We start from the raw sequence: 71,842 nt of genomic DNA, 5'->3' as shown, positions 1-71,842 counted from the left end.
TCAACACCATACACAGTCTCCTTCAATGCTTTTGTCATCCTTTCCAAATTTTCTAGACTTTTTGGGCTATTTAGTAAAATCTCTGGTCCAAGGGCACGAATTATGTCCTCCAAATCATCTTCATCCCCGATACGTGCTCCACCATCATTATTGGCACCACCTTCATCGTTACCATCCCAACCACCAGCATCACCACCTTGTTCATTGCCAAACTCGAAATCCATTTGTGCATCAAGCTCTGCTGAATATTGGGACAGGGATTCTATGGTTTCGTCGTCGTATTCCTCCTCATCCTCATCGTTAACAATAATCATTTCACCATGATGAATCCACACTGTGTAGTCCTCAACAAATCCTCGCATAATCAAATGTGATCTCATGATAGTCACATCTGTCTATGCCATACGGTTGTTGCAATCTTTACAAGGGCAAATAATTGTATCCTTATTCTCTTTCAATATCGTTGCATGCTTCTTTGCGGCTTCAATAAATTTATCCACCTCTTCACGGAAACCTGCCTTGAACCTTAACGAACCATACATCCAAGAGTTCCTATACTCCATCTTTTACAACAACAACAAAATAAACATTAAATGACTACTTATTCAAATATATATAAACATGAATCAAATTAATAATTACTTGAGAATAATTGTATATACTTCAGATATATATGAATATAAATCTAATATAATTGCATGAAGCATACAAACACACCATGGTAGAGGAAAATTAATTAATGACCCATTTATCCATAAATAATTAAAATATATATTTATTGATTACAATAAACAATTTCAAAGACAACAACTAGCAACAATTATACTTTACCCAATATCTTTCATACAAACCCTAGTCCAATTTTATCAATCATAAATTTACAAAAATAAAATTAATAAAAAAATCAAACCCTAGATCTAGATCTACATGCACATGAAACATGCATAAAACTAACTAATTGTTCACTAAAATCAAGAAACATGGACCAAATAAGGGTATGATCTTATTCCCCTCCCTAATTTACTCTAGTACATTTAAAACTTGGGTCTAATTTGCTTCATAAGTAGCTCAAGCACCATAGAAGAGAGAGAAAAACAAAACTCTAATTACTCACTAACCAACCATTAAAACTTCAAAAAAAAGTGTGGAATAACATTTTCTTACCTTCTACAACCTCTCCACCAAAGGATTTGAGACCAAAACCTTCTCCCCTTAGTAGAGCAATTTTTGGGAGGTGCCCAAGGCCTCTCCACCTTTCTTTCACGGGTTGGAGTGAGTGATCCGAGGAGAAAGAAGATGCTGCAGCTGTTTTATATGTGGGTCATTTGTAGGGGCAGCTAGTGATTGAGCCGCCCCTACAAATCAGAGCTATATATACAGGGGCATTTGTAGGGGTGGCTCAATCACTAGCCGCCCCTACAAATAGCAACTCAAGGAGCGGTTGGTGATTGAGCCGCCCCTACAAATCAGATCCCATTTGTAGGTGCGGCTCGTATCACCAGCCGCCCCTGCTGTTTCATTTGTAGGGGCGGCTAGTGTCTGGGCACCCGAGCATGTCACTGTAGAGACGGCTCTATCACCAGCCGCCCCTACAAAAAATTCAAACCGTTGCTAAAAATTATTTTTTAACTAGTGGTTGTTGCTGCTTGCCTCCGTCGCCAACGAGCTGCGTCTAGTGCCACACTTGGCCTCGCTCAGGGGCTTCTTCAAGACGTACGTACAGATCGATCGTATTCGTATGTGACGACGACGATATCGATGGCGCCGACGACGATGACCGTGCCGCCGCCGGCGAGATCAGCGAGGCCGCTAGCAGTGGCAGGGCACGTGCGTTCGGCGAGCGTGCCGTGCCACACGCACCCGCTGCTGGTGGACGTGGATGACCAGCTCCTGGCGCTGCGGTCATGGACGTCCAAAGCCGAGGTCGTCATCTCCGACCACGAGCATAGCCCCACCCACCAGGACTGCCTCGATGAGATGGACGCCTTCTTCCATGCCACTGTGGCGGAGCTGTTCGCCAAGGCTAGGCAGACAAGCCTCAGCCTCGGCCCCCATGACATCGATGTGCTGGTCGTCAACGTCAGCACGTTCCACCCGACGTCGTCGCTCGCGTCCCGGATCGTGCGCATGCATGGCATGCGCGACGACGTCGCGGCCTACAACCTCTCTGGGATGGGATGCGCCGACGTGCTCATCGCTGTGGACCTCATCTAGAGCACCATGCACGCGCGGTCCCAGTCCCAGTCCCCGCGGCGCTCGACGCTGGCGCTCGTCGTCCCCGCGGAGTGCATCACGCCCAACTGCTACGTGGGCGTCGACAGGTCGATGATGCTGGACCACTGCCTCTTCCGCTACGGCGGCTCGCCGTGCATCCTCCCCGTCAGGGAGGTCGCCCGCTTCTCTAGTGCCTGCTATCACTGTCGTCCTTTAGCTTGCAGATGGACGGTGTGGAGCAGCCCAGCCTCTTGCTCCTGCTGCCGGTGCCGGTGTCCTGCTGCACCCGCGCCCGCGAGTGGTGCTGGTCGTGGCCGTGGCTGTTTCTGCACGAGAAAGGTATGCCGCCGCGAGCTCCTCTCTAGCAAGCGCGCAGGCCATCCTCGCCGGCGCGAGCTCCATCCCCTGCGGGCGCGCTGCCCAATAAGGTTCAGGCCATCGGCGAGCCCCATCAGGCAGTGCTGCAGCACCAGCTTCATGGCTAACATGTGCACCGGTTCGTCCGGGTGCCCCGGGTCGCGGAGCTCCTGGGCGATCGCGGCGGCTCGGCGGACAGCCACCTCTCGGGGCGGAACTCAAGGCAGCGCATGTCCGTAGCCACTGACGCGTGCACGCGTGCGCGGGCTAGCAGCCGTGGGCGGCCGGGCCGCGTCCCCTGAGGTGCTGCAGACGCCGTCCTTGGTGCCGTCCTTCACGTCGGCGGCGAGTGCAGGCATGGCTCCACCGACGCTGGCCTAACACAAGCCACGGCGGCCCTCTGCGTAGTCCGGTCCGGCAGCATCAGCAGCCAGGGTCGTAGCCCAGCCAGCGAGTGGGCGACGTAGCCCAACGTCGAGCATCCGGTTGCCCATGCCCTGGATGGGGAACCACACCACGTACCTGCATTCGGCGCGGTCGCCGTTGCGGCTAGACGTGAGCAGCGCCATGGCTCATGCCCTCGCACACCTCGAGCTCCTGGAGAAGCGCCATCGATATCATCGTCGTCACGTATGAATACGATCGATCTGTACGTATGTACGTATGTCTTGAAGAAGCCCCTGAGCGAGGCCAAGTGTGGCACTGGCCGCAGCTCGTCGGCGATGGCGGCGAGCAGCAACAGCAAGCAGCTGCAGCGGGGTGGGTCGTCGTCGTCATCGTCGGGCGGGTCGTCGTTCAGGGCCGGCATCGTCGACGGTGGCGAGCAGCAACAGCAAGCAGCAAACAGCTGCAGCGGGGCGGCAGAGCACAGGGGCGCCGGAGGAAGCCGTTGGAGTTGCGCCGGCGGCCGGCCATGGAAGAGGGGACGAAGCGCCGCCGGAGGAAGCCACCTGCACACCCGCATGGCCACGGCATCATGCCACATCAGCACGAGAAACCAACGTGGAGAGGTATGGACCTAAGTGATACGGCGTACAAAATTTATGGACCTAAAAATCCACTTTGAAAGTTGATGGACCTAACCGAAACCTCCTCACAAGTGGACCTCTGGTGCATTTAACTCTACAATTAATTAATGAAATACCTTTTCTATCTAGATGCTTTTGACCGGTAACCAGAATAAAAAAAAAGGCAGCATGGGCCCACGAGATTCTCACTTTCTCCTGCTTCACGCGGCCAGCTAGCACCGAACAACACCTACAGTAGCTACTTGAGAGCTATGACCACTTGAGCCTCCCATCTTTTCTGATTTCTTTTTATTTGGAGCCGGAGTTTCATTTGAAGGAAGAAAATTATCCTTATTCAATTCCTATGACTCCTTTTCCTCATTGCCATCTTCTTCTGGCTGTAAATCCATGTCGATTGGAGAGGGATTATTTTCATCCCATCCTTGTCAACCCAAAACTGGATTTCACAGACATAGTCTCCAATGACTACCTCAACGTACTCTAGAATTAAGTCCGGGTTAAGTACAGCCACCTTCATTCTATCTCGACTGTCCGTATTTTTTAGTGAATTTCATATCACCATACGAGTGACTCCAAGGATAGAGCCAATGTTATAGGAAACTCCCTAAGCTCCTTGGAGAGTCCACGAAACTGCACCAAAACCTTAGGAATTTCATACTTATACTCCTCCATGTTTTTTTTCTCTCCAGTCTTTAATTTTCGATTCCTTTAGGACTCCTTTGGGTTCTTTGGGTTCTGCCTTAGGCTTTTGTTTCTCTGAGTAGGGAATATAATAGAAGCCTAAACCATCCACTGTGTAGCCACTAAGAATTGCTGTACGTAGGTTTTGCTCCCTTCATTGAAGGACAAGCTTTAGTGACATGATTATCACTGTCACAAATGTCACAGCATAGTGTAGTGCTACAATCATTCATAACGTGCCCTTTTGTGAGGCAACGTAAACAAAAAAGGTTTCCTGCACCCACCAAATGTACTACCCTTGGGTGACGGGTAGGATTGACATCCCTACGTTGGTTGAATCTTTGATCTCAGTAGGTAATGATTTTGCCGATTCTGATGAAATGGGGGGTTCCTCGTGTGGAAAAAAAGGTAATGATTTCGCCATCCCACCGCCATAGCAAAGTATTGTCGCTCGCTCCGAGTGGCTTTGAGATTTTACAAACCAGGGGACTCCCCCTATATCCTTTAATTTATTGGTATTATTCCGAGGAAAGTAATGACGCCTTACAGCAGATAGTTCGTTATACATATTTAGTATAATTCCTTCATTTCAGTTTAACAATTTAAGCATATATATAGCTAATGTGATCACTAATCACTAAGTTGCAGGCGTTTGGCCTTCTGAACCGCTCGTTCCCCATACACGACCTTCTCGTATTTGTCAGTGCCACCAGTTTTCTCCTTGCAGAACTCCACGGGCTCTATGGCAGCATCGAAATTTGTCTGCATCATTGGTTTCAGCTTTCAGACAAAAATTACAGAGAGGTAAGAGAGGGGGGTAGTTATATTATATATACATGTTTTACCTCGTAGAACGGTAGAAAAACACAGCAGATACACGGCAACGAAGGGAATTGTTGATGACTCTATGGACCGTGGGCTTATAAATTCCATTCGAGTAGACCTAAATGAAACACAATGATCATCAGTAACTAAGCAACCTATACTAGCTATATATATGTTCAGAAAGCAATCGGCGAGCAGTGAATTAGGAGCTCAGAAAGTAAATTGGGCAAAACAAACCTCGAGCATCACTACGGGAAACTGGTAATTTACCGAGTGTCGAATACTTTGCCGAGTGCCAAATATCGGGCACTCGGCAAAGACTCAGTTTGCCGAGTGCAGCCGTTGGCAAAATAAAACACTCGGCAAAGGCTATTTTGCCGAGTGTCTAGTACTCGGCAAAATATAGGCACTCGGCAAATCTTAATATGCCGAGTGTCAGGCCCTCGACAAACTAGAGCACTCGGCAAATATTGTCAGAGGCATAACGGATAGCCCTACAATAGTACCAGGAACCACATATTCAAATTTTGCACATTTTGACTGATTTTTTCTATATTTCATTAGTTTATTCCATTTTGTTGATTTTTTCGGAAAATACGAGTTTGAACTGCAGGTGCATCGAATATTGGATTTGAATGATTCGAAAAATGACATTCATGTTTGTGAGTGTAAGTTTAGGCCAAATCCAGGAACTGACCTGAAATTTCTATCAACTTGCTCACGGGGCAATGCCACCAAATTGCGTGCGAGTTGTTTTTTAATTCCATAAAATGCAAACGAAATCGAAAAACATGAAACTTGTGGAGATGCCGTGTTATCATATGCGTAGGCTGTGGTAAAAATTTGAGAAAGTTTCGAGCACGTTGTCACGTACCATGCTTACAAACCAGGACATCTCCACATGTGATCATATGCGTAGGCTGCGGAGACGTCGATGAGGAGGACTAGGACCGGCCGCCCCCGCGGCCGTCCGAGGACGAGGCCTACGCCTTGCGCCCCGTTGCCCGAGGAGGACCAGGTGGCGGCCTCCGGGGACGAGGGTGACCAGGGGGCGGCCGCGGGGGACGAGGACGACCAGGCGGCGACAGCAGGGGGTTCCGCTTCGTCTGGCCACGAGGAGGCGGCGACAGCAGGGGGTTCCTCTTCCTCTGGTGGGTCGACCGTCTACTTGCGCGGGCCGTCGACCCTCCCGCGGAGGCCGATCCCAGTTCACCAGCGCCCGATGATTCGACCCGTGGGCGACGGGTACATAACCATTCATGTTTTCTCTACTTGTTCATATGACATGTTGACAATCAAAATGGAGACTAATAATTCTTCTTAATGACTCGTGCAGCAACTGGGAAGTTGTGTCCGGAGCCGGCCAGGTACGCCAGATCAATGGCATCCTGAGCCTTCTGATTCGAGAGCACTACCCTGGCATGGTCACCGTCGCAGGCACCAACGGCAACGTGACTATGCCGCCCTGGACGTGGGACCACTTTGCCCTCGCCACGGACAACGTCGCAGGCACCAAGGCGGCGCGGATTAAGCAGGAGCACTGGGTAAGTCTTCATCGCACTACATTGGTCAATTTATTGTATTCATTGGTCGTTCTTAAAATAATGAAATGATACATGATGCATGTATGCGGGACTTCTTCAGGTGCGCCCCGGGGTACGAGGGCCGGGCGGAGCGAGTGCAGGACAAGGTCTGTAGGAACCGACTCTCAGACCTGTACCACGAGACGCGGCTCCAGTGCATCATCAACTACAACGGGAATGTCCTTGGTGAGGTGGTGAGGAAGCAGGCGGCCAGGACCATGACGCTCACCAAGGAGCAGTACCTCCAGGTTAGTACGAAACATTAATACTGATTCCTTCCATAAAGAATAGGTAGGCTTCATTTTATCTTTTGACATGTTATATACTTGATGGTCTACAGATGTGTCCTGATTGGTGCGTCAAGGACCGAGCCTGTTGGGCAGCCATTGTCGACAGGTGGTGCTCGAATGAGTGGATGGAAAAGCACAACATCCATCGGGACTGCCGCCTGCAGATGGGTGGTGTGCCACACCACCAAGGCAACCGCCACCTCGACGCGTACGCCCAGACATGGGTAACGCTCTTTATATTTATTTCTTTATTCATTCGAACGCTCAATTCTCATTACTTGTAATCATCTTGGTGTTTTCCTCGCAGTCCCAGTCACATGGTGGCCAGGAGTGCAATGAGTTCATGACGTACGCCCTGGCACACAAGGGCAAGGCGACAGCCCCGGACCTCACCTACAACCCGGAGGACCCGCCCGAGATATACACCAACATGAGCATCCACAGCAAGCTCAGCGAGTACTCCTCGGTGGCTCGCACGCGCCATGGGGAGGACTTCGATCCAGCCTCCCAGCCCCTGGATGCGGACCTCGTGATGAGGCTTGGAGGAGGGAAGCAGCACGGCCGGTACTGGATGACGGACAGCCAAGTTGACACGGCCTCTACTCCCACCCTCTCCTAGATTCGAGCAAGGAGCACGAGCTCCTCCCTCCCTATACGACCTCGTCAACAGAGTGCATAGCAGTAGGTGGCAGAACTCCAGGTTAGTCCTGTTTTATTCGTCGTTCATTGCTTTTACATATTTCTTGCCTTTGCATTGTTGAAACATTGCGGGTGAAATATTGCAGGCCCAGGTGCAGAGGCTGGAGGCCAGGCACTCGGCCGAGCAGGCGGAGCAAGAGCGAAGGAGGGAGGCCGAGGAGAAGAGGCTGCAGGACCTTTACGCGTTCATGGCGAACCTTCAGGCCACGACGGGTATAGTCGTGCCACCTTCGCTCCTCGCTCCAGTGGTTCGTACTCCTAATCCTAGTCCGGTGAGTATGGTTGTTTATTGCTTTAGCTTGTGCGACCCTCCTGCAGAAACTCATGAATTCGCTTTTCCTTTGCGCAACCACCGTCCGCGGGTTCGAACCCGACTCCTCAAGGGCACCACTCGACGCATCCAAGTGAACCTGGCCCTTCTCCACAGTTTGGGTGGCCAGCTGGCCCTCCTCCATAGCCCAGGGGCCAGGTGGCCCTTCTTCACACTCCGGGTGGCAAGGGTGGCAGTAGGTACCTTGGATTGGTCTCTTTTCTTATGTTTCATGGACTTAGACTTGTGTTGGATCCTGTGATGGATATTGTGATGGTTGTGTTGGATGTGGATATTGTGATGGATGTGTATGTGATATACATTGTGATCTATATCGTGTATGTGATGGATATTGCTATGGACGAGGCATTTATGTGATATATATTATGATTCTGGGCATGTGATGGTTGTGAATATGTGATTTGTTTGTCTGTAAAGATGGGAAGCAAAAAAGCACTCGGCAAAACTGGGCAAAACTAGGCAAAACCGGCTCAGGTCCCAGATTTGCCGAGTGCTATGGTCATGGCACTCGGCAAAACTGGGCACTTTGCCGAGTGCCTCGTCTATAGCACTCGGCAAAACTGGGCATTTTGCCGAGTGCCGACGCTGTGGCACTCGGCAAAGAATTTTTTGAAAAAAAAATAAAAAAAATATTTTGCCGAGTGCCCGACACGTCACCACTCGGCAAAGGGGACGTCAGACGGGCGGTCTCCGTTAGGTCAACTTTTCTTTGCCGAGTGCTGACGTGGCACTCGGCAATGGCTTTGCCGAGTGCCCGATATATTGCACTCGGCAAAGAACCCTTTGCCGACAAAAGCTATGCCGGCGGGTCTTTGCCGAGTGTAACACTCGGCAAACTCTTTGCCGAGTGCAAACTTGGGTTTGCCGAGTGTTTAGGGCACTCGGCAAAGAACCCGTGTCCAGTAGTACATGTCACCAATGTTGCACAAAAAGGTTCCAGGAATAGGCCTGGCACGTATTTGCATTACCATAGATTCTATGCAGATCATTTTAATACCAACTTCACTCAGTAATAAAGGTACATGTAGAGCATACTACTACATAAAAGTAAGCAACAGAACAAAAAATTCAACATTTCAAAAGATGTACTGACCGTAACCAGTGTGAGCCCCCTGATGAATTTGTATTTGTATGCATGAAAGCAGCAAACAAATTACTGTGAGATGTATATATATCCACCTAGAAAGCACAAATTTCAGGACACTATAAAAGTAAGAGAAAATGGCCAACATGTTTTCCCGTACATTCCAGGTAGTACCAGTGCGTCTCTCTTCTGGAACTTCAGTTGAGACAAGATATAGCTAATCAACCTGATTAGACAATAAGGGTCTCCTGCTACGACTGTCCCTTCAAATGCATCAACTGGCCCTCCCAAGCTAGGCTATTGCTATACCCCGCATGCATGAGCTTTCAGACCTTCCTTGAAAGATCTGTAGTGGCAAAGAGTGTGTGATAAACACTAGTAGTAGGCCCCGTTTGGCCGGTTCCAAAAAGTACTGTTCACGACCGAAAGTTACTGTTCATGGCTGATTTCCTCTCAGTGTTACTGTTTATGGCTGATTTCCTCTTACAAATTACTCCAGATTTCTCCAAATATATCTGGTGATGAGAACAAGAGAACGATTTGAGTATAGTCGAAAAGCGAACCTTTAAGAAAGCTGATATAGTTTTCTAGAAGCGACTTAGAATTCGATAGGTATTCAGGCCTGCACGAAAGCTAATTGATTAGGTTGTTTGGTAGAAACAGGCAAATTCATATTTTCATTGCACGTGACCATAGTAGAGTCTAGCAACACACAAAAGTTACATGGTCAGAGGTTCTATTTTATATAGAGTTAACATCTTGAGCTCTCGGCCTCACTACTACGTAAGATATTTTAGGAGGAAGGCTCCCTAATTAAGAGAGGCAGCCTCTCCATAAAATGCATGCTCGCCTCTGTTAATCATTTACAAAGGCGGGCATCCGAAGGTACGGTGACCGTCTCTATTAATCAACTATTAACAAAGTTGTCCTAAATCAAACTTTGCTAACTTTGACCAAGTTTCTAGAATATATTAACATCTATAGGTTCAGATAAATACACGATCAAAATAAGTTTCATGGAGAGTTTAGTGGAACTACAGTATTGCATATATTAATGCATATTTCTACAAGCTTGTTTAAGCCAAATAAATTTAACTTTAGGACAAAGTTAAAGTGAACTATAATTTGAAACAGAGGGAGTATTTAGTTATCTTGAAGCTGAGCCACTTAATCTATTGTAATACCTTTTTCGTATCAAATTTGTTGTACGTGCACAATATACAAAATTAACCAGTTTGAATATTGATGCAAAAGCATATGGTTCCTCTAGATATGCATTTGTGGCAAATATCAAAGAGGAAAGTTGGAATTTACCAGGTATAACTGGAGCCAAGTAGTGCCATTGGTGTGATCCTGATTAGTTTATTAGATCATAACATGTATAGCTTGTCAATAAAAATGCATAGACATTATTTGATAACTCACGTTAATTGCTTCGTGCATATCATGTTTTCCCGAGGTAATATGCTGACCTAATCTTTGATATCCTCTACAAAAGATAAACCATTATAAAGTCCCCCATAATCAAATAAAAACGTGTAACTTATAAGGACATTAGGCATCTTTTAGCCGCCACACACCTATATCCACTCTCAGGTGTCATCTTAATCTTCATTTTTTCCTCATAAGGAATCTGAAAGATCTGATTTTGCCACATCCCTGACCTCCCTCATTAACAATTCGCAGATCCCATGGCCTTTCTATGTTAACAAAGTTGTAGACAAAATTCAGTCACCTTGCTTAGATTTTGACAGACTCCTAGTTAGCAAGCAGCAAAACTTGAGCACATAAATATTTAAGTCTTTTTTGTTCATTCATAACAAATAAATATAATTAACTGCATTTGTAGAATTAACAGTTTATTGAATGCAATATATGCTCCAAAAAAACATTAGTGCAGTACATTGGTTCACAAAAATTATTTTAGCATGTTCCTTTGCATTACCGTGGATATGTGTTATTATTATTTTTATCTCTAACAGCATGAGTACAAAAATATATCATGAGTAATTCAGTTGACATCACAGAGCTTCTATAATTGTTTCTATTCTCCATCCAAATATCTCCTATCATGGAGTTTTGCAAGTTGTTTCTATCCTCCATCCAGATATATATCAAAGTGTTGCAAATTAAATTAAACATGTGCATATATAAGACAATTTCCTTAAAATGTCTCAAGCAGGTTGTCTTGCTTCAATCACCGAAGTTCATTAGCACATACCACATAGAAGAACCCAACGTTCTTGCAAGCACCATCCAACATTTGGACAACTTGTAGTAAATCCTTATCATTGGTCATATTTGGATCATCAATTCTTGACAAGTGGGGCAATATCTAACAACGGGAAGAAATAACACTTTGTAAAATATATGTATTTTAGCATACAAGACGTGTGTCATATGTATCCAATCTCATTAAATAAAAAATCAGGTGCATCTCTCAAGAAGCAAAGAAAAAGTAAATATGTCCCTTGAGGCCCCTTTAAAGATAGAAGGAAAGTCTGATGGGAACTTAATCTCACAGGATTGTATCACTTAGTTCCCTAATTGAAGTCATTTTTTCCCACACTCAGTGGGCTTTACTACACTTACCCATTTACTCATGATCTCTCCTTCCCTTAGCAGGCGAAACAATAAATGACGATTTTGTGATGATGGGACTTGATTTGTTAGCACAGATTAGGTGGTTTGTTTTGGGGGGGGGGGGGGGGGGGGGGGGGGGGGAGGGGGGGGATTGGTTACAGGAATAAGGGAAACCTCACCTTCTCAATCATGCACATCAGTAATAACAAGCATGGAGAGTGCACACGCATATTTGTGAGTTGATAGGAGATTTATCAAGTGCTTATTTTTAGGAAGTTCAAGTATAAAACTGCTGGATGGCTATTTTTTTTCTTTTTGAAGAAAACGAATTTAGGAGTTGTTTTAAGGAGCTCTTGGAGCCATAATTTCTTAAGTGCATAGGGCTCATAAACTTTATGTGATTTTTTTAGCATACCGACAGTATTTAGTGCACAGTGAACACAAAATTTTACATGATCTTTTTTTGGCAAAGTAAAAAGGATTAGAAGAAGAAGCACCCAAATTTCGGCTCCCCGTACGTACCCATGTGCTGCACGTGTGAGGTGCTGTTCATAACAAGGCATGAACTAAACACACTCAAACTAATAAATAAGTATATACCCATACACAAGGTGGTTTATTAAAGATGACAGTAGCTACACCCAAGAGTAGAAAAATGCTGGCAAATGTCAGCGTCTACTCGGCAAGACGAAACCACCCGACCAAAGGTTCCCACGGTAAAATTTTAATCTTCCACGCTAATAGGTGGACCACCTCCCGTCCCCTTGCACGCAATCATCCCCTCCTCACACCCTTCCACTTCCACCCTGTCCCGCCCCAACTCAACGGTGCCCCTCCGCACGCCCGAGAAGCACCCGCCCGGCTCTGCCCCTCGTGTTCCTCCACTCCAACCCGCCCCAACACCGTGCTGCCCTCCCCACCCATCACCACCGCGTGCTTGCCCGTTTGAAAGCTGCCTCATGTCGCTCTGCCTGCGCGTCGACCGGGTCATCATTACAATGCGCACCCCCCCCCCCCTCACGCGCCTCCGCTTGCTCTCTACAGCAGCGGACGGCGCCACGCTGCCTGGTGTCCGCAGCCATCGATCGTGTCTGGGCGCTTCATGCCCTCCCGTATAACCTCTGTTGTAACACCCTGAAATTTTCATCCTTTTAAAATGGCCTAAATTGATTTAATTATACAATTGTGTGAGCATGTCAATGTAGGGAAATAATAACTTTTGTTAAATTAACATCCATCATAAGGTTAGGAACATGTTGATGCATACATGCTGCTGCATATTTATTTTTGTACTGAGTGATTTTAGTCTGAAACTCAATAAGAATTCAACTCCTTTTGAAAATGATTTGAAAAAATCAGTTTATGCAAAAAATAAAAAGGCAAAAACCTTTTCTACCTCTGCGACCAAGGACAGGAAACAATAGACCACATCATTGCAGTATGCCCGTTCACCCATGAGGTATGGTACTATGTCCTGCAAGCGCTTGGGCAGCAAGTTCCACCAATCTCCCAAACGACGCTCTCCTGGTGGCGCCGATTGCGGTCAGTGTGCAACGACGATCGGTGAAACGGTATGGACTCCCTCTTCGCCCTCGTCTCCTGGCAACTATGGAAGGAACGGAACGCAAGATGTTTCCGGGAATCGACATCGTCCGTCGGCGACCTACTGCACATCATCAAGAACGAAGCCGACCAATGGATTCAGGCCGGAGCATGCGGGCTACGTGCGCTGGCGCAGGGCTAGGTCGTTGTCAGGATAGACATGGATTACGGTTGTTGTTTTTTCCATAATGTAGCGTCCGCAAAAAACTAACGGCCAGGAGTACAACTCTTGTATTATAAACTCTTTCTTCTAATACAATGATATGCACACTCGTGCGTATTCGAGAAAAAAAAAAACCTTTTCTTCCTCCCTTCCTAGCTTCTGGCCTATTGGCCTGCTCCTCACCCAGCCGGTCCAGTCGCCGTTGAGGCCAGAGCAAAGTACCGGCCTGCTCTGCCACTCCTTGGCACAGCGCGCACCAGCGGCCCACTCCGGCCGGCCCAGAAGCACACAGCGGAGGTGCGCCGTTCCCTTCCTCCCTTCTTCGTGTAGCTGACGACGCGGCCCCATGCCTTCACCCGCTGACGCAGCGTCCCCGCCGGTCAGCGTCCCACTCTCTTCTCCTACCTCAAGTCGGATACGGCTCCGACTCTGCTTGGCACCCACCGACCCAAATCCCGGTTCCTCTAGGATTTCTGTGTGCACCTCACCTCTGCACCCTATAAAACCCGAGGTCCCGCGTGCACACCGCTTTTTTTCTTCCCAACCCTAAGCGACGCCGCAGCCCTAGTCGAGCTTGCAAATCGCTGCCGCAAACCCTCGCTGTTGCTGCCGCTCGTCCGCAGCTCCGCCGTCGCCCTTGACCCTCCGCCGAGTTTCGCGTTAACGTTACGAGGCCGAAGAGCCGTTTTCCTCTCTTTTTCTCTCTTTCATTCGCTCATACTCCTTCGCCGAACTTGCTGAACGCCGTCACCCGCCACGACGAGCCACCCGCCATTCCCGTCTCGCCTCCGACCGGTTTGAAGCCCTAGGTGATATCGAGGTTGTCCCCTCTTTCTCCCCGTAGCTGTAAACGCCGAATCCACGTTCGCCGGCGAGAAGCTTGCCGGCGTCCATGACAACCGCCACGCCGGAGTACTGTTCCGGCCGGCCATCCTCTCTCTATCCCTCTCCCGTCCATTCTCAGCCATTCATCACGAGATCAACGCCTCACAATAGAAGATACCACTTCGCGGGCCGTTTTGTTAAAGGGACCCCGCCTTTTGTTTAATTGAACCCGCAGTCCTGCTCAGATTTGAAAATTCCGATTTCTGATTTATTTTAATTCGTATATAGTTCACCTTATTTACAGAATTGCCATCAGTAGCTTATAAATTTCAAATCTTCACCAATTTAAATCCGATTTCGGTGATTTTTGCGTCTGTATGTTCGTAGCGACGTGTAGAATAGTTTTATAAACTTTTCAACATGATTTATTTCTGCTTGGTGTACTGTTCTAATTATTGCTCTTGTTTGCTATGCATGATTGGCTCCGAATGCTTGTGTGTTGATGTTTGATGATCGAGTATAGACGGTGAGCAGTATTTCGGTGAGCAAGATCAATACTTTGATGACCAGCAGGACTAGCAGGAGTACTTTGAGCAAGACAAGTATAGTATAGGATCATCCTTGATGTCCTATTCATTATTTATCACTTTAATCATATGCATAAGTTTACCTTGATAACCGTAGAAATTTTTCTAGCAATTGAAATCCTGATACCTTGACACCTATGAGATTATTGCATTGGGTAGTGATGCTAGTGCTCAATTATAAACCATGATCTTATAACTTGACTAATGGAATATGCAATAAATAATAAAAGATGCTTTTTAGCAACAAGGAACAAGGGGGCTAGAGCATAGTTTTTGTGATGCTCTAGATTCCTCTCCTTAAGAGCTTATCTATAAGCGATCATCCGGGACTTACGGTACAACCGTGAGAGCTACATGGCTCTGGCTTTAGTTCAATTTGAAGACATTTTCTAGCTTGTTAGTGGTTACCCAAAAGGGCGCAAGAGGGGCTTGACGAGCTGAGTATAGTGTGGCCTCTGTCCCTATGTGTATAGCCTGCGCGGAATGTGCCATTAGGAAGAGGGGCTCTATATTCCCTTGCCAATTGAAAACCTAGCAAACCTAACTTGTTAGATGAACTTTTGAAAGACTCCATAATGTACCCTGCCTACTCACCTTAGAAGTGTTATGGGAGTCATGACCCCGGGCATATGGGCAACACGACTCACGGGTAAAGTATACAACCTCTATAGAGTGTTACAAACTGGTATATCGGCCGTGCTCACGGACATGAGCGCCTTGGACCGTTATGGAATAGATGATCATTAATGATAATTATGTTTATGCTATTCATTATTCATGTTTACTTGATCATGTGTTTATTTGGGTTTACATCAAACTTGTTGCTACTTAATTGCTTAAAATTGTGACTCAATAAAAGCTAAATGCAGCTAAACCAGTGTCTATCATTTTGAGCCTCATGAACCCCGTGTTATTCTTGTTAAGTACGAGATGTACTTACGCTTGTTTATTTTTCATTATATGGATAAAAATCATGGATGGGTAATAGATGGCAATGGTTATGAGGATTTTACTGAGGCTTACTAGTCTTGCGATCAACCAGTCGACCGTCCCTGTGGCTATGGAGGCGCCACGGAGTTATCTTTATTTATTTCCGCTTGCTAGACTTTGATATATTTATGTAATGGATTAAATACTCGTGATGTAATAAAGCACTGTGCTTGGTATTCTCCTTTAATTTGTCTCTATATATGTAATTGATTCCTGATTCCTGGGCACATATATAATTTATATCTAGATTTGCCTTTAAATTTGGGTATGACATCTGTCCTGCCCCCATCTTCCTCGCTTTTTATGGTGGCAAGGGTATTCCTTGTTGTCCCAAGCTAACGAATTTGGCTCTCACCTAGCAAGGTAAGGCTAGCATGACTTGGTGTGGTGATACGAGGCTAGCTAAGGAACCAAACTGGCCCTAGTCTTTTGGGATGATTCTTCGATCTCAAACCTTTGGATCATGCCAAACATAAAGTAATTGCCTCTTCTGCATATTTGCAGCACATGTCGCAAGCTTGTAAATATTAAGCTGCTTTGCCCATAAGCGGCCAAAGATGATTCTTTAGTGGTGTTTTTTATGAAAATGGCAGGAGTTCTACCAGAACTTAGGAATTTTATTGGATATAAATTGTTCTTAAACATTTATTTAAATGGGCTAGATAATACAGGTAGCACCATATATAAGTTGTATGATATGATGTCGTGAAGGTTGTAGTTTGGCCGAAATATTTCATCTAACACTAATTTCCTTCTATTTCTTTGAGGATCCATCACATTTAAATTTTCTTCAACCATGTCCCATTTCATCTACCGGCACAGTTATTGACAAGTGGCATTCATGCAAAATCATATATGGCATGTATATTTTTTGTTCATTAAATGGTTATCATTTAAGCTCAGTGAGACAAGTGACACACATGCAAAATCATACATCTATGATCAAGACAAGTGGCACACATGCATAAATTAAATATGACACTATTCATTAGATGGTTATCATATACGATCAATGACAAGTGTCAAACATGCAAAAATCAAATATGACAAGTGTCAAACATGCAAAAGTCATATATGACACCCGTAAAATTCTCTTTATTCATTAGATGATTATAAATACATGGACTTTGTTCAATATGAATAACAAACACAAGATTACTTTACAAGACCCATGAGCAACGCTCAAGGAAATGATCACCACAACAACCCTGAAGGTGAGTTTTACTACACTGATGATATTTCTTAGGAGGACAAGGGATTTTTTTTCGCTAGCAGTTCGAGATTCTGTATGTAAACAGTTCATTGTCGGTAGCTAGATCGGACTACATAAAGCGCTACCGACAACGGAACTAGTTAGACCGAGATGTCTTTTCCTTTCTAAAAAGGATTTAAGAAACCCACAAGAGGTACCGACAAAATAGCAAGTTGGAACTTATTAGGCCATTAGTCATTTTCTTGACAATCGATCACAAAAACACATAGCCAAGTTCTTGATATTACATCTATTTTGATAAAAAAAAAATTGGAACAATTTTGGTGGAGCTCTTCGATACTTGGTCAGTATGATATGAGGCACCTAATATTTTTTTCATATCTGCAGGATCAAAACCACCGGAAGAGTACACCATCCCGAAAGCCACCATAACGCGTATCATGCGCCAAGTCCTGCCACAAGACTCCAGGGTCACCAGCGGCGCCAAGGAGACCATGGACCAGTGCATCGTGGAATTCTCCGCGGTCCTCACACGGGCGGCCATGTAGGAGTGCCATCGAGACTGGCGCCTGACTATCATCGTCGCCGATGACCTAATCGCTGGCATTTCTAGATTGGGATTTGCTGATTACCTGCAGCCCATGTCTAAGTTTCTACGCCTATACTGTGAGAACGCTAACCAGCAGGCTGTAGCACCGCCAAGACCGCCGGCACCGCCGGCACCTGTGGCCCCGAGCATGGAGGAAGAGACGGCAGTGCCCCCACCACCACCATCGCCGGATCTCACGCTGCAGTTGGGCCTACCATCCGTGCCAGACGTCACGGAGCTGGCGCCTCGTACTGATGTGTACACACTGTGGCATGGAGGAGCACCCGCGGTGGCCGGGCACCTCGCTGGCGCCGATGCCACCACCTGCTGCTGCTGATGAAGACGAGTGAAGTGAACTGCCCGGCCTGCAGCTGGCAACTTTGAGTAGGCTTGCTCTAATAAATCCATGGACGGATGGACCATGATGATGAGCATAAGTATTTGCTTTAATTCATTGCCTTTTTATGTTCTACTGTTCTAATTTCAGAATAATGTTCCAGCCTGGCTTTGTAGGAGATATACTATTGTGCTGTTGAATCAAAATTTCCTTTTGTATTGGAATATAATGTGCAACTTGTAGCAAGCTATATCTTGTTCCTTATTGTTTACAGGTATAAGTTTTAATACTTGTGCAACGTATGTAGCCAAGTGATATATAGCCAGATTTACAATTCAAAGAACCAGCAAAATTAATACGACATAGGAGTACTAAACATACATGGTTCATATATCTTTTAATGATTATTACACTACTTTCAAGTCCAATGTCGTATATCTATCGATTGTGTCTGCGGTTCGCAACAGCTCATAGACGCATCATCACTCTGAACTCAGCAAGTCAGCAGCCGCCTGGTGCCCTGGTCACACGAGAACGCCTCCAGCCCTCCACCTTCCATATTAGTGTGAATCTACTTCCAAGCCTGGTCAGCCAGCAACGTCGACGCCTGTTGAGAACGCCCTTAGTCTACTGCTAGACGATCAAGTGGCTGCTGTATGACCGGAGGGCTGACAAATCTGCGTACGCCCGACTGGACAGAGGATGCAGAAGTAAGTCATGGACACAATCCGTGTCTCCTTCGATGTCGGATACCACTAAAACATTTTTAAGATTTAATTAGTTCTCTCTTATTTTAGGTTCACCATCACAGCCGAATATATTGCAGTATGGTTGACATGTTTAAAGGAGTTTGATTGCTGAGACTTTCCCGTATGAACCCTACTTATTACTCTTTTCAGGTGCTATGCGAGTCATGTAGGGATGAGAGAAGAAGCATTTTGTACACATCGATTAGCGCAATTCCAATGTATAGTTTCTGTTAGTGATTTCTAGAGGAGGGAGGTAATTTCGACTCAACCATCCTAATGCATAGTTTTCAATAATAGTTTCAAAAATTCAGTTAGCACTTACATGCACTACAAACAAGGAAGATCAGTTGTGGTAGAAGTAACAATGTGATATAATATACCACTACATCTCTCTACAAAGCTAGACCTTCAATGTTCACATATCAATGTGCAGACAAAATACTCCATCGCTAACAAGGGTGTGTTGCTTCTTTCCTTACAATCAAAAGCCTTCTCCTTTCTCTCTGGCCTATCTCCAAATCACACAATCTATAATGTTTATTTTGCCTTAAGATGGGTCCCACCATGTATATAATTAAAAAATCAGTTGCTGGCCATCCCGAGATCCTATCCATCCACGGCACCACGCTCTACTCCTGGTCCACATCTTCTCCGCCTTCATCTTAGATGTCAACCACCTTGCGCACCAGCAGCACCCGAGCACGCATGGGGTAAATCATCGTGAAGCTAAATCATTGACACTGAGTATTGGTAAACTGGGCGATATGGTGTGCACCCTTCTTTCATAGTTGCGCCAGGCTCACATGCTTTTGTGTTCTTGATTGGAACCACCGGTGATAGCAAAAATGGCCTCATTCGGCTTGTCTGAAATTTGGCTTGTTCGGCTTCTTTTTTTTAGCCGGAACAGTATTTTTCTCTCACAACATTTCAGCCAGAACAGTGTTTTTCAGCCAATTTCAGCTAAGTTTCAGACCAGCGAACGGGGCTAATGTGTCCGAGCGAAGGCAATATTTTATTGATTGTAGGCTGATCTTGATGGTTTTTCTGCTTGGTGGGCAGTGGCTGATTTGAGTGTTGCTGTTTTGGGTGATGTGGCAAAGACGCAGCCACTGACGGACTAGGATGGTGGGTCTAGTTTGAACGGGTATTAACCGTGGGTTCTGGATTGGAGGGCAAATGAAAGGTGGTTGTGTGAAACTTTGGATGGTTGTTGGGAGAATGGGATTACTGTTCACAGGGTGATATGCCGCGAAAACCCTGACCCTCCCCCTCCGCCTCCACGGGGGCTTGCTCTTCGTCGTAGCTTTGGCTTTGCTCTCAGGGGTTGGTCTGGGCTTGTGCTTGGTCTTGGCTTGTCTAACCTGTTTCTTCTTGGAGGATGTTGATGGTGCAAAAGGGTTTTACATTTCGCTAGGCCGGGGATTGAGGTTGCCTAGGTATTTGGGTGGCTTGCCTGTTTGAGTTTCGTGCCGCCTTTTGTCTCCTGTAGTCTGTGTTGGACTTGTCATACTCGTTCATGATTTCGAACAATTCACTTATGGAATCTAGAGGTGACCTTGCGAAATGCAATGCAGGGCGGACTATCCTATGGCCAGGCCCTCGATGGCCGCTGCGATGATAGCTGCTTTCGGGATGTTGGGTGCTTGAGCTTTGAGTTGGATGAATCTTTTCAGATAATCGGCTAAGAGCTTGTCCTCTTGCTATACACAATTCATGAGATCATTGGTTGTCTTTTTATTTTGGGTTGTAAACCTTGAAAGGTGGCAAGTAGCTCGGTCTTGATCTAACTCCATGATCGTATGAAGAGTGGTTTTAGAGAGTTATACCAATCATGAGCGACGCCTTCAACCACCATAATGAATGACTTCGCCAGAGCTGGGGCATCACCGCTTGTTGATATTACAACCGTCTCATTGTTGGCTAAGAATTCCTAGGGTTGGACTGGCCATTGAAGAGAGGGATGCACAACTTGTAATTAGGCGGTCAAGGATGTTCATGAATTGTCTAGAGATCGGGGAGGTACGATCGTACATTGGTAGTCCATGATTTTGCTCAGCCATCGAGGCTACTGGGGGGCGAAACCTTCATAGTGCTCCTGAGGGTCTTCGATGTCGTTTGCTCTCTAGAGATGTTTATCTCAATCTTTAGTATGTTTCTTATATGTTGGGCTTCTTTTAGTGAATTATTCAAATGACCCACTCTGTTTTTAGTTGTTGTTCATTCAGTAGCTGCTGCTTGTGTTGCTCCAACCTTTCAATTTCTTGATTGAATTCTTCTAGCTTCCTCAACACCATGGTCTGTCGTTGGATGTTGTCTTCATCTTCTTTGGATGGTAGATCCTGGACGTGCCCTTCTAGGGTTTTGTCCTGCTAGCGGCCTAGCATGGTTTTGCCAGGTGGAACTTGAGCCGCCGTGTTTTCGCCAGGTGGAATTTGGGCCACAGTTGTGGCTTCCTCTGCTGCGGCATCAACTGCCTTCGATGACTCGCTAGTTTTTGCTCCTGTCTTTGCAACTTTCTTTGGGGCCTTGGAAGGTTCGAACTAGAACCACGGTGAGCGCCAATGCTGTTCTTGACCAAAGTCTTCAAACATCAGGGCGCCGTCGAACTACCAGGACCGTGAGGGAAAAGCGAATCAATGGCGAAGATAAAAGCAAAGGGAAGGTAGCAAAGCTGGTTATATGACAACAATGGGGGTTGCCCTTCATCCTCGTTTACAATCACCCCTAGAGGCACTATTTATAGTGGTATGTGGTCATTACATAAGGCCAAATGATCCTCGCACCTGCCCCGGATCCAAAGCATATCCTCAAGGGGTGAGGGCAATCTGGTCAAACCGTCACTCAAACCCTAAAAAGCACTCAACCACCCCCGACGTGTGGGGACCGCTATGTCTAATGTCACTCTTTGGCGCTGTTGTCGGTCCATCTCATCTAGTGACTGGTCGTTTCGCTTGCGCCCCTTTCATCACCGGCCACTTTGGTGTCACCCTCACCTCGCCGCATGGCCCTTTGCCCTCATCTAGTCCGAAAAATTGTCCAGTGCTTACCTAAGCTTTGCCGCTAGGAAGAAGGCGACGAACACCTACTGTCAACAAAAGGCGAGTACACAACATGATGAAGATATGAACCTCTGTGGCGATAACTAAACGGATGGTGAGAAGCGAATAGAGGGGCTGAAGAGGGCGAAACCTGTCCCAACAAGTGGCACACATGCAAAAATTATATATGACATATGTCTATTCATTAGTTGGTTACCATATACAATCAACGACAAGTGGCAGACATGCAAAAATCAAATATGACACTTGTAACTATCTTTCTTCACTAGATGATTATAAATACATGCACTTTGTTCACTGAATACAAACACAAGATTACAAGAGCCATGAGCAACACTCCAGCAAATGATTATCACCATGATGACCTTGAAGGTGAGTTTTGCTACCATGATGACCTTGGGATTTAAGAAGCTCAAAAGCAGTACCAACAAAATAGCGAGTTCAAACTTATTAGGTTCGATAGTTTTTGGTGCAATTTTATACAATCTGAAAACACATAACTAGGTTGTTGATTTACATCTAGTTCAATACTTTTTGGTGCAATTTTAGTGAAGCTCTTCACAAAATTGGTCAATATGATATGTGACAGTGAGCAGGGCCGTCCCAACAATTTCTAGGGCCCTTGGGCAAGCAAGACAATGAAGTCCCGGCAATCTAATATTTTAATATCACGAGATTGAACTATATAGTACTAGTGGTAATAAGAGTTAACTCGTAAAATATAGTTCGTTAAAAAACGACAATACATCAAAGAAGCTTAAAGAACGGTGAAATCACAGTAACATGAAATGACTTAAAATTTAAAACAAATTATGGGCAGCCTGCTGCCTGTGGCATGTCCATAAGTTCCTTGATGAATTAAATAATTAAACTAATAGATCAACAATTCGCTGCACTATCGCTTGATGCCTGTATGTATTGGATTGCAAGGTAAAAAAGAAACTGAAGTTTTCAGATCGAACAAACAATAAATACTGATGAACTGAAACCATAATCACTTACCGCAGAGAGTCGGGGACAGGGATGAAGGGACTGCAGCGTAGCTGGGTTAGTGGGCACCTGCTGGGATCACGGGATTCCAGATTACGGAAATTGGGATTTCAGGATTTGGGAACGCCGAAACAGCCGCCGCGGCGCAACAGCACGCATGCTTTGACACGGAGTCGCGAGTAGGAAAGGGTTGCCGCGCAGAGTCACAGACTGAACTGGACGTGACCATATGGAGCCAAATACATGTACTACATATACGTATACTCATGGGCCCCTAGTGTCATGGGCCCCCGGGCGTCGCACTGCCTGCCCTCCCCCATGGGACGGGCCTGCTGGTGGAGACCGCCATCGTTGAACATGCGGAAAGCTTGGTACGCCTTCATCTCCTTATGGGTTTTGACTCTAGCTCTTCTTGTGAAGCAGGTCCTTTACTAGAGCTCAGGCTGTTTTGAAAAAAAAAAGTTTAGTAAAAATGGTTCTTATTGCAGTTTTGCTATAATTTATTTATGCTAAGTTTGTGAGAAGCGGTGAGAAACTATGTTTACATGGCTCTGCTTGTCCACAGGGCCGTCCCAACAATTTCTAGGGCCCTTGGGCAAGCAAGACAATGAAGTCCCGGCAATCTAATATTTTAATATCACGAGATTGAACTATATAGTACTAGTGGTAATAAGAGTTAACTCGCAAAATATAGTTCGTTAAAAAACGACAATACATCAAAGAAGCTTAAAGAACGGTGAAATCACAGTAACATGAAATGACTTAAAATTTAAAACAAATTATGGGCAGCCTGCTGCCTGTGGCATGTCCATAAGTTCCTTGATGAATTAAATAATTAAACTAATAGATCAACAATTCGCTGCACTATCGCTTGATGCCTGTATGTATTGGATTGCAAGGTAAAAAAGAAACTGAAGTTTTCAGATCGAACAAACAATAAATACTGATGAACTGAAACCATAATCACTTACCGCAGAGAGTCGGGGACAGGGATGAAGGGACTGCAGCGTAGCTGGGTTAGTGGGCGCCTGCTGGGATCACGGGATTCCAGATTACGGAAATTGGGATTTCAGGATTTGGGAACGCCGAAACAGCCGCCGCGGCGCAACAGCACGCATGCTTTGACACGGAGTCGCGAGTAGGAAAGGGTTGCCGCGCAGAGTCACAGACTGAACTGGACGTGACCATATGGAGCCAAATACATGTACTACATATACGTATACTCATGGGCCCCTAGTGTCATGGGCCCCCGGGCGTCGCACTGCCTGCCCTCCCCCATGGGACGGGCCTGACAGTGAGGCACCTAATAGTTTTTTTAATATCTGCAAGATCGAAACCATCTGAAGACTCGTACATCGTCTCGAGAGGCACCATAACGCTTATCATGCGCCAAGTCCAGCCACACGACTCAAGGGTCACCAGCAACGCCAAGGAGACCATGGACCAATTCATCGTACAATTTTCTGTGGCACTCACATGGGCGGCCACGCAGGAGTTCCAGCGAGACCGGCGACGACCTGATCGTTGGCTTTGCTAGCCTCGGATTGGTGTACTATGTGTAGGCCATTACCGAGTACCTACGCCTGTACCATGAGTCTCACGTTAACCGGCAGGTTGTAGCACAGCCAGCACAACCGGCACCTGTAGCCCCGACCGTGGAGGAAGAGACGGCGGCGCCACCATCGCCGGATCTCATGCTGCAGTTGGGCCTGCCATCCGTGCCAGACGTCACGGAGCTGGCGCCTCGTACTGATGTGTACGCGCTGTGGCCTGGAGCAGCACCGGCGGCGGGCACCTCGCTGGCTCCGATGCCTCCACCTGCTGATGATGATGAAGACGACGAGTGCAGTGAACTGTTCGGTCTGCAGGTGGCAACTTTGAGTAGGTTTGCTCTAATAAACCCATGGACTGATGGACCATGATGGTGAAAATAAATGTTTGCTTTAATTAATTCGACTGTTAAGTGAAGGAAGCATTTCAATGCCCTTTTCTACGTTCTGGGGTTCGAAATATGGTGTTTCAGAATAATGTTCCAGCCAGGCTTTGTAGAAGATTGCTATTGTTGTTAAATCAAAATTTCCTTTTGTACTGGAATGTGCATCTAGCAAGTTATATCATCTTGTTCCTTATTATTACAGTACGGGTATCAATTTTAATACTTGTATAAGGTAGTCAAGTGATAGCCAGATTTACAATTGCTCGAAGTCAAAGAGCCACCAGAAATACGACATAGGAGTGTTTGAGTTCGTTTTAGGCATATTCATCACATCAGCATACATAGTAGTAGAATAGGTGTTTGGGATTTACAGAGAGACAGAGAGAAAGGGGGTTATAGGTAGCAGACCATCAAAAGCCGTAGTGGTCGAAGCACCGGCCGGGGTTTCGTTGGCGGACGCCATCTGCGCGCCGGTAGCGACATTCGGTGGAGAGGGAGGAGTCGGTGCTGTGGCGTCCTCGGTGGCGGCGTGTGCGTCGGGGTGGCGTTGTCAGCGTCGGTGGTGTTTCCCGTCGCTGGCAGCGCCCCTTCTCAAGATCGGGTCTAGGGTTAGGATGTCGGTGGGGTGACTGGCGGCGCGGTGAACCTTGTACTGCGAGCCCCGACCCCCACCTTTACTTTATAGCGCTGTGCGACGGGGGCCCACCAACCATGTAGGGTTGGCGCCCCCGATCAGGGCGCGAGAACAAGACCCAAAAGGCCGTTGGGCCTAACTGGTGGGAGATCAAACCTAACATTCTCCCCCTTGATCTCTCATCTATTCTTCGTTCTTTAATTTCGTACTCAAAACTTTCAATTCATATTTTTCTTGCTTTCATCCTATTTCATCACAGATTGGTGCATAGAACTGTCCCATTGTCACAGCAATTAGTGCCGCTAGACTAACAGTCACAATACACTTCTCCGTTTTAAAATGTAAACTTTCTTTGGGCCCTTCGTATGTTCGGGAATCATAGGCTTTCTCTTAAACCCATGCCGGCTACGTGTTCTCTGAACACGTTGGGTGGTAAGCCCTTTGTGAGTGGATCCGCGAGCATTTTCTCTGTACTTATATGCTCAAGATTTATTATATGATCCCGAACTTTATCTTTCACAACATAGTACTTTATGTTAATGTGTTTGGTAGCACCACTTGACCTATTGTTGTGAGCGTACTGTACCGCTGGATTGTTATCACAATACAATCTCAGTGGTTCATTTATATCATCAATCACTTTCAATCCGGGTATGAATTTCTTCAGCTAATTCACCTGCCCCATTGCCTCATAGCATGCTACAAACTCGGCATACATTGTCAAGGATGTAGTTACGGTTTGTTTGGAGCTTTTCCACGATATAGCCCTTCCTGCGAGAGTAAATACATATCCTGACGTGGATTTTCTTTCATCTCCCGCATAATCAGAATCTGAATACCCCTCTATCTGCAGGGAGTCAGATCTTCTATATGTAAGCATGAGGCCTTTTGTACCCTACAAATAACACAGGACTTTCTTCACTAATTTCTAATGTTCAATTCCTGGATTCTTTTGATATCTGCCAAGTAACCCGGTAACAAAAGCTAAGTCAGGACGTGTACACACTTGAGCATATTGTAAACTTTCAATAGCTGAAGCATACGGTACCGCTTTCATTTGGTCAATTTCATATTGGTTCTTGGAACACTGATGTTCCCCAAATCTATCGCCCTTGACTATAGGAGCAGGTGAAGGACTGCACGCATGCATACTAAATTTCTTCAGGACCTTTTCTATGTATGCCTTTTGCGATAATCCTAGAACCCCTTTTCTCCTATCTCGGTGAATCTCTATTCCCAAAACGAACGAGGCCTCACCGAGATCTTTCATATCAAAGTTTGAGGACAAGAATTTCTTCATTTCCATTAGTAAATTGATATCACTACTAGCAAGCAAGATATCATCCACATACAAAATTAGGAATATGTACTTTCCATTCCTGAACTTTGCATAAACGCAATTGTCCTCAACATTTTCTTCAAACCCAAAACCTTTTATCGTTCTATCAAACTTCAAATACCACTGTCTTGAAGCTTGCTTCAATCCGTAGATTGATTTCTTCAGGCGGCATCCCATATTTTCCTTTCCTTTTACGACAAAACCTTTCGGTTGTGCCATATAAACATTTGTTTCTAAATCCCCGTTTAGGAAAGTCGTCTTTACATCCATTTGATGTAACTCTAAATCATAGTGGGCTACAAGTGCCATTATAATTCTGAAGGAATCTTTACATGAGACTGGAGTAAACGTCTCATTGTAATCAATCCCTTCTCTTTGCGTAAAGCCTTTCGCCACAAGTCGCACTTTAAATCTTTCTATATTCCCTTGAGAGTCATATTTCGTTTTGTAGACCCATTTACAGCCTACTGTTTTGGCTCCTTTAGAAATATTTTCTACGTCCCAAACTTTATTGGTACTCATTGATTTCAATTCATCTTCCATGGCCTTAAGCCACTTTGATGAGTGGTCGCTTCTCATGGCTTCTTCAAATGAGGTGGGATCATCCCCCATCTGACATTCTTCTGTTTCATAAACTTCATAGTCATCAGTAATAGTTGATCTTCTTATTCTTTGAGACCTTCTAGGTGCCTCTGGCACTTGTTCCACATTGGGCTGTTGTTGTTCTTCCTCATGTGCAACATTTGGTTCTATAGGTTCCTTAAGGACAGGTTCCTCATGTTTATTCATTGTCGCCACGGGAGAACTTGCAACAGGTGTTGACACTACAGTGTCCTGCACTGTCGGTGCAACAGCAACAGGTAGCGTGGGTACATGTACCCGCTTCTCCTGTAGGCTGATTTCTCGTGCTACCACGCTCCCCCTGATCATGTTATCCTTCAAGAACACAGCGTGTCTTATTTCTACAATCTTCGTATGTCTATCAGGACAATAGAAGCGATATCCTTTCGATCTTTCTGGATAGCCAATAAAATGGCAGCTGACTGTCTTGGAGTCTAACTTTCCTATGTTTGGGTTAAACACTTTTGCCTCAGCTGGACAGCCCCACACACGCAAATGGTTAAGTGAGGGTTCCCTTCCTGTCCATAATTCATACGGTATTTTAGGCACCGATTTACTTGGTACTCGATTAAGTATGTGAATGGCGGTTTTCAGTGTCTCCATCCATAAACTAATCGGTAATGTGGAGTAACTCATCATGCTTCTTACCTTATCCATTAAGGTACGGTTACGTCTTTCAGCCACTCCATTCTGCTGAGGCTCCCCCGGTGTGGAGTACTGAGCAACTATGTCATTTTTCTGTAGGAACCTTGCGAATGGTCCAGGAATTTGGCCATATGGGGTATGTCGCCCATAGTACTCTCTACCTCGGTCTGATCGTACTATCTTGATTTTCTTATTGTGCTGATTTTCAACTTCAGCTTTAAATATTTTGAATTTATCCAATACTTCTGATCTTTCTTTAATTGGATAAATATTGCCATAACGAGAGTAGTCATCTATGAATGTTATAAACGAGTCATAACCATCCACACTTTTCACAAGAAAAGGACCACATATATCTGTGTGGATTATTTCTAAAATTCATGTGCTTCGTTTGGCATCTTTCTTAATTTTCTTGACATACTTTCCTTTGATGCAATCAATACATTGTTCTAAATCTAAAAATTCTAAGTGCGGGAGAATTGATTCCTTAACCAATCGTTCCATTCTCCCCCTCGAAATATGACCCAAGCGATAATGCCATAATTTCAAAGAGACAGTATCAATTCTCTTCCGCTTCTTAGTTACATCCGCAGATGGGGAATCATTCACATTCTCATTGCATACATTGTTCGCATTCTCAGCAAGAGATAATAAATAAAGCTTGTCTTATCGAAAGGCAAGACCAACACATTTATTATTAACCAGTATCTTACACTTGTCATCACCAAAATGGCAATCAATTCCATCATCATCAAGTTTCGAAACACTTATCAAATTTCTACGCAAAGAGGAAACATAAAGTACTTCTTTAAGTCTAAGTACAAAACCATTATTCAATTCTAAAGAAAAAACTCCAATGGCTTCAACATTGGCTTGTACTCCATTTGCAACTTTAATCGTTCTTTCTCCTTTTTGTAAGGTTTTCGTCTCACTTAACCCATGTAAGGAATTTGCAACATGAGTAGTTGCTCCTGAATCAACCCACCAAGTGGATTTATCATAACATAAATACAGGGATTCATCTATAAATATAATAAATTCATCACCTTTCTTTAGCAGAGATTTCAGGAAGTCTGGACAATCCCTCTTGTAGTGTCCCTTCTTGAAGCAGTGCTTGCACTGATCTTTTTCAGCTCCACCATATTGCTGATTCTCAGAATCCTAGGGTTTCTTTCCCTGTGAATTGGAGGAAGATGCCTTATCCCACTTAGGTTTCCCTTGTGGTTTAGAATTCTTGCCATTAAAGTTCTTTCTTTTGTTATCCTTCACAAAATGAGCAGATTCATCTTGTGAGGACTTTATCCTCTTCTCTTCTTGAGCACACATTGAGATGAGTCTTTCTATGTCCCATCTTTCAGGCTGCATATTGTAATTCATAATAAAGGTGTCATATTCTTTTGGCAAAGAAGTAAAAATCAAATGAATCAGGAAATCCTCCTCCTTCAAATTCATTTCTTTTAGCTTAGATGCCGTAGTGTTCATCTTCAAAATGTGCTCTCTTATGCTACCACCAGTGAATTTCTCATTCACAAGCTTCTTAATCAGTGAACTTGTTGTGGCCTTGGTAGACCCAGTAAACTGACTCTTGATTTTCTCAAGATATTATTTGGCAGTAGCATATTCAGGGATTGAGCCTCTTATCTGTTCTTCTATGGTGGCTTTGGCTACCAACAGGCACTTGTGGTTGGAGAGAGTCCATTGCCTATGTTCAAAGTCATATTTCATTCTTATTTCAGCATGATCACGCTTTCGAGCAGTGAAATCAGCGTCAGATTCATTGTCACCTCTCACCGGGTCCTCTGGCTCAGTAGGACACGGTGAGGTGATGGCAAAATCGACCTCTCCCAACGCAAGTTCCAATTCATACTTCTCCCGCCACACACGGTGATTGGTTCCGTTGAGTGTCGGGATGTTGGCAATGTTCACAATGCATTTGCCTCCTGAAATCACACCAGAGTAAGTAAGAACATTTATACATAAAATTTCATGCTTTAACTCAACGTTGGTCAAATTAAAACTTATAATTCATCCATGCAAACATTTTACATTACCGTTGGGCTAGATCCGCAACGAACACGGCCTTACCTCCACCATCCCCGTCGCGCTACTCGACATCGTCCACGAGCCCGCTCCAATACTCGATGCCACAGAGAAACCTCACCACTTAGCCACCATGCTCGACGACATCGTCGACCTCGACCGCCTCAGCCTCCTTCCAGATGTGCTCCTCCGCGACATTGTCTCTCGCCTCCCCATTAAGGATGCCGCGCGCACGGCGGTGTTGTCCCGCCACTGGCGGCCTCTCTGCGCCTCGCCATCCATGTCGCTGGTGCAGATGGAGACACAGCCCTTCTTCCTTGTCGCATGCACCAAGCAGGAGCAGCGCCCCATCATCCGTGCTAAGGAGATGGGTGCCAGCAGCCGCGTCTTCGTCGGCGTGAACATACAGCGGCTCCACGATGACTTCGTGCCCTACGACCCCGGCCTTCTCCACTGTGTCTGCCTTGGCCCCGTCATGTGTGTGCTCCGTGCCACCCCACTCGGTGGCTACGATGGCTCCCTCGACGACGACCCGGAGTCTGGCGTCACCCACTTCGACGCGCCGTTCGACTGAGCCATCGGTCGTGATGGCCAGGCACCCCCGCGGCTGCTACGCTCCGTGCCAATGCTGTGGGGGCTGCAGGTGGTGGGCTGCTGGCTTGGGTGTTGGCTGCGAGGACAGCGTAGGCCATATGTTCGACGATTTACCCGGCCGGCGACAGCAGCTTCGTCGACGTCCCCATCGGCGCGCTCTGGGAGGAGGAGATGCTCCGCTGGGGCGACAACAACCATGGGAAGGGGAGAGTGCTTCATCCCCTGGTGGAGCTCCAGAAGCCGTGGCCTGCTGTTACCCAGGTTGTTCCTGGCGAGCTCGCACAAACATCGCCCTCATGGTGTTCGACACCAGGTCACAACCATGCTAGGTGCGCCCCTGAGTCAGTGACCACTACACCGGCTCCTTCGTCGATCCTTGCTGCGGCGCTGGCGTTTCCTTCCATACCTGAGCTAGTGGAAGCAGCAGAAGAGTTTACCTTTGTCATTGACTTACGCTCCACCCTTGGGCCTGCTATTGTGGTATTCCAGGATGTTGCAAAGCATAACCAGCCAAGGTATTTCATTGCTAATCTCGCCCATGCATACTCAGTTGATGGTGCTGCTATTCCGCTTCATGCTGTTCAGAGGGTGTTTGGGAAATTGATCATTCAGTGCATGGTGCCGTTCTGGCCGTTCTGGCCGTTCTCAGCTCCAATGGTAGTCAAAGCGCCATGGTCGCCATTTATGTTGTTTGAGATCAAGGGTGATGCAGCCCATCTCAGTCCAATCCCTTGGCTATTTTTCTGTGGTTATGCAGCCCCTGTGCACTTGAAGACATCACTCTCAGTGAATACCATGCTTGCGGACTCCACACAGCTTTGTTTTGGTTTATGGTCGCCGTTCTATTTATGTTGGTTTGCTGTGCAGAGTAGCGGAAGCGTGGTGCAAATCCTTGTGTGGCCAATCCTTATGCATGAGAATTCAGCTGCTGCTATGGAGCATTTGCCGGTTTCAGTTCAACATCAGGGCAAATCGTTAAATCCTCGTGCAGTTTTTCACATGCCGTTACGTGTCCTTTATGTGGTACCAAATTTCTATGGATGCAACAAGGTGAAGGTGCTTTCTGTTTTGCTGGTGATGTCCAAGCGTACTCTATCATACATGGTCCATAATGAGCTATGGCTGGGAGGTTATGTCATGTCTTTGTGGCCATCGTGGGTGCAGGGAGACTATCAACACCAACCATGGCCACCACCTGCAGAACTGAGGCTGACAATTTATGCTGCTGAGCTAGGGCCTGTACAATGGCCGTTGTTTGATATGCTTGAGAGGTTCTCTGTCATGTACCAGCTCGGTCAGATCTGGAAGCCCCCATGGCATGTACCACTTCAACAAGAAACCATCAAGCTGCAGCCCTCTCAGATAGTGGATGTCTTTGGTCAGAAGATACCCGAAACATCAGCCTGGCGTCTGGAACCGGCATGGCTTGTATGCACAATCCCACTAGAGTCAAGGCAACAAAAATGGGTTGGTGCTTCCACAGAGCATATCTGCAGTTTAATAGCTCTATGCATTGGTCAGGGTCTGTATACACAGAACACGAGTTTCTGTAGTTTGCTTGGGATCCCGGTGCTTCCATACTTCTCCATCGGCTTGGGGGCAAGCCGAATCTCAAGGAGAGGGGAATGTTAGGGATCAGCTATGGCTGGACCATCACGTGGCCCTGGACTTGCTATGGTTAGGCCGTCGCATGAGCCCAATTCAGACTCTGCCTGGATGGAAGCCTACAAAGGCAAGAGAGCAGGAGCAAAGTAGGCATCGAAGAATTATTCAAAAGACTTCCATCTCCTTCTACCTTCTACTGTTCTTCTTTCTTTCGAAGCCTCTCATTCTTGTACTTGGATTTCCTGCATCCAGTACCTTCTAGAACCTTCTAGGATCTTCCTCCTAGCATCGATTCCCCTGCTTGCTACCTTCTCCCAGATTCTATCTCATATTGTATGGAATCATAGTACCTGTGCTTATTGTGATTGTGTTGGATCAATCTGTGTTCTATCATCCAGAGTGTGTGCTGCTAACACGCCGCGACAGTGCGACACCGCGGTACCTCCAGCCCTCCACCACGGTGTCGCAGGCTGCTGGTTTAGGGCGTTCACAGCAGTGCTATCGAAGTCGACAGCTAACATGCCTATGGCCAGATGTGGAAGTAGCTAGGTGTTAGAATTAATTAATGAAATACCTTTTCTACCTAGATGTTTTTGATCGGTAGCCAGCATAAAAAAAGCAGCATGGGCCATGAGTTTCTGGCTTTCTCTCCTGCTTCGCAAGGCCACACTTGCATCGAACATAACTCGCTAGCTATTTGTTTTTACTCGTTCTCTCCCCTCCACATCAGTCCAAGGCCGCGTTTAGTTCGCCTCCTGAATCCGCGCCGCCGGAATTTCCAACACTGTCGATACACTGTAGTGTTTTGTTTTTATTTGATAATAATTGTCTAATCGTTGACTAATTAGGCTCAAAACGTTCGTCTCGTAAAGTACAACTAAATTGTGCAATTAGTTTTTGATTTCATCAACATTTAGTATTCCATGTATGTACCACAAGTTTGATGTGAGAAGAAATTTTCTTTTTGCATAGTGTCAAAGTTGGGAGTTTTGGTGGAACTAAACATGGCCCAAACCTACTTTCGAGCTTGTTCAGCCAGCAACATCGACGCCCGTTGAGGATGCCCTTAGTCAACTGCTGGATGATCAAGTGGCTGTTGTATAGCCAGAGTACTGACAAATCTGCATATGTCCGACTAGACGAAGGATGGAGAAGCAAGTCATGGACACGATCGGTGTCTCCTTCATTGTCGAATACCACTACAACATTTTTAATATTTAATTAGTTCTCTCTTATTTTAGGTTCACCATCACAGTGAAATATATTGCAGTATGGTTGACATGTTAAAACGAGTTTGATTTCTGAGATTTTCCCATGTGAACCCTACTTTATTATTCTTTTCATGTGCTATGCGAGTCATGAAAGGATGGGAGAACAAGCACTTTGTACACATCGATTAGTGCACTTCTAATGAATAGTTTAGTCGTCATTTCTAGAGGAGAGAGGTGTAATTTAGACTCAACCAACATGATGCATAGTTTTCAATAGAGTAAAATGCACCAACGGCCCTTAAACTTAGCACACGATGTCATCTAGGTCCCCAAACTCCTAAAATGCACATCCATATCCTTAAACTTAGTACATGGTACGTCACAGGTCCAAACGGGTCCAAATTAGACTTGTTTGCTAACGTGGTAGTCCACGCTAGCACCAGATACTAGACCAGCCCCTAAACTTGGCATAGTATGTCACCTAGGTCCCTAAACTTTCAAAACGCACATCCGAATACATAATTTAAAATATATAAAAATAGCATATATGATAAACATTTCAGTAACTAAATACATCAAGAATCAATAAAACTATAAATACTATTTACAATAAATAGTTTTAAACTAATATTATTAATATTATTAGATATTTTAAACTAACCTTTGTATATCATTAATAATATTTATTATATAATGTTATTAGGATAGAGATAATAAGTTTTAAATAATTTAAATGAAGCATATTTTTGTTATATTAAAGTGATATTATTTACATTACTAATTAGTAATAGAGATACATTATTTGTTGGGTATCCACAAATAAAAAGTACCCTGTAGAGTAGTCTAAAACTTATATCTATGATTAATTAGTAATGTAAATAATATCAACTTTAATTTAACAAAAAATATGCATCATTTAAACCATTTAAAACTTAGCTCTATAGCTAATAACATTGTATAATAATAATATTATTAATGATATATAAAGGTTAGTTTTAATAAGGGTAATTCATATTAATTTTATGTACTTTGATTATTCAATATATTGGTGAAATTATTTTATATTTTTTAACTATTTGTTGATAAATATTATTTATAGTTTTATTGATTTTTGATATATTAATATTGAAATGTTTATTGTATATGTTATTTTTTATATATTTTAAATTATATATGTAGATGTGCATTTTAAAAGTTTAGGGACCTGGGTGACACACTCTGCTAAATTTAGGGTTGGTCTAGCATCGCTGGTGCTAGGGACCCGTTTGGACCTGTGACGTACCATGTGCCAAGTTTAAAGACCTAAATGTGTATTTTAGGAGTTTGGGGACCAAGATGACACCCTCTGCCAATTAAGTTTAGGGGCTGCTGGCACATTTTACTCTTTTCAATAATAGTTTCCATAGAGAATAAAATTTAATTAGCACTTACATGCACTGCAAACAAGAAAGATCAGTTGTGGTAAAAGTAACCGTGTGGCATAATATACCGCTACATCTCTACAATGCTAGACCTTCAATGTTCACATATCAATGTGCAAACAAAATACTCCATTACTTTTACGAAGGTGTGTTGCTTCTTCGCTTAGCATCGAAAGCCTTCTCCTCTCTAAGGAAGAAATTGAGCGATTTGCATCCATAGAAGAGAAGAAAATAGAGGATCCATATAGCATCAAGAAGGGTGTCATAGCTCTTGAGGGGTTGCCTGATCGACAAATGGAAGAGATGATAAAAGCAGCAGACATATTAAAAGAAAACCCAGCAAACAGGGAACTTTTCTTTCATTATTTTCTCGTGATGAAACAAGGCGGGGTGGTTGCGCAAACAAATTTAGCTTCCGAAATCAAATTCACATGTGTGCAGGTATGCTACATGGTTCTTTTGTAAGTAGAAATGGCTAGCATAACTAGCATGTCTTTTGTATAGACTAATGATACTGCAGGACTGATACTAGCATGTCTTTTGTATAGACTAATGATACTGCAGGTCTCTGGAGTGTATTGAACTAGTAATACTAGCATGCCTTTTGGACCAGTGGTAGTGTATAATTGATACTAGCATGTCTTCTGTAAGCTAGTACAAACTAAGTTACATTAAATATTTGAACTTCTCTATTGCTGACTTGTTCTTCTTAAAATGTAATCGTCCCACATCTTCTTTGCTATTTCATCTCTCATATCATTCCCAGCTTGGCGTAAATTGTTAAATGCTCACATCATTACTGTATTGGTCATCTCCTTCCGGTACAACTTGCATGTTACTTTGATTGATATCTTCGGTGGCACCATGCGGCAATGACACATATATCTCCATTGTATAGCCGTATAAAATTATGAGTTACACAACAAGCTACAGAGATATCAACTTGTGTGTCAATATCATATAATGATGCAGCCTTCAGTATGGGGTAGTACCTCGTTTTCAATATACCAATAATTCTCTCTATATGATTTCGGAGTTGAACATGTCATAGATTGAATAATTCCTTATGATTTTGTGGTTGTTGTCTAGCCCTTCCCTGTTCTTGTAGATAGTATCTAATTCCACAATATGGAGCAAGAAATTTTGGTGTGTTAGCATAGCCTGCATCTACTAGATAGAATTTACCGGGAGGGACACTAAATACATGGTTAAATGCATCTCTTGTATCAGAAGCAGACCCTCCCAACCATCATGCACATGCACAAACTTTAGATCAAAGTCATGTGCGACCATCATGTTTTGTGATAGAACCTTGTGATAGACCATCATGTTTTGGTGGCTACAATGCACGAACAGTATCAGACCAGTTCCTTCAAAAAAAATAGTATCAGACCAGGAAAGAAAGCAACGACTTCTAGTGTGTACCAACGACTACTTTGTTCACTGAAAAATGTGAAGATTCAAATTTGTTTCATGCAATCCAAACGGTTCAAATTTTTTAATACTATGGTTTGCTATCTTATAGTTTCCCACTTTTCACTTTCCTCTGTTCCTGCATTCCCTACCATTCCTCTGTTTTTGCATTCCTTGTTCCAAACGGGCCCTCAGGGTGTGCCTTTGGAGCACACGAAGAGCCAATTCCTTTCCTTCAGAATATTGTAGGTAGATGCTCATTTTACAGCAAACCAAACATCCACTCTGATATTTGGTTTTTCTTTCCCTCGGATGCTCAAGACAGTGCATATTAAAGGCATGTTTGGATCCATTAATACTAAAAATTAGCTAGCTAATAGTTATAGCTACTCATTTTTAGCTTTCTAATTTTTATCAGGAAGCTGGTTGGGTCCACCTGCTAATATGTGGTTGGATAGTGAATTGAAGCTGCATATGAACTATTAGCACCTATTAGCAACCTCAAACCTGCTAATGGAACTAATAGTTAGCAGCCCTCCAGTTAATAATTAGGATCTGTTTGGATCCACTAGTACTAATTTTATCTGCTAATTTTTAGTGCTAATGGATCAAACAGACTCTAAGAAGAGATGGAGCCACAGAGGTTAATGGTTATAAAATGGGGAGTCAGTACAGAGAGCCGAAAGCAGGAGTCCAGTAGAATAATGCAAAGTGCATGACTTTTTACTGTATAGTGAGAAGATAAAGACCATGGTTAGAAAAAGATTTAATGAAAAATGCTTTAAAACGTTACGTTTTATGTTGGTTTTCCATGTTATTAGACAAATTTAATTATGCATATTTACAGCCTACTTTGAACAGAAAGTAAATAATACTTCACTTGTTGTACTTTAACTCCTGCATTCCAAATGGCTGCTCCTTCAATTGTCTTATGTTTTACATCCTCATTCCTTTCTTGTTCATACGTTTTCTATCATTATTCCTATGGTTTCCGTTCCTATGTTTCAACACACCCTTAACCTTTTACTCCATCCACACAAACTTGTGCTTGCCAACAGTTATGCGCTTTTTTAACGTGTGCACCAGAATGAATGTGCACACAGAAAATACGACATACTTGACATAAATGAATATTGTTCTGGATTTATTATGTCCCAATTTCTCTCTAGATGTTTCTCATATTTTTTTAAAAGCTTAAAGGTACTTTTCATTGTTTAAAATCCTTATTAGGTGTTTATCAAAAACTTATTTAAAATAATAATGATAAAAGCACCCTGAAACCACTTCTAAGGCCAATGAGTTTCATAGGCATTAAATATGCTGACATAGCACTGTATTGATGAAGAGAGATGATGAAAGTTTCATAGAAGTAGAGCGAGTTTCATGCATGGAGATAAAACTCTTCTGCACTTTTTCAAAATATGAGTGTGTTGGAAACTGAGCCATGAAACCCCCATCAAGAGTAGCCTAACCGGATGGGGTGTTAATTTAAATGATTTTAAAAGTTAATTGGGATGATGATTTTAGAGTTCAAGTAGGAAACATTCAAAGCAAAAAAAAGTACCTTTTCATTTAGTTTCTCTCGTGTGTAGGCCCTGTTTGTAAGCCAAAAGCTAGTGAGCGTTTGGGCTTTGGCTTTTAGAAAGTTCAAAAGCTGAAGGAAGCCAGAGCCGTAGCTCGGATGGTGTGCTCTCCCAGTGCGTAGGCCACCGGTCACAAGTTCGAGCGCTGCTCGCCTCGTGATTTCCTATTGGGTTTTCCCTCATAATAATTTCCAGTTGCCTTGCACGAATAAGTCATCAATGTCATACCTTTTAGACGTGTTCTCCTGTCTCTAGATATAGGTCGTAGGTCTTAGGCATTAGGGCTGTGAGTGGGTTATATGTGCATGTAGCCATACAGTGTATGGGTTAATGCGTTAGTTCAGATACTATAACTTTAATCGTTGAGGCAAAAAAAAAAAAAAGCTGAAGTCCAAAAGCTTAATCGAAAGTTGAGGCAATACAGAAAAGATGAAGTCCGAAAGCTTAAAAAAAAGCCCAAACAAATAAGGCAACATATCATGTGCAAACCAAATAACATGTGTAAACTTGAAAACTACCAATCAGGACCACCAGATGCTGATCCAATGAATGGGGTGAGATGTGGGACTTTTTTGTGCTTAAACCCCCCACCCGCCATCCTTTTTTTTATGTTTAAGTCCTCTCACCCTATCCATTAGATCAGCATCCAATGGTTCTAATGGGTAGTTTTTAAGTTTACATAGATAAGTCGCCGACAAATAAGCCCGTAGACCTTTGCACCTGATATGATAAGTCGCCGACAAATAAGCCCGTAGACCGAGTAATACGTTGGCCCAAGCTTGAACGTACACTAACACATTACTGACTAGGTCCGGCCCAACTGGAGCACAACACCGAACCTAACACGTCCCCTTCTCTCCTTCTCGGTTTCTTTCGTGCGAGGGAGGCCAAAGCCGAGGAAACAAAACGATATACGAATCCGATACGCCGCTCCCCTGAATCGAGACCACCACCGCTCCGCTCCGCCTCACCTCGCCGACTAGGGTTTTTGTCGCCGCGGATCTCGCCGTCCCCGCCATGGACGCCTCGCACACGGGCTCCTCCTCCGCCGCCGGCGAGGCCCCGACCACCGGGGAGCACCGGATGGGCACCACCATCGTCGGGGTCTGCTACGAGGGCGGCGTCGTCCTCGGCGCCGATTCCAGGACCAGCACTGGTAACGCCCTTTGGCTCCTATCGATCTGTGTATGCCGCAGGAGATCCTACCGCGGGTAGGGGTAGATTTGGCGCCGGGATGGCGTTGCGGGCCTAGGTTTCGCTTGGATCGTTGGAATTGAGGCGTGGCTGGCGATGTCAGCGGCCGTGACGTGTGCTGCCTTTCTACTTTGACTGTTAGGTTGATGATTAGTATACACTGGCGAGATTGGGCGAATTGGCCTGTTTGTTTCGCTGCTAGTCACTTAGTTGCGACTTGCGAGATAAGAAGGAATTTGGGTACTAGCCTCAGCCTATGTTGAGGGGAGTTGGCTCTCCTCTGCAGTCTGTTTAATTCTTCATATCATTGATGGATGTGTTTCGGCCTTTATTTCTGAAAGAAAAAGTTGTAGGATCCTACTCTGAGTTGTGCACTGTATTGCATATGATTAAACTAGAACTAACACCCACTGTTACAAGTTTTTTTTTTTTTGGCCATGTTAACTGTGATCATAGTTCTTATGGAAATGTTAAATGTACGATGGCTCAGATTAGATTATGTGCTCGCTTTGGTTCAAGGATGAAATCCTGTTGATTAAAACGTGCCTCCTTAAGTTCTTGAAGAGTCAATACTCGTACTAGTCCAGAAAAATGATTTTGATCCTGTTTCCACCAAATAGATTTCATTAGTAAGCTGATATATTCTTTATTTATTTGGCCAAGTGCTAATATTTTTTTTTTTGTTGCCTGCTCCAACTCAGGAATGTATGTAGCCAACCGTGCTTCAGACAAGATTACTCAACTGACAGACAATGTGTATGTCTGTCGCTCTGGATCTGTAAGTGTCGTTGTCTTCCAATGTTATTGTTGTATTAGGATGTTTGAGTAGGAACTTCTCATTTTGTCCCTTAGACAAGTCATTAATGGACACTCCTTGATGGTAGACAGCTTATATACTGTTGAGCTGAACCAGTCAAACAACATAAGAGTTAGTAGTTATTCTCATTGCTGTTTTTATACCACCTTGTCTTGTTTTGTCTTATATAATAGAATCTCCTTTGCATGGTAGCCAGAGATGGCACATTCCTTTTTGCAAGTTTTTAGTTCACATGTTAAACTCTTGCTATTTTAATTTTATCACAGGCTGCTGATACACAAGTCATTTCGGACTATGTACGTTATTTCCTCCACCAACACACGTAAGTTTGTTCTTCATACACAACCTAGCATTAATCTCTCATTTGATAAATGAATATACTGAATGATACTTAACTTTGATAAATATGATGGTATACAATTACTTGAGATATTTGACATGCAAGGTAGCTGATGCTAAAGTTACCCTTCTGTGCAGAATCCAGCTTGGACAACCAGCTACTGTTAAAGTTGCAGCCAACTTGATTAGGTTGCTAGCTTATCAGAACAAGGTATGTTCCATAGCATTCCAGCACAGACTGTTAAAACGCTCTTTTACTTTCCTCATTGATAAGCACCTGGTGTCCGAATTTGATGTTAAACTCTTGTTGAACTACAAAAATGAATGTTTGTTATTGATATCCAGAACATGTTGCAAGCTGGCATGATTGTTGGAGGATGGGATAAGTATGAGGGAGGCCAAATTTTCTCGGTCCCTCTTGGTGGAACGATCTTGAAGCAACCATTTGCAATTGGAGGTATAATTTTGCCCATAAAGTTGCATTGTTCCCTTCTTTCAAGTCAGTATTTCAATGCTACTTCCATTATTCTCTTTGCTGTGACATACCTTTTGTGCTATGGCTAGTGATCTAGTAATTAAATCACTTACTGTTTGAGTTGTACATGATATCTGAGTGTTCATACTCTAAATCTTGTTATTATGAAAAAAAAAACTTGCTTTGCTGAGAAATGACCTTTACTTTTTTCTTGAGTGTATGCTACATCAGGTATTGTTTCTGACACAATGTTATCTCTGAATTGCAGGTTCAGGTTCCAGTTACCTATATGCCCTTCTTGATCATGAATGGAAAGAGGGAATGAGCCAGGAAGAAGCAGAGGTATGTCGCCAACTTCCTTCTTACTTAGAATCCTGGAATTGAGATGCTCTCTAGTGTAGTAGTATGACTGAAGGTTATTAATTGTGTAAAGCGAATAGAGTACAAAACTAGCCTCAGTGTTCCTAATATGTTTCTATTGTTCATATATACAGAAATTTGTGGTGAAGGTAGTTTCACTTGCTATGGCCCGTGATGGTGCTAGTGGAGGGGTTGTCCGTACAGTTACTGTAAGTTCTCTCTATTTTTGTGCAAATTTTCATGCTCAGTTCCCTCCAGAAACTGAAACGTAGCAATCACCTGAACTAGTTGGGTGTCATGGATTGTCTTATGATGGTTTTGGCACTTATATCTAGCATGATGCTTTTGATAGCTTTCGGAGTGAAACTCAATAAGCTGTAACTGAAAATTGTAGCTTTTGATCATTTAACTTCTTGTGTGGTGCTATACATTCTTCTGTCCATTAATAAAATTGATTGTAGTTTCAAAAAAAAAATGATTGTACCAAAATGAATTAGAACAAAGGTACAAGATCAATTGGAATGCGCCTTATCTCAATGCTGCTAGACTACTATACCATTTACTCTTCTGTTGATTCATTTGCTTGCTTACAACATCCACTCAGTGAATTCTATCTATTTGCTCAGTTTTCATTTTCTTGAGGTTTACCTTGTAAAAAAATTATGTTCAGTCTGCAAGAATGCAGTGACCTGCAATCTGTGCTTGTGTTTTGCCTATACTTATCTCTTACTCCCATTTCCTATGCTTGTGTTCTCTTGGCTTAACCTTTTTTAGATCAAAATAAACTCATTTGGTTACGCTGCAGATAAATGCCGATGGCGTGAAGAGGAATTTTTACCCTGGCGACAAGCTACCCCTGTGGCACGATGAGCTGGAGCCCCATAACTCTTTGCTTGATATTCTTGCTGCTGGGAACCCTGATCCCATGGTGCAGTGAATTTGCCCTCCACTTCATTTGTGAACTTTTCAGTGTATCTGACTTGTTCTTGATTTCAACCGAAGAATTGGAACAATTCCTGCTTAACTATTGTCACACCTGAGTATTTACATATTGTTATAACACCTTAGTAAATTCCTGTTTAGCTGAATGGTTGGTGTTTTGAGTTAATGTGTACTGGTTAGCGTGCTACTGCTGTGGTTGTATTTGGCGAGCATACAATTTCATCAGCCGCCAACTCATCATATGCGGCGATGCATCAGTAATGCATCCCTCGTAGCAGCCATTCTATATCTGCTACAAGAAGGCGTTCTGTCCTGCTTTAGTTGACGGACAGTCCCTTGCTGATGCTCTTTAGCTAGAACGTAAATATTAAGGTGACATGTGAATTGAAAATATACACGCTACAGTAATTAGTTTAATTGAGAGTTGCCTCAAGGAACATTAAACTCCCTTTACTGCCAGTAGCATGATTACGCAGAAACTATGATCCTGTACTTTTCAACTTGAGCACTCCCTCTTATCTCTTTTTAACTGTTCTTGTTTTTCGAGAAGTTAAACGAATTCAACTTTGACAAAATATATAAGGGTGTGCCCAGTGCAGAGAGCCTTACCCTCTCCTGTGCAATGCGACGAGACCAGAACCTTCCAGTCACAGGCGGTAAGACTTTACCGCTTGCACCAGGCCCACCCTTCTTTGACAAAATATATACAATACAAAAAAATAATATTTATATTACATAGTATCATTAGATAGATCATTCAATCTATTTTTATAATAAATTTATTTAGAGATACAAATGTTGCTAATATTATTTATAAATCTAGTCAAAGTTACCGAAGTTTGTTTGACTGGCACGAAAGCCATAGCGACAAATAATTAGGGATGGAGTATCCCTGAATGCATCAATTATTCGTAAAAGTAACTCTTCCCATGTCATCGTTACAGTCGAACTTACAGGCAATAATGTATACTACACGAAGTTAGTAGTGAAGCATTTGTACAGTTTAAATTCCATTGCGAAATTATTTTCATTTTCCATCATCAGTCAGCACTATATTTCAATTGGGCCTGGTAGAATGTGCATCCAATAAACGCAGCACATTTTCACCCGCCCTGTTTTCAGTTTCTGTCATGGGATATAGTACATCGGGTTAGGGAGCTTGAAAGACCGAGCACTCATGGAAGATCCCAGCAGGTCGCTCCATTGGTCGCCGGAGTTGCCTAGGATCCTGCAACCCTCTTCTTCCATTTCTTTCCTCTTTTCTGATTTGTAGACTGTAGCGGTTTTCTTGCGGTCACCTGCTGCCCTGTATATTGGGAAAAGACACATCTCAGGGTTCCAACATGAACAAACAATGAACGTTGAAGAATAGTACTAGGTCATACAAAGTGCGCAGGCGACAAATATGACCGAGTTTAGTTAGAAGATGTCAGGTTCAGTATTCAACCAAAAGGATTCTGACCCTTAACTAATAGTAGGTATTTCATGGCAGTAGATGGGCACGTTTGGTTCTCTCGCTGGCATATCTGGGCACAAAGCCCGAGCCCGTGAGCCCGGCACGGAGCCCGCTCTTTAGGCCCGGCCCAAGCCTGGCCCGGCCCGAAGGTTAATGGGCCCTGGCTGGCACGGCACGGGGTGCAGGCCGTGCTTGGGCCGAACCCTAGGCCCACAGGCCGGCACGGCACGGCCCGCAAGCAGGCAAGCAGGCCGGCGGCCCAAGAACCCTCCTGGCCTCCTCGGCTCCTCCCCGGCCGGCTCCCCATATAACCGAGACCCCCCCCTCCCCCGGCCGGCCCCTAACCCTAACCCCATTCGCCTCACCTCCCAACCGCAGTCCGCAGGCCGTAGCCGCACTCGACACCCTAACCCTAATCCCATTCGCCTCCCAACCGCAGCCGCACTCGACACCCACTCGGTCCATCTTCGCCTCCTCTCGTCGATCCATCTTCGTCGCCGGTGCGACCGTCGTCCTTGGATCCGGTGATATCGCCGCCGCTCCATCACCCTAACCCTAACCCCATTCGCCTCGCCTCCCAACCGCAGGCCGCAGCCGCACTCGACACCCTAACCCTAATCCCATTCGCCTCCCAACCGCAGCCGCACTCGACACCCGCTCGGTCCATCTTCGCCTCCTCTCGTCGATCCATCTTCGTCACCGGTGCGACCGTCGTCCTTGGATCTGGTGATATCGCCGCCGCTCCATCACCTCTCCGGCTCTCCCTGAGTTCCCTGCTCCCTCAGTCCATCTCCGTCTTCCTTTTTACTCCTTCTCCTCTGTTTGTCGATGAACATGTGAGTCCGCCTCCCCGTCTCTCTTGCACCGTCGCTCGCCGTCCTTCTTAATCCCGTCTTGCCCTTGTGTGGCCCTCGTCTTCTCCGGCGCCGGGCTCCGGTTGCTCAGGCAAGTCCATCCCCATTCGTAACCCTAACCCTAGCCCCTAGATCTATACGTTTCTCAGTGTTTTGATTCTGTTTTTGGGATCATTTTCTCATCCGGCTCCGGTTGCGCAGGCAAGTCCATCCCCATTCGTAACCCTAACCCTAGCCCCTAGATCTATACGTTTCTCAGTGTTTTGATTTTGTTTTTGGGATCATTTTCTCATCCTTTTCTTCTTTGCGTGTTCTTTTTCTTTGCAGGTCTGCTGCCGATGCCTCGTCGTCAACTAGCCTTGGCGTAGACGGACGACGGGCAATGGCACCGCGGCCAAGCCGTAGCCGCGCACCGTTGAGGAACGGTGCTGGAGTTCAGCCGTCCGCGGCCGAGGGCCCCATGGCGTGTGACTCGCAGGGCGACGGTGCCATGTTCCCTGTGACTGGCGACGATGACTTGGTCGCGGCTGGGCTGTCCCCAGAGCACGACGACGACGGCCGTGACCCCTTTGCGGTGTTTGATGACGCCACCCGCGGGACACAGCCGGCGATCGACGTCGATGCCGTCGATGCAGGGGCAACGGGGACAGGGACGGTGGACTCCAACACCCACTCCAACTACACTGGTGTTAATGGTAATGCTGATGGTAATGGTACTCGTACTCCTTCCTCTGGTGCTGTTTCTGGACTTGGTAAGCGCAAGTCTCAGTGCTGGGGTGACTTTGAGGAGGTTTATGAGAAGATTAATGGTGTCGATGTGCGTGTTAGAGCTATATGTAAGATGTGTAGAACTGTGTTGAGTGCTAGATCTACTGCTGGTACTGGTCACATTCTTAGGCACCAAAAATCTTGCAAACAGAAACTTAATAATGCTTCTAGGGTTCAGTCCCGACTAGCTTTTAATGCTGATGGGTCTTTGCATAATTGGAACTATGATCCTGCTGTTGCTAGAACTGAACTGTGTAGATTGATTGCTAGGCTTGATCTTCCTCTTGGTTTTGGTGACACTGATGCATTTGAGGAATATATTAAAAATTCTCATAACCCAAGATTTGTTAGATCATCTAGAAGAACCACCACTAGAGATCTGGATAAGTTATTTGCTGAACGTCGTGCTATGATTAGGAACTGTGTGCATGCTTCTGCATCTGTTGCTTTGACTTCTGACATATGGTCTGGTAATGCTAAAGAGGATTACATATCTGTTGTTGCTCACTATGTGAATGCTGATTGGGAATTGCAAAAGAAGATTGTTGGTCTTAGGTTGATTCAAGTTAAGCATTCTGGTGAAAACATTTCTGCTTCCATTGCATCTGTTGTTGAGGAGTATGGCTTGGTTGATAAAATCTTTTCTATCACTTTAGATAATGCATCTTCTAATGCTAAGGCTATGGAAACTTTGACACCCATGTTTGCTGGTTATCTTGGTTGTGATCCTGCACCTGATGATCCTGCACCTGGTTACAGTCTTGTGCATCAACGCTGTGCTTGTCACATTATTAATCTGATAGTCAAATCTGGACTAAAAAGAATCAAACCTTATATAGAGGATTTTAGAACTGCAATTAATTTCTTGAACTCCTCTAATCAAAGAATTGCTATGTTTAGAAACTACTGTGAAGCTAAAGGTATGAGACCTAGAAAATTTGGCTTAGACATGGATGTTAGATGGAATGCTACTTATCTCATGCTAAAACACTTGGTTCCTTACAGTGAAGTATTTTCTGTGTTCATAAATTCAAATTATGGTTCTGCACTGTTGTCTTCAGCCCATTGGCACGTGGCTGGGAAAATATTGGAGTTCCTAGAAGTATTTTATGACTCTACTGTTACACTGTCTGGTGTTTATTATCCTACCAGTCCTCTTGTGCTGCACCATGTTCTGGAGATTGCAACTCATTTGCATGCATGTGAAAGAGATGTTAATCTTAGACCCTTTGTGTACCCTATGCAACATAAATTTCTCAAGTATTGGAAGGACATTCCTCTCTTATACTCATTTGCATTCATTCTTGACCCTAGAGCTAAGCTGAGAGGTATGCAAAGGGTCCTCCATTTACTTACTGAATATACTGGTACTGATTACACTACTTACTATGCTGATTTGAAAACTGAGTTGCATAAAATGTTTGAGAAATATTTGAGAAAGTTTGGTGCAACCAGGTCTAAAGGGTTGCTGGTCCTACCCCACCCACTGGTAAGAGAAAACAGGCTTGGGGGGTAATTTTTGGAGGATCAGGTCTGCCTGGTCCTTCCAGTGGCACTGCCTGTTCTTCTTCTCACTCTACTGCTTCTGAACTTTCAAGCTATTTGGACAGCGACTGCATAACTGCTTATGAGGATGGTTTTGACATTCTTCTGTGGTGGAAGGACCACAAACTAACCTATCCTATCCTGGCTATTATGGCCAGAGATATTATGTCAGTTCCTGTTTCCACTTGTTCTTCAGAGTCTTGTTTCAGCTTAGCAGGGAGGATCCTAGAAGAACGGCGCCGGAGCTTGAAACCAGAACATGTTGAGATGCTGACCTTGTTGAAGGACTGGGAGCTAGGAGAGAAGAGGGAACAACATGAAGCTGCTGATACCAAGGAAATTGAAGATGCATTCGAGAATCTGTTCCTGGATGAACCAGAAGGTGAAGATGATGGATCTGGTGGCTGACAGTGGCATTGGTTGGCTGGGAGTGTTGGAGTACTTTTGTGTGAGTTGAGAGTGGATGTGTCCCTCACTCACTTGCTTAGTTTTCATTTGAACCTTTGAACAATGGTCTGTAATAACTATGTAAGATTAAGACATTTGGAGCTGGCTGCACTCTTTTTTCCTGCCTAGGGTTTCTCACAAGGATGAGTTTTACCTAGGTAGGTTTTTAATGAGGCAGCATTGCACAAAACAGCTCTTTTTGATATTTGAATGGATTGAGATGTTTATTTGGAGGTGTTTTAGATTTAACGGGCTGTGGGCTGGCACGACCTGTTATTTTTGCCGTGCCTCACGGGCCAGCACGGCACGAAAAATGGCCCACAGGTCCGTGCCTGGGCCGAAGGCCAGGCCCGCAGGCCGATGCGGCAGGGCACGGCGTGCCTCCATGGCCCGATAGCCATCGTGCCGGGCCGGCCCGTGACCGTGCCGTGCCGGGCCGGGCCGGCCCGATGCCCAGGTATACTCGCTGGGTACTATTTAACCTTGTCCAGCAAAGGTCCTGAATGAGGCTGGCCGTTTGGTTCTTTGCCCTAGTCACCTTGGAGCTTGTGCAAGCTAGTTTTGGCTTGCTCATGAGAGAGAGCGAAATCGGCTCGCTGGCCTGGGCGAGGTCTCGATTTCCGTGTAAGCAGGCGAGGCGAGGTGCAGCAAAAGAACCAAATGTCCCCGTACTTTTGGACATGGTCATCAACAGCATAGTGGTATCAAATATCTGGATCTTAAGCACCTAATCAGAATTGAGTGCAACAGAACAGTAACAACTTAATCTGCTTATATATGATAATGCTAGTGCATTGCTGTGGGCGGTGATGTTGTAATGTGTTTTGGGAGTTTAAATTCTTAGCATTAGACTATACTCCTTATTAATAAGTCATTGTAATACATCTCTTATTCACACAGGCTATGAAGAACACTACAAGCAACTGAATTATTCATGAAACATTTTTTTATCAGACATTCAGACTAATTATTCTGAAGAACCAACAGGCAATGTAACAAACACAAAAACTAGCACACAAGATTGAAGCACGTGCTTGGAACGGTAGGAATCGACTGAAACTAATGTGCGAGGTGTACCTGAGTATGAGCTTTTCCCAGTCATGGAACCCCTGTTTGTTGAGGTTCTCCACCGTGACGCCTCGGTGCCCCTCACTTCTGCCCGTGAGCAGGAAGGTCTTGAATCCGAGCTCGCGAACCTCATTGTACAGCCTTAAGCTGGAGGGGATGGCGGCCGCCTCGCCCCTCTCCACCCACTCGTCAAACTTGTGGTGGTCGAACAACTCAGCCCTGCGGATTAAATTTAAAATCAAGCACGACATGTGAGACCACTACCAAATTCCGATGGAGCAGCTGATGCCTACCACTAATTCGTTGCGGTTTCGTGCGTAAAGGTTTTTTTTCTCTCCTTTTGGTACGACGTACCGAAAGGCGGAATTGAATGCGCAATGTGATCGATACCTAACAAACAAATTTCTGTGGAATTTCGTGAGTAAATTTCTGCCATTTTTGTGGACGTGGGGATGCGAGAGCGTGAGGTGGAGACGGACACGGACACGGAGGAGAGGAGAGGAGAGGAGAGGAGGAGAGCTCACCCGTAGCCGTGCTCGGCGTAGTACGGGAGGTTGGAGAGCAGCGTCTCGTCCACGTCGAACACCCAGGCGTCGCGTCCATCGTCGCCGAGCGGCAAAGCCGCGCGCGCGTAGGCGGCGGACTCCCGCGCGACGAGCTCGAGGTCGGAGCGGTAGGCGGCGCCCGTGACGTAGTCCCGCACGTGCTGCGCGCACTCCGCCGGCACCGCCTTCCACGGCGCGAGGTTGTTGGCCTCCGCCGCGAGCCGCCAGCTGGCGCAGCGCACGTCCGGCGGCACGTCGTCGGCGTCGGCGTCGTGCTCCTCCGCGGCCCGCGCCGACGGGAGCTCGATGACGAGCGGCCGCGGCAGGAGGTGCTGCTGCTGCTCCGCCGCCGCCTCGGACACGCCCTGCGCTGGCGCCGCCGGGTCCGCCTCTGCCTCGGAAGCTCCGACGGCGAGGGGCGTGGCGAGCAGGAGGAAGAGGAGGAGCGTGGCGAGCAGGTGGGCGAGGCCGCCGCGCGCCATGTCCCGGCTTGCTATCACCGCGCGGGGGCGGGTCGTCGTGGGGGCCCCCGGCGTCGGGGAGCAGGCAGGCAGGCGCGGGGGTGGGAAGGCGTGCGGCGGGGGGCGACACGGGCGGTAAATAGGCGGGGGGTGATGACAGCGATGGTAGCGCGAGGCAGGAGAATGCGTGTGGCTCCCGGCGACTTCGGGAGGAAGAGCGGGCAATGGCCGGTGGAGACGGGTTAAATAGGGAGGAGGAGCAGCGGACGGAGGAGGGAGGCGTCCTCTTCTCTTTTCGTCGTGTCTGGGGAAAGCAAAGAAAGGGCTGCGAGTCGGAGAAGAAGAGAAGAGGAGGATTCTTCGGGTCGGGGCAACAGTGTGGGGTGGGGTGGGGTTGGGACGGTGCTGACGTGCCGGCTACGGATTGGTTGTGTGCGCTGGTCGGGCGGGGCTCACAAGTCTTGGCGCCGTGTCGGCGTCGCTTCCGCGTGAAGCTGCTGCTAGTGGAGGCATAGAGATGTAGAGATATCGCATCTGTTCGGGAGGCCGTATCGTATCGTGGATTATTTACTGCTGGTTGGTTTGGTGTGAGAGAAAAACACTGTTTCTGGCTGGAAATTTACGATCGTTTACGAGTAAGCGAACAGGCTGCTAAATTCCAAATCTTTATTACCATAAAAGTGTAGAGTAGAAATCAAGCAATTTATGGTAAGTAAAAATACAACCAATAACTTTATCTTTGCACTATATAGGAAGGACAAAAGATCCATGAGGCAGCTAATCCAACAATCATCTAAGCCCTTGTTTAGTTCCTCTAAACTTCTAAAAAGTGCACTATACAAAAAGAAGATTTTCCGTCACCTCAAACTTACAGTACATACATGGAGTACTAAATGTAGACGAAATAAAAAACTAATTGCACAGTTTACTTTAACTTTGCGAGACGAATCTTTTAAACCTAATTAGTCAATGTTTAAACAATAATTCACAAATACAAGCGAAATGCTACAATAGGGAATCTTCACTGTGCAAAGTTCCACCTTCTAGAAGCGCAAGGGCGGGCTGCTCAAGAAAGCCTCCGAGCTCCACCTGCTCTGCGGCGCGCACGTCGCCATCGTCATCTTCTCCCATAAACAGGACGCGAACCCAAACCCTGTCGCCGCGGCGGCGCGTCCGGGCGGCAGACGCTCCTCCTCCACCAGGCGCAGGGGCGGCAACGTGTTCGCGATGGGCACCCCGTCCGTGGACCACTTGATGAGCCGCCTCGCCGCCGTCGTCCCGCTCGAGGAGGACGCCGCCGTCGCTGGGCGCGAGGGGGCGGAGGCGACCGCGCGGCGGAGGGACGAGGCCAGGGAGCTCGTGGACGCGGAGGAGGCGCGGATGAACTGATGAAGGCCGTCGCGGGCAAGGTGTGGCAGGCCACGGCCGTGGGGCGGTTCTGGTGGGAGGCGGACGTGGAGGCGCTCAGCGAGGCGGAGCTGCCCGAGTTCGGCGGCGCTCTCAAGCGGCTCAGGGACAATGTGCTGCGACGCCACGCCGACAAATTGGTGCCTCAGTAGTGTCAGGGCAGACACAAAACTGATCCTTCTGATTATTATTATTATTATTACATGTACGCTTAGCCTGTTTAGTTCCCTCCCAAAATACCAAAATTTTCAAGATTTTCCGTCACATCGAATCTTTAGACGCATGCATGAAGTATTAAATATAAATAAAAAATAAAACTAATTACACAGTTTAGACGAAATCCACGAGACGAATTTTTTAAGCCTAATTAGACTATGATTGAACACTAATTATCAAATAACAACGAAAACTGCTACAGTAACATTCCGCCAAAAATTTCGGACCTAAACCGGCCTAGCGGCATCGGGCAAACAAGGTGACGTACGGAGTACTAGGTAAATTCTTTGGCCCTCGTTTAGTTCCGCCGAATTGGCGGCGGCAGGATCACTGTACCGAAACTGTAGCTACAGTGTCGTTTTGTTTTTATTTGGTAATAATTGTCCAAACGTTGACTAATTAGGCTCAAAACGTTCGTTTCGCAAAGTACAACCAAATTGTGCAATTAGTTTTTGATTTCGTCAACATTTAATACTCCATGCATGTACCACAAGTTTGATATGACGAGGAATCTTCTTTTTACATAGTGTAAATTTTGAGATTTTGGTGTAACTAAACAGGCCCTTGGTCGGTGGGCGTCCCTAGCTGCTCTGGTGTGACCGACGCGATGGTCGGTGGGCAAGCATCACACCGTTGACGTGACTTATGGTATTTCTCTGTCCTGGCTGTTTGGCCGGATAGAGGCAAGTTAAGGAGACAGCGTACAGTTTGTTTCTCTTATAATCCGTATTTTTTAATTTATTTTTTTAGTTGAGTTATTATTTTTTCTCACGATAAATTAGATAGAACAGTGTTTTATTTTATTTTTTTTAAAGAAACGAACGGGCCCAACTAAGTGGAAGCTGACCGCACCACCGAAACGTAACCAAACAAAGCTATAGGCCATAGCTACCGGCAGGCGTGCTAGGAAGGCCTGCTCGTGCTACACTTGAAATTCCACGACCGTCGTTACACATTAAAGATATGAAGGCACGCCGAATCGGCGGCCTTCTAGGATGTCCACGTCAGTTCTTTTTGTTTGGTGCGTTAGATTAAAATTCCACGGCTCAGATGAGATAGATGAATCAGCTGCAACTATACTCATTAAATGAAGTACGGCGCCTGCTACATGGTGGTCGGCACGCATCCTCGCATGCCGCTAGGGCCATTGCTTGCATGCATGCAAAAGCTGCTCACACTTGCTTGCTTGACGAATAGCTGGTTGCCCGCAAAAAAAGCCCCGCCCTTCTCATCTCCCTCCAGTTCCATTGAATGCTCACGTTTCTCTCTCTTTTTCAGTCTCAGATGTCATCCGGCGAGGAGGCACCGGTGGAGGCCTGCTGCGGTGCTGCCTACACCGCTCCCCCACCGGCGAGGAGGCGTCATGGGACAGCAGCTTCGATGTCGGTGCCGGCTCTTCTAGCGTCCGCGTCCCTCCCCCTCCGATGGCAGCGCGCGGCCCGTCCCCGACCCTTTCCCGACCGGCGGCGCGCTGGCCTCGCCCCTTCCTCGACCCACGGTGGCACGGCCCCGCTCCTTCCCCGATCCACGGCGGCGCTAATCCGCCCCTTCCCCGACCGGCGGCGTCAGCCCTTCCCCCACGCGCGCTCGGCTCCCCGGCAGAGGCGGGCCCTGGCTGCGGTGCGGCCTGACCCGCAGCCACGATGGCCCCTTGCAGCGGCGTGGACCCGCTCCTCCGACCCACGGCGTCCTTGCTCCCGTCGAGTGACTAGCGGGCTACAACGAACAACGGGATGGAGATGCCGGTGTACGGTGGTGGGATGTGGCGAACGACAGCAGCCCGGCCATGGAGTCGATCGGGTGTTCCTCAGGTTCGGTTCCATCTTCTAGCTCCCCCAGTATCCTCTTTCAGTGGATCCAGGCACCACTCAACGCTCACGCTGCCAGGCGCGCGTCGTCACCTAGGGCGGGCCCCACGCGGGGAGAGCGCGCAGCGGGCGTGGTGATGCCGCGCCGTGGCGGGTCCATCGGAGCGGCCACCGACACAGGAGGCCCCCAGCGCGGGCGAGGCCTTGCTCACGTTGCCGGCATGCGTCGGCACGTAGGGCGGGCCCCACACCGACGTGGTGCGGAGGCGCGGGGGCAGCGCGCAGCGGCCATGGTGGAGCAGCGGCGCGGGTCGGGCGCGCGCGCGGCGCGGCGAGCAATGGTGGCCTCCCACGCTGGAGGCGGAGGCAGGCGTTGCTGCTCCGACGTGCCCTCGCGCACGCAACCTCTGCCCCGCGGCGGACGCCGTGGCGGGAGTCGAACCCGAAGAAGCGGCTGGTGATCACGGGGATGGGCGTGGTGTCGGTGTTACTACGACCGCCTCCTCGCCGGGAGCGGCGGTGCCGGCCCCATCGACCGCTTCGATGCCTCTGGGTTCTCCACCCACTTCGCCGCCCAGATCCGCGGTTTCTCCTGCGAGGGCCACATTGACGACGAGAGCGACCGCCGCCTCGACGATTGCCAGCGCTACGCCCTCGTCGCCGCCAGGAAGGCCCTCGCGTCCACCGGCCTCGCCCTCGGCTCCTAGAGCAATGTACAAGGTCGGCCGATCACACGCCAGGCACGCGGTTCGCTCACCGCTTTGCCGACCCCACCAATCTATTCTAACCATCGCAGCGGCCCGTAGATCGACAAGGAACGCGTCGGCGTGGTCGTGGGCTCCGGCAACGGCGGTGCGACGACATTCTCCGCCGGGGTGGAGGAATTCATGAGGAAGGGGCCGAGGGAGTCTCCCCCTGCACCATCTCGTTCGCGATGCCCAATGCGGCGTCGGCGCTGGTCTCCATCGACGCCGGGATCGGCTTCCTTGGCCCCAACTACTCCATCTCCACGGCCTGCGCCACGTCCAACCACTGCCTCCACAGCACCGCGGACCAGATCCGGCTAGGCCGCTCCGACGTCATGGGCGGCGCGGAGGCCGCCGTCGCGCCCGTCTGCCTCGGCGGGTTCGCGGCCCTGCGGGCGCTGTCGCGGCGGAACGGCGACCCCGGCGCGGCGTCCCGGCCGTGGGACAGGGACCGCGACGGCTTCGTCTTGGGCGAAGGTACTGGTACGTGCGCGCCGTCGCCGCGCTCTCGAGGGAACGTGTGCGTGCGTCTGTGCTCGCCGCTACTGTTCGTCGTGCGGTGCGTGCGGCTCTTGCCACGCTGCAAGCTGATGACGAGTCACGGGAGGCGGCGCGGCGCCCCGATCCTCGCGGAGTACCTGGGCGGCGCGGCGAGCTGCGACGCTCACCACCTGATGGACCCGGAGGCCCGACGGCCGTGGCGCGGCGGCGTGCATCAGGCGGAGCCTGGAAGACGCCGGCGTGGCGCCGGAGGAGGTATGGTGCCTGCCAAAATGCCTCGCCCATTGCATTGGCGTGAACGGGTTAGTAAGCTGCGTGGTGATCCATCCACTGAGAATCTGAGATGCATGCATCCGCTGCTGCAGGTGAACTACGTGAACGCTCACGCGACCTCCTCGTTTGCCGAGGACCTGGCAGAGGTGAAGGCACTGAAGCAGGTGTTCAAGAACCCGTCCCAGATCAAAATGAACGCGACCAAGGTGGTCGATCGATCTTGTATTTACTTGCGCCATGACGAATTGACGATGATCTGTTTTTGCTGCAAAAACTTGGCATGAAGTTCGTGCATGATGCATGATGTAACTGATATCTGTGTGGGTGTCTTCTTGCAGTCCATGATCGGGCATTGCCTTGGCGCGGCCGGCGGGCTGGAAGCCATTGCTACCGTCAAAGCGATAACCACCGGCTGGGTGCATCCGACCATAAACCAATTCGTAAGTTTGCAACGAGATACAAGTTCAGTAAATTTACATCTCTGAAACTACTGGTCCCTGAGAAATTGAATCAAGCTTCGAATGAATTTCTATCTTGTTGTTATACAAATGTGATGTTTGTACGTACCGGAAGCGTAGTGATATTTATTTATTTATTGGCTTTGCTCTATCGACTGCAGAATCCTGAGCCGGCAGTTTATGAATTTGACACGGTGAGTGGGGTAAAAACAGCGGCACGAGGTACACGTCGGTGAGTGGCGAACTGTCGATGCATACAAGTACAGAACTGAATTGCTCCCTCCCTGGAAGTCTGGCACTGGTGTAGTGGTGATGATGATGAGTTCCTCCCTCTGGCATGCAGGTATCTCCAATTCGTTTGGATTTGGTGGGCACAACTCGGTGGCAGTGTTCGCACCGTTCAAGCCCATACCCTGGTGACTTGTGAATGGCTATGAGTGGCCAAGAGCACTATACTACATGTTTTGGTGGAACATGATATATGCCTTCCTTGATGTTTTTTAGCCATAGTGAAAAGTCCCCATACAGAATTGTTTGTTTGTGTTTGTGTAATGCATTGTGTAAAACGGCAGCATCAAGAGAAAACGAAAATTCGATCTCCCTGGGTCGTCGCAGTAGACAACAGGGCCTTTTGTCATGCATGTATGTATATATGGACCAGATGTTGAAGCTAATGAACGGACTGGACAGAAAAAAAAGATCACTAGTGCGGCAGCGTTGTAAGATGGATTTTGGTCTGTTTACACCATTTTGCCTGACTTACGTGTTTGCTAGATTTTTTTTGAGAGAAGGGGTGGATTTTATTAATAAAGTAAAAAGAACTTTTACATCGTTTGGTTAGAGGTAAATAAAAGGTGGTCCTGTTAGCACATCTTACTATTTATATTCTGTTTGGTTATTTGGTGAGTTGAATGGAATGATCCACACCTCACTCCTTGCTCCTCACGTGCTCATAATTAGCTTAAGGTCGAGCAATAAGTTTCTCCCTCCAAAATTCACAAGATGGTCAATGATGAATCGTTATCATTCTATTAGAGATATAAAGGCACGCCGAATCGGCGGTCTCCCAGGGTGTCCACGTACGTTCTATTTAGTTGGTGCGTTAGATAGAAATTCCACGACTCAGATGAAGCGCGTCATAACCGGTCTTCCTCCATGGCAGTGGATAGATGAAGCAAGTGGACATATTCAATGAAGTAGACGAAAAATTGAATGAACATGCATGCAAGGACAATATAAATTGTAGGTGTACTTTGCATGCCCTGTTGATTGTACGCGGCACTGCAAATGGACGGTGGCGCGTAGCAGGGGACGGTGGATTCTCAGCATGCATGGCCGGTGCCTAATTAGCATGATGGTCGGCACGCATGCGAGTACGTGTGCGTACATGCTGTTGGGGCCTTGCTTGCTTTGCATGCATGCATGAGCTATCTGTTTGTGTACTTTGCATGCATGCTGAGGCCTTGCTTGCTTGCTTCCCTGTAGGTGTACTTTGCATGTAAAAAGTTACTACGGTATATGGATTTACATCAGTGTGCTTTCACATGTCCTTACATAAAAAAGTTACTATGACATGAGGCATTTACATCACATGTGCCTTCTTCCTCTATATTAATGAATTTACTACCAATAGATACTAGGCAGTAAATTTCCTATGCATGCACGAGTGCCTCCCTAAGCTATCTAGAAATTCACTCAGTAAATTTGAAAGCACTCGATATCTTCACCTACGCAGGGTGTGTCGAAAGCAGGTGGACACATTTAATGTTTCCCCTCCATGCTACCATCAGATAAAAACAAGTCAGCGAGGAGGACACATTTAATGCCTCTCCTTCTTACCATCAGATAAAAATAATTCACCGACCATGCAGGAACATTTATACTTACACATGCATCCATGCATCTAAGAGACGGCTTGGGTTGTATGTACGTTGCTACCGAGGTGGCCTCGGTAGGCATGCGCAGTTGTAGGAGCGGGCATCTTTGCCCGTGTGAAAAATCTCTACATGTAAAGGAGAGGCATTAAATGTGCTCACCTGTTGGTCATACGTCATGTTTTGGATAATCATTATCTTGTTGTTTCTCCATTGCCCTCGTCTATCCCAACTTCTGGAGTACGTCTTGGTTATACTAGGTTGCTCTTAACCATATAACTTTAAATCCCGGTGTAATTTAGTGTTCGATGCCGTGTAATCTTTCGTGTAATTCCAGATTTACGAAATGTGTTGTAGTTTCGGCTAAGGGGAGTGGATCCTAATTCACTCTTTTATAAACCCCTCGCGTTAGGCGGCGTACTTGTGTTGTAGTTTTTGCTCTTTCTACCTATAATGTAATCCTAGCCAATGTTGTGCTTTGAATCTAAGTGTGTTAGTTTCTTGAGTCCTAACTCCATTAAATACTTCTTTCCACTAACATGTCATTGATTTGCTGGCCTAGAATAGGCACCATGTAATGATAACCAGCCTCTATGTTGGTTTACAACATTGTAATGAAAAAATGCATGTTATCTTTCCTTCCCATACTTCCTATTTAATGTATCAAATAGACCAACCTTTCGTAGCAATGCGATGAGAAAACATATTAGACACATGAGCCATATTTCCCAAGATTTTTCCTATACCAAGCACATCACCCGCAGCGAAGCGCGGGCAGCAATGGCTAGTGCATGACGATAGAGATGCTCGGCAATCGGCATCCTTGGGCTGCCGCGGCGTATCTCTATTACGCGTCCTCGGCAGCACACGCCGTACCGCCCGGGGAACCACAGTTTTGAGCATCGTACACGACGATTGTATTTGGTATGCTATCAAACTGACGCATACCTTGCTTCGTCCTATCATTTATTATTATTCTATAGGTCAGCAAGCTCTACAGTGTGGACCATAGCTTCAAAAAAAAGTTTGTTTGTAAGCTAAACAAATGGCTAGCTTTTCGCTAGCGATCCTTACCATCCAGCGCCTTTTTTACATAAATACAGCACAATAATACACAACTGACGTTGAACGGGCTCAATTGATCATCAGTTATTGTCATGGCTAATAGAATATGTTGTTGGCATATGTTTTTTTTTTCTCTTACTCCCTAGTATATATGCCTCATGTTACTTGTCATTCTAGCTCTGACCACAATGATTAAAGAGGAGTAAAAAGATTGTGGTGCACAAAAAACAAAAAAAAAGAAAAGAGATGGATGCCCTGCTCGTTTTTAGCTTTTCTATGGCTGCTGTCAGGATAGTCTCTATCTTGCACTACTAGAACAAAGGATTTTAGGAGACAACTCAAATCATTTCCAAAGGCGGGCACGAGACTGCCTCCATAAATGGTCAGGAGGGCTCTAGGAACATGCCGGTCTCCAAAATCATTTACGAAAGCAGGCATTTTGACGAGGATATGACACCTTCGGATACAACCATTGATTATAAGGTGAGCTCCTATATTTGCATAATGATAAAACTAAGAATTGGTTGCTACTTAATATTGGTATTTCAAATATGCTTAGGAACAATGGTGATGATGATAGAGAATGGATATGTTATGCTCACCATATAACCAGTGATTGTATCCGAAGGTGTCATGTCCTCGTCAAGTCCTAAGACAACCGCCTCTAAAAATCATCGATTAACGGAGGCAAGCATCTTCAGGCGTCCGTCTCCGTTAATCGATGATTTTCGGAGACAACTGTTCTAAGCGTCTGTCTTCTAACATCGATTTACGGAGGCGGATGTCTTAAGATGTCCGTCTATATAAATAGTTGCATAAAAAAATAATTCATAACTTTTTAATGACGGATGAAGACAAACTTTATATTCGAATCGTATCTCTCGATGCGATCTACAACTTTATAGTTGAGACGTTTTTGAATTAAAACTATTTAGGGTCCTAAAATATTATTGTTGTAATTTCACAGATTTTAAATTTTAAAATTTTCAAATTATCAAACAATCTCGGATGTTGACATGATCTATACGAAAGTTATAGTCCCCAATACAATCCACAACTTTATAGTTGAAAAGTTTTTTATTGAAGTTGTTTATAGAGACCCAAATATGTGTTCTAAGTTTGTAGATTTTGAACTTCAAAATTTACTATTCCTAAATGATCTCGAATGTTCACATATAGTTAATATCAAAGTTGTAGTGGCCGACCAGAGCTACATGTTTGCTATTGACAAGTTTTTTATTTAAAATAAAATCGTCTAGGGTCTCAAATGTTTGTTTTAAATTCACATTTTGATATTCAATTTTTTGAATTTTCAAACAATCTCGGATGGAGATACATTCTACCCCAATATTATAGTACTTGACAAGATTTAAAACTTTGTAGTTTTTTTTTCCATTTAAGCTCATTTAGTGGTAAAAATATCCAATATAAGATTGCAAAATGTTAATAAACAATAGCATATCATATATACACACACAAATGTGTGTAGTGTAGTGGTGGAGCAGAGGTAGTGCTAAATGTCAGGTCACGTTAAAAGGAGTAGTTTAGGTTACAACACATTATTCCAAACTTTAGTCATCACACATAACACTAATAGTACATAACGTAAGTCTTCAAATAAACAACGTAAGTTTTGATACAAGTTCATGGTTGTGCCACCACCATGAACTCTTATGTCACAAGGGACCATCTACCATTCCTATTCCTCTAAGGACTTAGGAGCGTAGAAGAATCCATAGGCGGGAGCTGCTGTACCTACAAAACTTAAACAACAGGAGGGTGATTAATACACGATTGTACTCCATATAGTAACAAGGAATTATGAAATTTGGTGTTGTAGCAAGGAATGCAGTTGGTTTTGCATAAAGGCTTTATATATAATTAAAGTGTACTTACAGCTAAGCAAGTGTGGCATGGTTGATAAATGCAAATCAATTAGCAAGGTGGAGCTCGATCTTCCACAAGTCCTTTCTCATCACAAGTCCATATCTAGAAGCATAGAACATTTAGATAATTCAAACTTTGTAGAGGGGGTACACATTAACCCCATCAAAGACATGGGACACCATCCATATGACCCATCAGAGGGATATCTCGATGCACCAACCTTTCTCGAGTTTGGCCAAGGATGCCCACTAATGGTTATAGCATGAGCCAAGGTAATAGCTTATAGTCTAGCTACCCCGCGGTACACCTCGCGTCGAATCCATGGGGAAACCGGATTGCGACGGAGTACTCGGCGTGCCACACCCATATATGACAAGGGTTTGTACAAGTGTGTTCATGTCTCACTACCATGTATATATGGTCCTCAATCATCCCATCGAGCTACACCATTCAAGATATCTCTCATCTCGCCATGGTCCAAGCCCTCGCTATCCCTCGACTCAATCTCATCAAGCTAGTAAAGTTCTAGATTCTTGCTCCATCTCATGTTGCTTAGTGAACAAACAAGTCCTACAATGCGAGAGATGAGAAACCCATTACCTTCTCAACTTATACCGGCTAAACAAGCTAAACATGGATTACACGACAATTGAAGTAAACAAGCATGATACAAGTCATATGGATCAACCACAAGGTATTGAGCTCAAATAGGCACTTTAGATAACTAATCATACTGTAACATAGCATGCATATACATAAATATGTAGTTACATTACGGAATCTGCAAAAGAATTAGAGGTGCCTAGGAGCCTGCCTTGGTTCTCAATTGGGGTTGCTCAACTTCGGTCACTGGGTCCTCGTCGGTCGGGTTTTCTTCCTTCTAGGGTTCTTCACCTATACAATGCATGATGTGAATGAGTACAAGTGAAATAACATAATTTTCTAGCCGATTAAACCCATCACCTTCTTCATTATACAATTTTGTAGTTGATAATTTTATTACTTGAGATCTTTAGAGATTGCACCAGTATCCACCTTAATTCATATGTATTTTTGTTGGCAAAATAACTAATTTTCACACAATCCACTCTAATACACTATACATGTGGATTGAGGTGGATACGAGTACAACCAAACAAACCCTGAGTAGGAGATTAACCAAATAATACCTAAAGATTTCCTTACTGAAGTTGATGATTATTCCACTTTTAGTTGTTAGGATCCTAGGCTAGGTAGCATGTAAGAGCAACTCCAGCAGGAGCACCCAAATCAGGGCCCCTACTTCTAATTTGGGTGCTCCCCTCTACTCTTATTGGGCCCCTATTTTGTATTTGCCCTAGCAAAAGTGTAACACCCCAGTGTTAAGCTTTGCATTTGGCATCTGCATTTCATGAGCACAAGCATCATCCAAGCATTCATGAACATGAGCATATGGAATTTCATCTCATTCTTATACATTGTCACATGAAATGTTGATTTATATATATGCTTATGCTTGCAATCAAGTATGACCAATGTATGAGATGGTTGTGAGGTCATGAAAACACCTTAGACACATCTAGAATGATAAATGGAACAATGTTTATATTCATGGCATAGGACAAATTTGCTTCTAAGTGTTGGTTTCATTTGAAATACCATTTTCATGATGCTGGTTTGACTAAAGTTGAACAGTAGCTTAGAATATTTGCATGGCTGTGTGACCTAAATAAAAGTTGTAGTACTTGACTAGGGTAATAACTTTTATTTTTAGGTCAAGGTCTAATTCAGTGCATAGCATGCTCAAAAATAGCTCACAAGTAGCAAGGAAATACCATTTTGAGACGCGAAATTTTCTAAGTTCTAATGTTGTTTTTAGTTTCGATGTACCCCACTTGGGAGCATTGTAACTGGATAACCGTTGTGAATTAGGGGATGCTTCTTAAAGCAAAGTTGTAGATGGCATGTAGCTCTACAACTTTCATTAATGGAGTTTTTGCAATGGACGAACGGAATTAGGAGATATATGGGGTCGAAATCATGCTGTCAATTGACTTCAGCGGCGCCTGAACCCGCGATCACGCGCACGCTAGTGGCCGACCGGCCACAGGCCATGGCCGCTGCGTGGCAGCCATACACTAGTGAAAGCTCTAGTTTGGTTTTGGTGAATTGATGAAACTCTAAGTGCTAACCTAGTTTATCAAGTGATCATGAGATAGGTGCACATTCCAAGTGGTGAAGTAAATAAAGATCATGACATGATGATGGTGATGCCATGGTGATGATCAAGCGCTTGGACTTGAAAAGAAGAAAGAGAAAAATAAAAGGCTCAAGGCAAAGGTATAAATTGTAGGAGCCATTTTGTTTTGGTGATCGAGACACTTAGTGAGTGTGATCACATTTAGGATCGATAGTCGTACTATTAAGAGGGGTGAAACTCATATTGAAATGCGGTTAGTGAGTGCGAACAGTCTGACGGTGCCACTGGTGCCCTATACAGAAAAGACAGAGGTCACTGTGAGTGACCGGACGCTGGTCTCGGAAGGACCGGCGTGTCCGGTCAGTAGAAGCAGCGAAGATGCTAGCGTTGATCTCTAACTGGACTCTGGGTCACTTAGTGACCGGATGCTAGAGGGCTACATCCGGTTCCATAGACGTGGTAGTGCATAGAGGAGACGCCGAGTGATCGGACACTGGGTGAGTCCGGTCGAGCATGATCGGACGCGTCCGGTTGTGATTTCTCGCTTCTGGATGGTTGCTGGAAACGGCCAGACACTGAGGTCCAGCGTCCAGTCACTTCAAAGCAGCGCGTTCGGTCATCACTTGACCGTTGAAGATCGAGCCCTTAGTATTTGAAGAGAGGGGACACATGGCGTGGATCGCACAACCGGACGCTGGGGTCCAGCGTCCGGTCAATATGACCGGCGCGTCCGGTCACCCCGTGTTGTGCCCAGTGAAGGGGTACAATGACTCTATTACGTGGAGGCTTCTATTTAAGCCCCATGGCTAGCTCAAGTTCACTCTCTTAGCCATTTGCATTGACATAGCAACCTTGTGAGCTTAGCCAAAGCGCTTCCACTCATCTCTATCATAGATTCAACATCTTTGTGAGATTGGGAGAAAATCCAAGTGCATTGCTTGAGTGTTTGCATCTAGAGGCACTTGATGTTCATGTTTCGCTGCGGGATTAGCTTGTTACTCTTGGTGGTTGCCACCAACTAGACGGTTTGGAGCAGCGAGGATCATCGAGCGGAGGTTGGTAATTGTATCCGGCTCTAATCATGGTGATTGTGAGGGGTTCTTGACCTTTTCCCGGCAGAGAGCCAAAAGGCACTCTGATGGATTGCTCGTGGCTTGTGTGATCCTCATCTTGTGTTGGTTGTGCGGCACCCTATTGAGGGTTTAGCGTGTGATGCCAATTAGCGTGTGAACCTCCAAGTGAGTGAATCGGCATAGCGAGGACTAGCTTGCCGGCAAGCAAGTGAACCTCGATAAAAAATCATTGTGTCATTATTTGATTCCGAGGTGATTGGTTTTCATTCTTGTGATTGATTGGTTCATTCATCAACACAGCGGTATAACTATCTTGCTCTCTCTCTCTTTATATTACCATAAACTAGTTATCAAGCTCTTTAGTGTAGCTAGTTGTGAGAGCTTATTAGTTTGGTTAGTGTGTCTCTTTAGTTAGCCTTTGAGAGCACACTAACTTAGTGTAGTGACATAGTTATTATGTGGATAGAAACTATATAAACTAGAATTGTGGTAGGTGTCTTGCAATTTTTAGTAGGCTAGCGCAACACTTGCTTCGCCTCATAATTGTCTAACTGGTTTGTTAAGTGTTGTTGTAGAAATTTTTAATAGGCTATTCACCCCCCCTCTAGCCATTAGGACCTTTCAACTGGTGATGGCCTGGCCGATTAGGCCAGAGTGGGCACATAAGCTCCACGCACTCACCGCTCGCTCCACTCGCTCGCTCTCGCCTTCTCCCTCTGGCTTTGCCTCACCAAAGCTCCGTGTCGAGCTCGCTGTGCACCGCCGTAGCTTCGCCACAGCCGCTCACCGCCGACGTAGCCTCGCTGACTGATTTGTCTCAGCCACAGTTGCTATGCCATCACCTCCACCTCCTCAAGCCACCAACATCAACTATTGACCCTAGGTATAGTGGCATTTAGCCTCGCCGTTGCTGCCATCATCACTGAAGCGTCGCCGCGCTCATGGCTCATCGTGGCCCGACCGTTCCACTGCACCACATACCTCCATCTTCTCTGGTCTAGTACCACGCTAGAGTCTAGATGCTTAGGACAGAGCTAGGAATGACGCCACTGCTTGACGGTGCCGGAACGAGTCGTCGCTCTACCCACATCCACCATGGCCACCGTGGCACTCAAGCTCGCCGCCGCTGAGTTGGTTCACCGTCTCCTTCCTTTCTCTCGCTTCTTAGGTCGAGTAACCTTAAACCAAGCTAGTGGCATGACAGAGACCCACCTTTCACCGCCATCTAGCCAGAACAGTGAGAGCACTGCTGTGCTCCGTGCGCCGCCGCATGACCATGCACGTGGCCAAGCTCACCGACACCACCTCGAACCCTCACCTGCATCATGTAGCTTCACTAGGTCACTAGGATGGAGTAGCCGTCCTCACCTGAGTGTGCTATAGCCAGAGATGGCCAGCGTACCGCCGCCTGACCTCCGCCGTCCACCATGGCTGCCGTCAAACTTGCTCTAGCGAGCCACCGAGCCAATTAAACCTACCAGTCGATGCGTGGGGGTGAGAAGAGTGTAGTGGTGAAGATGCCACCGCCGGAGAGCTTGTCGTCGATGAGTTCTCACCGGTCAGCGCCGTCCCCTATCTTGGTATCACTGATGGGTGGGTCCCGTTGACCGCGGGCCCCAGCTGTCAGCCTATGTGATGTTTTGATTTTCTGATATATTTTTCCAGATTTAAATGCATGTTTCAAAAATTCATATCTCAAGCTAGGAGTGTCCAATTTTGGTGAACCAAATTTTATTGGATTCCTCATGAAGTGTAGCATTTGATAAAAATATGAAATATACTTTTTATGGTATTTTTCTAGGATAATTAAATTGAGCAAGATAAGTGCTTTTAAAGTAGTGTATACCAGTAAAATGCATAACTTGAGCTAGAAAGGTGATAAAATTGTGATTCTAATTTTGTTGGTCTTGTGTTGACATGCTCTAGCTATAGATAAATACTAAATCTATAGTAAGCATACTTGAAATATGGTCTTCATATTTAATCATAATTAATTGCTAGTTTATAGTGAAATTAATTGTGGTAAAAATACATAACATATGATCATGTAAATTTTTATACAATGTTCTTATGCTTGAAGGAATGTAAGAAAAATAGTAAATCTATTATTTGGCACTTTTCACTATGCTAAACTATTTTTGCTAAAATAAGCCTATATAACTTGTTAATTTTATGGAGGTAGTTATACTTATCAAAATGGCATGAAATTTGTACAGTAGACTATTATGGTCATATGTGAGCTACTATAATTAATAAATAGATATAAATAATTTAGTTATGTTTAACCCTGATGTTTTCTGTGGTGCTTGTAATGCATATGGTCTGTTGATGTTATTAGTTAAGCTAAGAAGTAATTGGTTGTATGCAACTAGTTAATTATCGCTTTATAATTCAACTAGATGGCTGCATATATAGTTTTTGTTGTGGTGATAATTTCACGATGATAATGATCTTTTCTATAAAGATGGCTAATAACAAAGTTGTAGATAACTTATGGATCTACCTTATGCTAAATTTTCATAGTCATAGGCCTTATGGTTTAAGAATTATGGTTGTTAGAAGTCTACTGTCTAAAATGCTTGCTCTCTGGACTGCTGAATCACATTAAGTGTATTAAAAGAAAGTTGTAGGCAATTTTATAAGCTTTCCAGAATATCCACAACCATATTATTTTGATGTGTATAACTCCAGTTATGGTCAAAACAAGTGGCTGATGTCTTGCAGTCCAGAAGAGTGCTTAGATGAGAAATTATTTAGTTACTAGAGAAGAGATATGCACCTACTCAGTAAAACAAAATGTGACTTATTATCCCTTAATGCAATGCTGTTGAAAACACTTATGAGGATGCATTTCATCACACCATATCATATCATACATATCATTATATATGCATCCATGGTATCTTATTTCATGCTCATGCATATAGGATTGTCCGAAGGGATAACTCTTTTAGAGTTCAACGAGGAAGAAGAGGAGGATCAACATGAGACACCTTAGGCCATAGCTCTAGGAGAAAAGGAGCAAACTCTCGAGGACCTCCCTGTGTGCCCGGATCACCGGCCAATCTCTTTCCTCAAAGGTAAGCCCCGGAGCATTCTAAGTCTCCTATGTTTTATAAAATGTCACTTGAGTCCTTTATGTTTGATGCATTAGGTTATAAGAGTTGATTGAAAACACTTGATGCATAGAACTACCTTGTCCAGATACATATACCTTTAACCATGGGTAGGTCTAGGATTGAATATATGCTTAGTCATGCTTAGACTGGTAGAAGTCGGGTGATTTCCTATCACCTGCGAGATATAGGTGGATACCAAAGAACAGTTGGCTATATTTGCTATCGTGGAAAAGAACCTTGGGGTAATGTAAATGGAGGTCAGACAGAGTCTAGGTGTAGGTGGACTCATGTGATTCCATCTATGCCGGTTAAGGACCGTTCCGTTGTTGGCACTTTTGACAAGATTGAACGCATGCCTCTCACTTAGCTGGCCAGATAACTCATTCCGATCACGAAGCCAAGTAGCTCAACTCAGGCTGGGTCCTATTCTGTTAGAGTGCGTACTCTGGATGGTAATAAGGATGTGCGAGGAGCCAGACGTGAGCCCAAGAACAAGCCAAGCCTAAACGTCCTGGCAGCTAGTTGTCCATAAAATGTGGACCTGAGTTATACCAAAGGTGACCTAAGGTGACCATTGATCTGGCCTGCCTAGGTTTGTGTTAGGAATAAATTCCCAGCTGGTTGAAAACGATTCAAATCATCGTTGAAGGGGACCGTGATGCCTAAGAGGGGGGGGGTGAATTAGGCAACTTAAAATTCTAACTCTAAACTATGGCCTCTTTTTCTAACCTCAGCAAAACCTATGCAAAAGATAAACTATCTAAATGTGCAACTATAGTTTTGCTAGTGTGTTGCTATCTCTACCACACAAGGAGTAATACAATCAATATAAATGCGGAAGCTAAAGAGCAAGGTAGAGATATGCAAAGTCCCATCGATGACTCCGGTATTTTTACCGAGGTATCGAGAAGCATGTAAGCTTTCCCCTAGTCCTCGTTAGAGCCCCTCACAAGGAATCTCTCGCAAGGGCCAAGCTCTCGGTCGGGTAACTCCGTGGATAGCCTCGGGCCTTCCCCACATGCAAGTGGGTCTCCGACGTACCTTCCGGCAAGCCTCTCCCGGATGCTCCCCGCCATCTTCACTATCAAGCTTCTAGCCAAAATGCCGCGGGCCTTGTTCCCTCCGGTACACGGTGGCAGCCACACCACAACTGCGGTTGGTGTGATCTCGCTAGACTATAAGCCCCTCTAATGTACAACAATGGTACGCGCAAGCACCGAGTGGTAAGAGGTATGCAAGCCTCACTAAACACTAGGCCTAAACCTAGAGCAAGCGCATAAGCGGTGGTCTAATCAAACTAAGCACTTCGCAAAGCACCTACGCTAATCACCTAATAAAACACTAAGCACTATGCAAGTGGAGATCACTAAAATGGTGTATCAACACCCTTGGTATGTTTCCTCAGCTCCATACTACTCAAATGGCCGGTTGGGGTTGTATTTATAAGCTTCACTGAGAAAGTAGCCGTTGGGGACGAAATCCCGCTTTTCTGCTACTGACCGGACGCTGGAGTCGTCCTGATCGGATGAGTCCGGTCGTCCCAACCGTTGGAGCCGCAAACAACTGATCGGACGCTGCTAGCGTCCGGTCACTTGCCACCGGACGCGTCTGGTCGCAAGTTCACCGCTCTGGAACCTCTCTATACTCGATCAGACGCTGTTGTCCTGCGTCCAGTTAGTTTTGCCACCAGCATCCGGTCACTTGCTGAGTGTGTTGTCGAACTGATTAACAGTGCCATCGGTGCGTCCGGTTGATTCACTTGTTCAGCGCCCGATCGCTACTTGCTGATGCCGAGCCACTGATCGGAGCGTCCGGTCACTTTTCTCCAGCGTCCGGTCACTTCTGTGAGCTCATTTCTTCATGATCTTGCATATGGCTTGGTTCCTATCTTCGTTCTTGGACTTTGCTTGATATCTTAGGTCTTCTCTTGTGCTCCTAAGGTCTTGCTTGTGGTGTTGATCCTCAGATCATCACGTCGCCTTCGTCCAAGTCACGTCTTGCACCCTATTGAACTACAAAACAAACACTTGCAAATTCATTAGTCCAATTTGGTTGTATTGGTCATCAAACACCAAAATCCAAAGTAAATGGGTCTAGGGTCCATTTTCCTTACAATCTCTCCCTTTTTGGTGATTGATGACAACACGACCAAAGCAAGCAAATAATAGAATTTTGAAATTTTAAAAACTACCTACTTGCTATGATGCAATGCAAGAGGCAAGATTATATGATGCTAAAAGATACTAATTGTAAGACTACATAAAAACTTATCTTGCCCTTGCAAATGTCCCCATGTGGTATTATGGATTTAAGCCTTGCTTCCTATAAATTCTCCCCATTACATAGGCTAATCCATAATCCACTATCCTCCCTTTCTCAGACCATTACTACAAATTAATGCTTGCTTTTGGTCCTCTAAATTCTCTCCCTTTGGAATCAAACACCAAAAAGGAAGACATTAGTAGCACAAGGGAGGGTCAAACTTTGTGATCCTTTGTGTGTAGAGTGAAATAGATCACAAAATTTGACTCTCACATTATATAGACTAAGCTCCCCCTAAATATATGCATACATATGATAGAAGACAAAGCATATGCATAATTGGCAAAGTATTGCTCAAGGGAATTTAATCTATATAATGCATGGAGAAAGCATATAAATATCAAAATGAAATCAACATGATAATATCGGTTTAGAAATACCACATGTGGAAACCAATTTGATTGCTACCACTTGCAATAGGTGGTGGATATTTGAAGTATGATGCTTAACTCCGGGGACTCTATTTTCCTTGCAATGAGACTACTACACACATGATAAGCTTGAAAAGGTGTTAGTCTCAAAGCATACAACTTGTAGAGTAACCTCCCCCTAAATTTGTGCACACAAGTGTGAGATACTTGTAGAAGTCATGCACATTGATTTTAGAATCAATAATACCACTTGAAAGATGACATCTCATAAATGTGAGAATCATTTTCGAAGATGATATTCGGAAGAATTTATCTACAATTTGGACTTTGGCACATATTAGATGAACAATCAAAAGACAAGCTATGTGCCGTGCTCCTAAACAATTTTAAACCATGTAGGTTTGCTCCAAGGGTTAAGAATGAAATCGAGTGAGCCTACCATAAGATATACCTAGTGTATGCATGACAAAAGGTAAGCATGCAAATGCAAACATAGGCATTAAAAGTAACTAGATGCTTAAAAAAACAAATTGTAAGAAATACCACTTGTAGGAAATGCAAATTAATACTACTTGAAGGTAATTGAATCTAGTTACTTAACATGGAAAGTGGAATTTGGATCCATAGTATACACTAACCCACTTGGCAATGATTTTGTCCATCATGATGCACCCCATGAAATGCATCCAAACTTTGCCAAGTCTCCAAATTCCCCGAAATCCATTGGACTTCTCACTTCCCTTTTGGGATCCAAACCTTCTTGGTGCTCTTCATGTTGAAAATGATCTCCTTTGGCACCCAAAAACATTTGACCCTATTGTTGGCTTGCTTGTTCACCTTGATGGCCACCACTTTGTCATTTTTCTTCTTCTTCAAGAGATAAGGTGTGGAGGCCTCCTTGTCCACCTTGTTGGTGTAGGTGTTGGAGAGCTTGCTTGCTTGTTTCTTCTCTTTCTTCTTTGCTCCTCCCCCATTCTTCACCTTGCACTCATAGGACTTGTGACCTTCCTTGTGGCACACGTAGCAAACCACGGTTTGTCCTTCATCAAGCTTTTTCACTCCCTTGATGGTGTTATCTTGATGAAGTTGGGCTTCCTTCACCTTGCCTTTCACTTGAGTCAAGTCCTTGGTGAGGCGAGCTACTTCTTGCTTGAGTTGCTCATTCTCCTTTGCAACCTCGTGTGTGCATGTATCTACAACAACTTTCTCAACACAAACTTGGTTGCACAAAGGTGAGTCTAAACATAAATCATTACAAGAAGTAGAGGCATCCTTTTTAGACATGTTAAAGATAGAACTTTTCTTTTTAGATGCCTTGGTGGGAGTTGTATTAATAGCTTCAAGATTAGCAACTTTATTAGTTAACTCATCACAATGTTTGCACATGGTTTCCATTTTTGCAAGCAAACTTTTATAACCATCTTGTGAGCTAGCTAACTTTTCTTTTAATTTTTCATTTTTCTTTACAAGTTGCTCATCATTGGTTGCGCATGCATTTGTTGTTGCACTAGCCTTAAGTTGCTCAATTTTAGTAGATAGTTCAACATTGAGATTAGCAAAATTCTCATATTGTTCAAGCAAAGTTTTATAAGCTTCTTGTGAACTATCTAGCTTTTCTTTTAAAATTTTGAGCTTTTTTTGTTGACTAGTGCAAATTTTAGCATAATTAAGATTTTGTTGCATAATTTCATCATAAGAGGGCATATCATCATCACCATCATTCTCACTAGAGGATGAGCTTTCATTACCTTGTGCCATAAGGCACACACGAGAAGAGCTTGATGATAAGTGCTTGCGACCTCGCCTCTTGTGATAGTGTTCTTCTTCACTTGAAGAATCATCCCATGATGTTATTGATGTGAGGGTTTGGTTCTTGCATGCCTTCTTCTTTGTCTTGGGTGTGGGCTTGTTTCGACAAACTTCCACAAAGTACCCTAACTCGCCGCATCCATAGCATCCTCTATTTCTTTGCTCATTTCTTTGATTGATGAAAATGAGATCTTGAATTTGGATGGGCACACCCTTGACATTGAGCCTTTGGATCATCTTCTCCACCTTGTTGATAAGTTTGATTGATTCTTCATCAAGGTCGGAGATGGAGGAGGAAGATTGATCATCATCACTTGAATCTTCATCATCATCATCCTCTTCTTCTTCTTCATCTTCACTTGAGGAGCTTGAGCTTGTCTCAACTTGCTTGCCCTTCATCTTCTTTTTCTTGCTACATGCGAGAGCTTTGCCTTTTCTTGATGAAGAGGCTTCTTCTTGACCCATCTTGCGTGACATTTCAAATGCCACTATCTTATCAATGACTATGCCCGAGGTCATGGTGCTCAAGTCCTCCATGTTGTGAAGGATGGTGATGATGCTTGCATATTTCTTTTGTGGTAGCATAGAGATGATCTTCCTCACGATGTCCGCATCATCTAGCTTTATTAATCCTATTGAATGGAGCTCATTAATAATTAGATTCAAACGAGAATACATATCACGAACAAGCTCATCATCATTCATTTCAAAGGAATCATAATTTTGTTTAGCTAGACAATGTTTTTGCTCATGGACATTACTTATGCCGTCATGGAGCTCTTGAAGCTTTAACCAAATTTCATGTGCCGTGTTTAAAGTGAACACTTGGTTAAATACATCCATGCTAAATGATTCAAACAAGCAATTTTTAGCTCTAGCATTGAAATGAATTTCCTTTTCTTCACTCTTCGTGGGTTTATCGGGATTCTTAATGGGTTTCATCCCGTCACGAGTGACTCTTCATACACCCAAATCAATCGCCTCAAGATGACAAGCCATTCTAGCCTTATAGTAAGGGAAGTTAGTGCCGTCAAAGTGCGGAGGCCTAGAGGTATTCATCCCAACCACTCTAAATAGTATCGGCTCAACGGTGGTTAAGCCAAGGGTCCAAATTGAGCCAACCGGCTCTGATACCAATTGAAGGGGACCGTGACACCTAAGAGGGGGGGGGTGAATTAGGCAACTTAAAATTCTAACTCTAAACTATGGCCTATTTTTCTTACCTCAGCAAAACCTATGCAAAAGATAAACTATCTAAATGTGCAACTACGGTTTTGCTAGTGTGTTTCTATCTCTATCACAATAGGAGTAATACAATCAATGTAAATGCGGAAGCTAAAGAGCAAGGTAGAGATATGCAAACTCCCGTCGACGACTCTGGTATTTTTACCGAGGTATCGAGAAGCACGCAAGCTTCTCCCTAGTCCTCGTTGGAGCCTCTCACAAGGAATCCCTCGCAAGGGCTAAGCTTCTGGTCGGATAACTTCGTGGATAGCCTCGGGCCTTCCCCACGCGCAAGTGGGTCTCCAGTGTGCCTTCCGGCAAACCTCTCCCGGATGCTCCCCGACATCTTCACTATCAAGCTTCCAGCCGAAATGTCGTGGGCCTTGTTCCCTCCGGTACACGGTGGCGGCCACACCAC

At 45.3% G+C, this 71,842-nt stretch overlaps 3 protein-coding genes and 2 pseudogenes across 3 annotated transcripts; 4 read left to right on the top strand and 1 right to left on the bottom strand.

Moving 5' to 3' along the window:
• Nucleotides 1-17,013: 17,013 nt before the first annotated feature.
• Nucleotides 17,014-17,981, top strand: LOC136525556 (uncharacterized). Its single transcript, XM_066518501.1, has 3 exons — nucleotides 17,014-17,056; nucleotides 17,443-17,579; nucleotides 17,694-17,981. Exons 1-3 carry the CDS (start codon nucleotides 17,014-17,016, stop codon nucleotides 17,979-17,981), a joined length of 468 nt encoding a protein of 155 aa, XP_066374598.1.
• Nucleotides 17,982-38,694: 20,713 nt separating this feature from the next.
• On the top strand, nucleotides 38,695-42,094 carry LOC136527768 (proteasome subunit beta type-6-like). The gene is made up of 8 exons (XM_066520607.1): nucleotides 38,695-38,977; nucleotides 39,717-39,793; nucleotides 40,099-40,154; nucleotides 40,310-40,382; nucleotides 40,517-40,628; nucleotides 40,915-40,988; nucleotides 41,141-41,215; nucleotides 41,812-42,094. Exons 1-8 carry the CDS (start codon nucleotides 38,839-38,841, stop codon nucleotides 41,941-41,943), a joined length of 738 nt encoding a protein of 245 aa, XP_066376704.1. The 5' UTR covers nucleotides 38,695-38,838; the 3' UTR covers nucleotides 41,944-42,094.
• Nucleotides 42,095-42,798: 704 nt separating this feature from the next.
• Nucleotides 42,799-49,423, bottom strand: LOC136527704 (acid phosphatase 1-like). The gene is made up of 3 exons (XM_066520513.1): nucleotides 48,611-49,423; nucleotides 48,096-48,305; nucleotides 42,799-43,254 (listed from the first exon to the last, which is right to left on the bottom strand). The coding sequence occupies exons 1-3, from the start codon at nucleotides 49,111-49,113 to the stop codon at nucleotides 43,077-43,079; spliced, it is 891 nt and encodes a 296-aa protein (XP_066376610.1). The 5' UTR covers nucleotides 49,114-49,423; the 3' UTR covers nucleotides 42,799-43,076.
• On the top strand, nucleotides 49,317-50,651 carry LOC136525555 (agamous-like MADS-box protein AGL62; annotated as a pseudogene).
• Nucleotides 50,652-52,813: 2,162 nt separating this feature from the next.
• Nucleotides 52,814-55,129, top strand: LOC136525554 (3-oxoacyl-[acyl-carrier-protein] synthase I, chloroplastic-like; annotated as a pseudogene).
• Nucleotides 55,130-71,842: the final 16,713 nt, after the last annotated feature.

This window comes from Miscanthus floridulus, chromosome 19 (assembly GCF_019320115.1).
Source record: "Miscanthus floridulus cultivar M001 chromosome 19, ASM1932011v1, whole genome shotgun sequence".
In the NCBI taxonomy this organism is placed as follows: Eukaryota; Viridiplantae; Streptophyta; class Magnoliopsida; order Poales; family Poaceae; genus Miscanthus; species Miscanthus floridulus.
Note: the sequence above shows the minus strand (reverse complement) of the source record. Positions and strands in the feature narration are given on the sequence as shown.

Bases quoted from the DNA above. Each gene is read 5' to 3' on its own strand.
- LOC136525556 (XM_066518501.1), top strand. From the start codon at position 17,014: ATGAGCAACGCTCAAGGAAATGATCACCACAACAACCCTGAAG. The intron at 17,057-17,442 runs GTGAGTTTTACT...TCATATCTGCAG, and splicing joins TCACCACAACAACCCTGAAG to GATCAAAACCACCGGAAGAG. The intron at 17,580-17,693 runs GTCCTCACACGG...GATTACCTGCAG, and splicing joins GCATCGTGGAATTCTCCGCG to CCCATGTCTAAGTTTCTACG.
- LOC136527768 (XM_066520607.1), top strand. From the start codon at position 38,839: ATGGACGCCTCGCACACGGGCTCCTCCTCCGCCGCCGGCGAGGCCCCG. The intron at 40,629-40,914 runs GTATAATTTTGC...TCTGAATTGCAG, and splicing joins GCAACCATTTGCAATTGGAG to GTTCAGGTTCCAGTTACCTA. The intron at 41,216-41,811 runs GTAAGTTCTCTC...GTTACGCTGCAG, and splicing joins GGGTTGTCCGTACAGTTACT to ATAAATGCCGATGGCGTGAA.
- LOC136527704 (XM_066520513.1), bottom strand. From the start codon at position 49,113: ATGGCGCGCGGCGGCCTCGCCCACCTGCTCGCCACGCTCCTCCTCTTC. The intron at 48,306-48,610 runs GTGAGCTCTCCT...TTTAATCCGCAG, and splicing joins TACGCCGAGCACGGCTACGG to GGCTGAGTTGTTCGACCACC. The intron at 43,255-48,095 runs GTACACCTCGCA...CCCAATATACAG, and splicing joins TGGGAAAAGCTCATACTCAG to GGCAGCAGGTGACCGCAAGA.